Here is a 72,089-nt window from a genome sequence, read left to right as displayed (position 1 = left end):
TTTTAGCACATATTCTTTTTTTTTTTTGCGAAAGTGAAGTGTTAAAGTTCAATTAGTGGTTTTCCACTATTCCAAGAGCTTCACTACATAAAAGTATTTTTGACTCGATAGAAAATCATAAAATTTGCAAAATTGATAGGCGTTTCCGTTGTTTCTGTTGCGGTCATGAAAAAATCTTAGAAATAAGATAGACCACCAATAACTAGAGGAATCAATTAAACAGGTACTTCAAATGCATCTCCAAGCAATACCACAGCCAAGCTGTAAAGTAAGGTGTTGAAAAAGAAAATATGTACAAGCATTTCAATATATGCATTTTTTCTGATAGCCAAGCAGCGCTCGCTGCATTGAAAGCATACGCATGTACTTCAAAGTTGGTCTGGGAATGTACTCTCTTACTTCAAAAATTGTCAGTCAACAATACTATAGTTCTTTACTGGGTGCCTAGGCATCAGGGAATAGAAGGAAATGAAAAACAGATGAACTGGCAAGAGTTGGATCATCTGAATATTTACAAGGGCCAGAGCCTTTCTGAGGAGTCTCACCATGCTCCATTAGAATGGAACTCAGGAACTGGAAAGAAAGCCATGGTAAATACCAATTGGAATAAAACTGTTGAAGCCCGAAAATCTAAAAAGTTCATTATACCCAATAAATCAAATACACAAAGACTTTTCGCCCTATCAAAAATAATTTGTGTGCATACACATGACTAATTACAGGACATTCTTTAGTTAAATATCATTTACGACTAATCAAGAGGATTGAAGATGATATTTTCGCTTTTGTAGTGAGGATACAGAAACCTCTGAACACCTTCTGTGTAACTGCGTTGCACTTTTTGCTGTGAGATTAAAGTATCTAGATCAAGGGTTTCTACAGCCCTATGATGTCTTTAGCTCCATTAAAAGTAGTTCGGTTTATACGACATATTATTCCCCATTTTGAAAATACCGAAATCATGAGTTGAGGATAATATTCATAGTAATCAATCACCTTAAATATGGTTATACATTAAAATGGGTGGTGTATCATAATAGGTCAAACAGGGTGGGGCAAAAGTTCGACCTTAGTGGTAAAATCCAAGTTTCCATTAAATAGCAGTTGAAACAAAATAAATACCATGCAGTGAATGTTCAACATATTGGCTATCATTTTGCTGAACAAACTTGTGTCAAAATATTTACCAATTTTTAGTTGTAACAGTTTCAAACTTGATTGACTTAAACGAACTTTTGCCCCACCGGTGGGGCAAGAGTTCGAATCTAGTGTGGGGCAAAAATTCGCTGGCTAAAACACAAAATATCGATTCTTTATAACAAACAGATGGTCGCAGTGATTATACACCCAACACAGGGTGGGGCAAAAGTTCGACCTTAGTGGTATAATCCATGTTTCTATTAAAGCAATAGCAGTTGAAACAAAATAAATACCATGCAGTGAATGTTCAACATATTGGCTATCGTTTTGGTGAACAAACTTGTGTCAACATATTTACCCATTTTTAGTTGTAACAGTTTCAAAATTGATTGACTTAAAAGAACTTTTGCCCCACCGGTGAGGCAAGAGTTCGGCAATATTCTCGTTGAAAAACAACAAGTAGCTATAACTTTTCCATATCTCAATCGATGTTTATGATACTTGGAGTAAAAGTCTCTTACTTGAATAGGATTTGAACCACGATGCGTTTCACGTTTTCACTCTCTATATCTCTGAGGATTGATAATCCGGAAACGGTATTATGATTTATCGGGAACCCCCGTTGGTTTGACCACATTTAATCTGAACACTTTTTAGTTTGTACCCCGCTAAATTGGTTCAGATTAAAAATGGTTCAAACTCTTAATTAAAAGTAATTAAAAGCACATAGAGCAGAGTAAAGTGAAATGTTACGCTGTGGAACGGAACCCAGAATCAAAACAAAACAGCCAAAGGGGTAACCATAAGCACAATTTTCTGTTGTTCGTAGGGTGACTAGAAGTTCAAATTAAAAATGAACCCCGATGGTTTGTATGAGGTACAATTCAAATTAACGGGGGTGCATGGTAATCATTTACTTCTGAAAATTCAAAACATTTCTGATAAGTGAGATAACAAATGCTATTGTTATGGCTGAGAGGCTCATGTTTTGAGATTCCAGATGTGCAAGCAACAAATAGCATCTCCCTTTTGTAGATTTTCTTGATGATAGAATTTGCGGATTATATATTTTTAGTTGAAAATATAGCAGTTTCACGGACATCTTTAGATTAAAGATTTTTTTTTTCCTCAAAAAACTTGGAAATCGACCTGTCAAGCACGACACAAATTTAAGCTGAACTATTATTTAAGAATATTGATGTAAAGTTGTTTTGAATACAACAAATGTTCCGATAATCCACTATTATCATTCTTAAAAAAATAAATTTGAAAGCTTTTTGTTAATTATATTCTATGAAAAGTATTCGATGTGTTTTTAGGGTTGTATTGGGTACCTCTCATAAAGAACACTCATTGTTTGGCAAAACTTCAGAGTACAAATGAAAGTAGCATTTTTCATGACTGCTCATATAATGATTTACGTTTTACTCACTGACAAAATAGTGTGATGCGTATTTCTCATTAATTCGAATTCAAAAGAGTTCCTATGCACTTGATCAACTGATTCTAATTATAATTTCTTGCCGTTTTCAAGCATTTGATATGGTTTGATGCACAAGTCGAAAATTTGAAAATATCACAAATTGTTCAAAAACTAAAGTCAAAATGGATCCGGCAGAAAAAAGGACTAACATTTTTTTTTTTAAATCTCCAAGCATCGCAAATAATATTTGAATTGTGCGCTGTGTTCATAAACATCGTAAGAATGCAGAACCATACCTAAAAACTGTTTTCAGAATTGGGCGAGTTGAGTCGCGTCGCAAGTCTCACTGGCGCGATCCGGTTTGGTGGCGGCGTGACAATACAATTTTTTATCCAAGGAAACATTGATCATGGTTCTCAAAAACATATTGTGTTTCTCAAAGGAAACATTCCAGATCTAACATTTTTCAAACAAGTACTGATTTATAATAATTGTAACTACACAAAGTACTTTGCGTTTTGAAGGTCGGAAACATGTAAATAATACTTTGAGTAAGTTTATTTTTTGTTGATTTTAGTAGCTTCAAAGTTCTTTGTTTCAAACATTTTAATTCTATTGGTACCTTATCTATCGATTGCAGTTGATAAATTGCATGAAGATTCATTTTAAATAGATCTATAATTTTTCATATATTCTAAAGTTGGTTTTCTGTTTTGAGGAAATTCACTACCGTAATCCGGGGGCAAATTGATCACTTGGGTGAATTTGATCAAGTCGGTAAGGAATAGCATTTCCTTTCAAGGATGCTTAATTCTTCTATGGCATCACAGACATTCAATGTTTTCTAGTTTATATATGGTCGGCGTTAAGTCAGAGTGGACCAAGTGACATTTTTGATATTACGAGAAAAACGGGTTTAAAGTCTAACGCTCTGTAATTTTTGAACTTGTTTAAATTTTGGTTCAATATTTCTACACGCCTTTATGTTACTTCCAAACAGTATAATGTGAAGTGATAATCATGAAAAATCATAATTAAAACCTCTAATAGGACGATTTTTTGATGGACTATGTGTACTTGGTCCACTCTGACTGAACATTTTCTTGGAAAATAACAATCATTTAATGCTTGCATGGTCAAATTGGGTACATATCTCTAAGATAAACAGATTATCGAGACCCTCCGACACCAGTATCGTAAATTCTTAAATAATCGATATAGTAAGTACCAAAATCAGTGGCATAACGATAGCTTGAAAATTAAGGTTTCGCAGAGTCAGGGCATTGAAGACCAGAAATATTCAAATATGCGTTCAGTCAGAGCGGACCAAGTGAAAATCTTGAGTACCGACCAAAATTTGCTGGCTCGATAAGCGGGTCCTAGGACATGCCATACATACACCATAGAACTACCGTAAACTTCTATCGGACTCTGAAATTGACTCAAAAAAATGCAGTAATCAATCATGTTATTACTTTTCAACACTTGGTCCGCTCTGTCTGCACAGAATTTGTTGCAATTTCTGACCACCCATCCAAATATGGTAAATGATCAAAAATCACATTCAAATGCATGGAATTAAGTAATATTCATAAATTTCTATTGATGGATAAGTAGAAGAATGATTCGATGTCAGAATATCAGACAAATCTCCTGAAATGTTTTTCATTTCCTCACATTTCTCAGCGCGCTGATGATTTTCGCTGTTTTGGTAATAAGCACTTGGTCCATTCTGACTGCACACTTTTATCGGTTTTTGTTGATCATCCAAAGTAAATTTACTACATATCTCTCGCAGTTTACAACATTCTTCAAATCTGATCAAAGTGTAACGGAGGTAAGGTAATTTCGCATCTAATGAGAGAATAATCCAATTTTCCCAAGTTTTGTACTTGGTCCACTCTGACTTAACGGCGACCATATGTCTAACGATGACTTTAAACTATTTTATTTTTATTATGGTCAGTTTTGCATAGAAATATTCACAGTTTTTGAAGGTGTTGGCAATACGTATAGCATTACAAGAATAGTTTTTTGCTCATTAAACCATTTATTGTTGAATAACGTGCTTATTTCAAGAGAAATTGCATGCATTTAGGCGTTTTATGTATGGTTCACAATCTTCAGATTACTACAATTTTCAATTCCCTCGATGGATTTTTTTCGAATTCGTAGAGAAGATGCTAGGTTAATATATCTCTCGAATGGTGGGTGCAGGATTGATTATCATTTTTTAGTTAACAACGGTCTTAGACACACCGTGCTGAAGCTATAGAGCATTCAGTTGCAATGGCGTCAGCAGTGGCACAAGACGTTTGTTCTAAAGCTAGTGCACACGACCAGAAAACACAAACGAACCCAACCCAGGCCATGTTACGCTCACTTCGTTTCTTATCACCAGAACGGGTATTCTACCGTGCTGTTGGGTGGTGATGGTCGTTCACTGGTTGACTCGGTTTCCGGTTGGTGTCGGTCTCTTGTGGGCCGGCAGTGTGAAAGGAATCGCAAATGAATGCCAACAATTAATTATTTTTAAAAGCACTTTTAACACAGCAAATGCTTTTTATTTCCGTTGTCGTGTTTTATTTCTTGTGTTTTTTTTATTTTCGTTTCTCGGCTGTGTAGAATGTGCATTTTTATTACACTTTCTCGCAGAAGTCGTACCCGGTGTTGGTTTCGATCCAGCTGAGATAGGAAGCGACCCGGGCACTCACGCTGGGGTACTTGGAAGCGCACGTGATGCCATAATTGATGACGCCGATGGCGTAGACGGTTCCGCCGGATGGGTCAGTGTAAAGCAATGGACCACCGGAATCATATTGGCAACTGTCCTTTCCGGGAGTATAAGTACAGATTTGGCTGTCTTGAACCGAATTCATACCCGACAGTTGACTGCGACAGGTTGTTAGATTCATTACTTGGAGGCTTGCCTTCTGAAGCTCTGTTGCCTGAGGACCACCAAAGTCCAACGTTCCCCATCCGAGGGCTTCTAGGTAGACGTTGTTGAATGTCGCTCCAGCGTAGATGTATGGGAGGCAAGCTCGACTGACTCCAGCATCGAAGATGATTTCATCCACCGTCCGAACTAAGGCAATGTCATTAGTCTTAGTACTGGCGCTGTACTGACCGTGAACAGTGAAGGTTGAAATCCTCATCAGTTTGGCATAAGGAGTATCTGAGCCGGAATTCATGTTCTGATCTCCTACTAGCAGTGCACTGTTGGTGATCGATCTTCCAACGATACAGTGCGCAGCCGTTAGACCATGCCGATTGGTAACTGTTGATCAGAAAACAATTTTTGACTCAATTCTCAAATGGAAACATTAAGCTTACTTACTGACTGTAGCTCCACACACAAGTGACTTGGATGATAAGTCGATAATAGCAGACATCATTGGAAACTCATTTGCTTGAGTGCGTTGCCCTCCCACTATCAGTGGCTACGTGGAAAATTAGATTATTGAACTACGAGCTCAAATCTCACAATAATTCAAAAACTCACCGTCTTTCGACTACCACAGTTGCACTTTACCGGAATGGCAGTGATTTGACATCGGAAGCGTCCACCCCCATTCATGGATTGAGACGTCTGAAGTGCTACCACCAGTTTATTTCCATTTGAAGCGACGTCGAACGGAGTCGATCCACAGTAAATTTGAGATCCACTTAGGGTGGAATCTCCGGTCAAAGACACTAACAGCTTGTCGTAGTAGCACCCGTAGGTCGCAGGCAGATACATATCATAGCACTGAGCATAGAGATAGTGTCTCGGTGGAGCCTGAATCGTGAACCGGCAGTTCGTTCCAGGGGCGTAGAAGTTACTCCACTTGGGTGATTGGATGTAGCCCACTGAGTAGCTGCTGTAACTGTATGTGTAATCACAACCGGCGTAATTTTGCCCATGCCCCAAATCAAATAACACCAAAAAACCAATCAACTTTAAAAGCCACCACATTTTTTTGACCATCAACCAGATAGTTTCAGTTACTAATTTCGATTGGCAAACCGCTTCTTATCGAATTTAAATGATAAACCTATTGCGAATATTGATGGACAGTTGTTCAAACAGTACGCTCCAAGATAGCTTATTTTTCAGCGGTATTTACTGCTCTCCAGACTCAGTCACGGTGTATAATGCGATCCGTTGATCTGACGGAGAGATGGATATCTTTGCTTATGTACAAGTGCTTGGTGGAGGACATTGGGACTGATTGTTTGAGGACCTTGTTTTCGAATTATGCTGCAGATAAGTTGCATTACGGATCTTCACAATATTGCGCTGTTCAGTACAGAGAATCGCCACTATAGCATTTTTGTGTTTGAAAGACGCCTGTTTTTATTTAGCGCTATAAACCTTCCTTACTGTTCATATGAAGATAATGTAGATGATACAGAAAACTGTTTGTTTACACATATCTTAGGTGTTATCTGCGTAAAAAACATTTATATCAGTATATTTGGCCAATGTGGAAATATGGACAGGTGCCACGTATCTTTTGAGTATCCAGTGATAGACTTGAAGTCGAGTCTATGACTGATATGCTAAGGAAGCATCCATTTATTACATAACGCTAAAATTGGAAAGTTTTGGCCACCTCCCTTCCTTCGTAAAGCTTTTTGTTTGAAAAGTTTTAATATTTTGTGTAGATCGTAAAGCTTAAGCCTACCCTCTCCCTTCCAGCATTACGTAATTTGTTAACGACGCCTGAATAATGTTGGCTGGTACAAACCTACATCTCGATATTTCTCCCTATGTTGATGATATCATCGGTTTCTCCAATCTGCATTCTATTTCTTGAATTGCATTCTATTTCTTGGATTGAAAATTTCATGATTATCAGCTTTGTCTGATCAACAAATTCGAGAACCTTTCATATTGGAGCTTTGTCTTCTATAAAATCGGAATGCCTCCTAACAGAAGCGTGGAAAACTTCCGTTCAAAAGTTTAAAATGCTTTCTTTGAGAACTTAGAAAAAAAAATATATTAGCGAGCCAGAAAAGCTTCAATCGAAAAACTTGGATAGCTTCCATCCATAGATAGGCTTGAGAAGCATCCATCGAGAAGCATTGAAAGCATTTGTTAAGAAGCATGGAAAGGACATCCTACATCGAGGAATATATCGGAAAGTAATTAGCGGCATTCTCAACTGCTCCAGAAAAGTTGGGTTGATATTACCAGCCTGCTGTGTACCGTTTTGACTCAAATTCTGAACAGGCAAGGCCATTTGGTTGACATGTGTCGGTGAAATATGTCATCGAATCAACAGGAAATGACAGTCAATTGCAACTCAAGTTTTATGTGTTCAAATCAATTTAATACTCTGAAAATTGTAATGATTCTCTAGTCCGAAGCCAGGAAAATCATCTCAGATGAGTTTAATTACGAAATTCTACATTTGGAAACTATCTTTTCGCAGTGGTTGAAATTTTAATCAGGGTGTTCTGAATATGAATAAAGTGTTTGGCATTTAACACAAAACGTTGTTCTATACTTTTGCATTAAAATAATAGTAAAATAAATTAAAAAACGAATAATTTAACTGTTGTAGTTTAGGCCCTACTCATAAAGATGGATCGAATTTATTTTATTTTTGCAGATAATCATAATTATCAAATAATTTCTACTCTGGAAACTTTTGTTACAGTTATGAATTCTTTCTAAGTGGTTTATGAAGTGAACATAATTTTCAACTAAATTTATATTTGCAATTTATTCTAAATTGATACAAAAATCCAACTCGTTCCCAGAACCATGAAATGATTTTGTCAAAAATCTTGGGAATTTATCATCTCGATGCTTGGGATATTTTTTTGCACAGGAGCTTGAAACGCTCCCATTTCGTTCAGAAGCTCGTTCAAAGCTTCTGAATGGAAGCTTCCCGAGCTAAATATTAGAAAACTTCCATTGAGAAGCATGGAAGGCTTTCGCCCAATAGCACGACAAAACTACCATCTTGCTTCGACAGATTCCTTCCATAAGCTTGAAAAGCATTCGCTCAGAAGCTTGTAAATCATTTTTCCTGAAACTTGGAATTTTTTTTATAGAAGCTTGAAAAGGTTCCTTTCTGAAGTTTGAAAAGGTTCTTTTCAGAATTCCAAGCTTCTCGTTCAGAAGTGTGAATAACTTCCATCCAGAAGCTTGGAAGACATCCGTCCAGAATCATCTATGAGTTTCGCAAAATTCTTTCTATAAGCTTGAGAAGCATAAGTGCAAAAGCTTGGAAAGTTTCCTTCCAGAAGTTTGGAAAGGTTGCTTCTAGAAGATTGCAAAGTTTTGTTTCATAAGATTGAAAAGCTTTCTTCCAAGAGCTTTGGAAGCTTCTTGGGTGTTGTCCATTTTTTTAGGATTTTTGAACCTCTTCTGCCCATGGTAAGCTATTCTCTATGAAAAATAAAAATAAATTGTGTGGTGCGTTAGAAATTTTAAATATGCCCGACCCCTAACGTAGTTAACCCCTCTACCGGCAGTCTAATTTTCTAGCCTAATAAAATATTAAAATCGTGATAACTTTTTCGTTTCTCAATATTTTTGTCCTTTTTTTCTCAAAAGCTTTCAAGTTTTTAAATCCGTTTAGATACTGACCATAGGTTATCCGTTTTAAAAGATGTTTCGATATCCCTTGGGGGATCGACACTTTCCATATGAAATTTCTTTGGCTGCCATTTTGTTTTTAGATGACTTATCCAAAAAATTGAATGTGGGCTATGCAATGCCAGGTGATATGGAGTTTCTTTGAGAAAATCATACAAACCGGTTGAGTTTTATCCAAGAAATTTAAAAATTACAACATATCGCACACAAACGGAGACGGGAACCGCACCGATGGACCAAAAAAAATTAAAAACCTATGCTTGGGCTTCTCTGATACACTCTTGATTCGAGAGCCACCCAAAACTCACGTTCATAATCCATAGAAAATGCAAAATTAGCTGTGATTCTCTACTAAGTTTATTAATAATCTACCCAGAAGTATATCAAACATATTTATAACGGTCCGATAAACACCTTCTGAAAGAGCATCTCACCAAAATTCAACCCAAAATCTAGCAGTTTGAAAAATTTGAATGAGTTTCCTATGTATCCCAAAGGATTTCACCAAAATCCGCAATGTTTTCGCCAAGAAATTTTTCAAAGATAGGTTAGTTGTCCTATGAATATTTCAAGATACTTGCTAAGAAGACAACTTACGGCCTTTGAAGGAATTTGTTGAATATTTAGTCTGCAAGCCTTGGAAACATTCTCAAATATTCTCCAAGAATTTTCGCATAAATCTTCTAAGGTTCATTACAACACAGTGGCGCGGAAAGTGGGTCGGACAGGTAGGACATGTACTACGTACAAAAGCACCTGGGTAGGACAGTCAAAGGATTGTCCTACCTACGATTCAACAAAAACAGAATCAACAGAAAGTTTGCAAAATATGTAAAACTATTTATCATCTGTTCAATATACATACAAACTCGATTAGCATCGCATTTATCGCACTAGCTTGGAAGACAAGATAAGGGTTTTCATGGTTTTCTTATGCCTATTAAAGCGTGACGTGATTTGTGCATGACCCCCAAAAAGTTCTGATTATTTTGAAGAATTATTGAGGATATTTATAGTGAAAATCTTAAGAAACTAACTGTAAGAATTGTTACAAGAAACTTCTTTAACCGTAAGTAAACAAATGGAGCAATCCTCTATGGCATTTCTGAATGAACCAAATATATCTACGGCCATACGATTTTTTTAAAGAATTGTTGAAGTAATTGGGGCCTTCTTAGCCGGGTGTTTAGAGTCCGCGGCTACAAAGCAAAGCCATGTTGAAGGTGTCTGGGTTCGATTCCCGGTCGGTCCAGGATCTTTTCGTGATGGAAATTTCCTTGACTTCCCTGGGCATAAAGTATCATCGTGCCTGCCACACGAGATACGAATACGAAAATGGCAACTTTGGCAAAGAAAGCTCTCAGTTAATAACCGTGGAAGTGCTCATAAGAACACTAAGCTGAGAAGCAGGCTCTGTCCCAGTGAGGACGTTAATGCCAAGAAGAAGAAGAAGAAGAAGAAGAAGAAGAAGAAGAAGATGAAGTAATTACAGGTGTCTTTTTAGACACTTGGTCTCTATTTTAATGCATTTCTTTAAATAAGTCTCCGTTTTGTTAGAAGGTCTTTAAAATTTTTATAAAAAAAAAAAACAAAATGGCCTGTAATGTCTCTTTTATTCTTAATCTGCTTGTTTTGAATCCTGATGTAAAATTGTACAGGCACCATAGAAACATTAAGAGGCTATAACAGGTTCAGCTATGAAGAGCCTTAAGAATTTCGTCTCAGATGCACGAGGAAAGCTTCAGGAATTATCAGAATGATTTTATTTAAAATATTTTCAGGATCTCCTAAAAGGATCGCTCCAAAATTTCTTGTAGAGATTTCAATACTAATTGTCTTAGAACAGTGTGCGAGTAAAGGCGCTTAAGCCTAGGCTTTAGAATCCGAATACAAGGAAGGATTACCTGTATCTTATCCTAATAAAAAAGATATTCGGACCCATTGGAGTTTGATTTAATTTTCTTAGCTTCGCTAGTAACTCCCAACGCAAATTCCTATTTCCCAAAAAATAAACGGCGCCAATAACCTTCCCAATTTCTTCTGGTACCAAATTCAAAAAATCTCGTCAATCACGAGTGAATAATCTGATTTTCGTTATTTTTTAGATTATCTTCAACTCACAGTGGGCTTGGCCATTTTAATATTTGTGTCATATAACTCATGATAAGGTGCAAATATTAATACTGACAAGAAAATAGCAGAGAAAACGCTGATATTTCCAGGATGCGTTTCATTATAAGCTGTGCATGCACTAGAATAGAATAGAATACATTACCAGAGAATAGAATAGAATGCTTAAAGGAATTCCTCACGAGGAAATCCATGACGATTCTACAGTTTTTGAAAAAATAGCTTAGGTTTTTTTTAAGAAGCCTTGCAAGAATTCCTCCGCCAGTTCATCATGTACGTTTCCTCCCAGATACACAACATTCCTTGAAGGGTTCTTCAAACAAATCTTGGAATTTCTTTAGCATTTAATCCAAGTATTACTGTTGCAGTTTTTCCAAACATTTCCTAAAACGTTTCTCAAGTAATTCTCATGCGATCTTTAAAAGCTTGTTTAAGTTATTACCCCAGCTAATACTACAACAATTTTTCTAACAATTCCTCCGATCATGCCTGCACAAACTTCTTCAGAGATTCTGTCCAATATTTTTCGAGAAATTTGTTTAGAAAATCCTGCGGAATACTATTCGATTTTTTCAGTTATCTCAGCAAATTATCTATGACATCTTCTAAAACTTCCTCGAAAGTCCAGTAGTTCTTTCAGTGATCCTTGTTTATTAGGGATGAGTTCAAAACCTACATAGTATTTACTAAAGGCTACTTTTACTGAAACATTCTTAAAAAAAATCTAGAAAATTATATAGAAATCTTAAAAGGAATGTCTGGAGCAACTGCTGAAGGTAATTGCTTCAGAGAAATCTCTAGTTAGAAATCTTATATAAATCCTGTATTACTTGTCGTGTTGTCAAACTCTTACCTCCAGGCTCCTATTACGTTTCGTTTCGTTTTCTTGGTCCCTATTTGATATCTATTCGGCCTCGTTTTGGTTTCTATTATGTCTCTTTTTTAGGCGATAGAGACTTCTTTCCTATTGTTAACGTTCGGGCTGTCGCGTTGTTGTACTTTGTACAACAGTTGTAATTTATATGCTATCATTTTGCAACAAAGTTATCTATCGACACCGAACCAAAATGTATTCCTCAAGAATCTTTTTTAGTACAATACTCGACAGTTTTTGTTTACAGAATGGCCCTAAATAATGTGGTAATTTCAACAACTGCACATAGAAGTCACATAATAATGAACGCACTATATACGGTTCGAGTAGATCACAATTTGAAATCGGTACATCTCAAAATCCAGATAATTTCGAAACTTGGGGTCTTCAGTAAAGTTGTTCTGGAGGTGGAGCGCTATCTGATGGTACCTCATTTAATTCGGAATATGACCGCTAGGTGGCACTAGTGGGCATGTAACATTTACTTTTGTTTTGCAGATATGTTACGATCCTAACCACTTAGAAGGATGTCGTCTTCGGCAAAGTTGTTCATGAGGTTAAGGACTATCACTGTTCGAGCTAGTGGATTCTAAGTTTTTCCTCTAGTTGGCGCTAGTGAGCATGAAACTTTTTTTTTGCATATTTCTCAGGAACCTGACCACTTAGAAAGATAGCGTTTTCGGCAAGGTTGTTCAGTAGCTTAAGAGCTATCGCTATTTTAGCCAGTCTCGATTTTTAAGAATTGAACAAAGAAAGCATTTGCGCTACTGTACAACTCTGCCGAAGATGCCATCTCTTTAAGTGATGACACTCGTGAGATATCCACAAAACAAAAGTTTCATGCTCACTAGCGCCGCAAGGTGGTGAAATCTCGAATTTCTTGGCTAACATAATGATAGCCCTTGAGTTACTGAACAATTTTGCCGAAGACGCCATCTTTCTAAGTGGTCAGGCTCCTAAGATATTCGCAAATCCAAGGATGTTGTACAAAGTACAACGCGCGACTACTCGCGTTACAAAAATTTGCGCGACAGCCGAAAGGTTAAGGCACTCATTCGTTATCTGTCCAGTAAAGACGAAAAGCTTTCCTAGTCTACTGTTAACGCTGACACCCTTTGCGTTTGAGCCCCTTAAATATAGTAATTTTCAATTTCCAGCCTAGGATTTCATGGAGTTAACATATTTTTTAGCACAAAATATTTATCAACGTTTGTCTTACCCATGGCTTTGAACGTTAGAAACCCTGCAGATAGATTCAAGAGAAGTTTATGATGTATAATTTATATCCTTTGACGCGCGAGCCTACCAAATAAACAAAGTAAGTAAAAAGAGATTCAAGAGAATTCCGCGAATAGTGTCAAACTAAAGAGACTAAAGAACAAAGTGACGAAATCTGTTCTTTTTGAACATAAATCAGCTAGCAACTATGCCATCACGCAGCATTGCCAATATTATACCCCACGCTTAAAGTGGCTCACATGCTTCATGTGTTGAGTTTACACAGGTTGGGATAACGAATGCAAAATTACTGAATGTGAGGAAAACTAAAGTAATGAGTAAAGCATACTTTATGCAAACATGAAAATTGCAACCGACACTTTTGTATTCAGAAAATATGCTAGTTCAGAAGAAGCAAAATTCTTCGATAATTTTTTTGTGTGAGCCGTTTTCAGCATGCGTTAAAAGTGCTTGACAGGTCTTCTGCTTGATTGGAATGACATAGACAGTAATTTTTGGATTCCAATTGGAACATTTCATCTCCTTGTTTGCAGTCTCTCTAGCGGAACAGTGAAGCATTTCGTTTTTCTCTAATCCAATATTGCGTATTTCGCACTCTAATAGGCTCCCGACTGAAAAATTATCAATCAAGAGAAATCGTCATTTATTCACAAATGGTTTCGTGGTCCCCTTTAAATTTCGTTTACAAATTGTTTGGTGAAAGAAAATAGCTCTTAAATAATCAAAATTTTTGTTATGAATTAGAAACTTAATGGGAACTTGGAACTGAAGTCTTAAAAAAAAAGTATAAATGTCGCACCGGAAATTTGTCTATGAGTCCTTGAATTGATGTTTTCCATAATTCTTCAGAATTGCTTGATATATATTACTATGTTGACTCATATTCCGAACACTAACGGTTATCACTAGCATCAAATGCATCTCATGGGCATAAACTAGCTGATATTTGTGAAAATTTTAATTTCTTCGCAAAGTCTAACGATTAGCTGTTGGGTGTACCGATAAAAATGTTTATTTAAATTTACTTAGTATTGCATTTACTTAAAAGTATGAAGCAACATTTTATCTGATCTAGTTTTACTGACCTCGAACTAGAGAATCTTCACTACTCCCGAGGTATAAAATAGATTTGAAGACGTTAAAATTTAATTGTAATTTACTGCCATTTCCTGGTAATTGGATGACACATTTCAGCGAAACATTTCAACCAAATCGCGATACAAAACTCAAGTGTTTGGAATATGAGTCTGTTAGTAATTTGAGACAGAACGGTACTCCAATGAATTGAACCGATAAATTATTTGGTGAATTTTCTAAGAATTGCGACCAAATGTATAATCTGTTACAAACGATAAATACGAAGAAATTCATAAACGTACTCACAATCATAAAAAAATAACTTTGCCAAAGAAGTTGATATCTGTTGAAGTGCATATTTCATACTTAAGAAGTGGGATCTTTCTCAGTTTGATAGTAGTTATGAGATATAAATAATTTTCTTGGAAGTGCGATTGTGATATTGATGTTTGTGGTTATGGCTTTCAGTCTTGCGTTTCGTAAACAAATATTGTTCCTTTTTCAAAGAAGTAGCTGTATTCTGTTATACCGTTTGCCCACATCAGGTAACATTTGTCCAATAGCATAAAACCGAATACCACGTTTGGGTACTATACAAGCGTAAAAATCCGAAAACGATTCGGGTCGCAGAACTGAAATGCAGTTGCCTGTTTTGGATCGAGCCACATGGATAAAATAAAAATAAAAGTGGCGCCAAAACAAACAACTGCATTTTAGTTCTGCAACTTCTGCTACACAGCTAATTCCTTGAAAAAGACACAACACATGTGCAATATCTTTCAACACACTAAGCTCTTACGGTGAATTTCACCGTAATCTCAACAGCTGAACAGTTCGGTGAAATACAACACCGTAATTCCGTCGAAATTTTACGGATTCCGGTGATTTTTCACCAAATACTGTAAAAATTTACCGTACTCCGTTAATTTATTTCACCGAACTGTTCAGCTCTTGAGATTTTACAGGAATCCGTAAAATAATTTAAGTGTGATGTCATGGTTACCCGCCCGAGTAACACACATGTTATATTTAGGGCATATAAACAGATATATAGCTAGATTTAGTCATATAATAGTTACTTTGCCTCAATTATAACATGTGTCCAAATTGGGCGGAATCATATCTTAAAAAATGCTGTCCCAATGCAGAGTAAAACCGTCCCACGGATGTGATTGTTAACGTTATCTAGGAGATACTGTAACACGATGTTAACATTTCGCGGACGTTTAATTATCTATTAAATCACCTTTTTGGAGATAAAAAAATATCTCTGCCGAATTGCCCCTGCCACCAGCATGAGGAAATCTGTCTTCCCGGGGCCTATTGCGAAATGAACGTTTATCTAAGCAGTTGGTATCATATATCGTTTCCATGTAACTTTAACTCATATTCCTGACTGTACGAATACTCTACGATGTTTCAGTTTCGATTACTATAGTTACTGTCTACAGCGTGCTGTGGAGCGCCGACAGTCTTGGTGTATTTTCAGAATGTGACACAGTGAGAACTCTGCAGGAAGGTGAAGTGTTATACATTCAATCGCCTGGCTATGGAAACTACTACAAACCCAATACGAACTGTCGATGGCGGTTCAACGCACCTACTGGATACAATGTCTACATGAACTGCTATGACGTGATTCTTCCAAGTGTAAGACAACAGTAATTATATCAAATTCGTCGTCAAGTATTCAAACTTCTTTGCAGAGTACAAATTGTTTGGTGGATCGTATTGAAGTTTCACTCAATGGTAATGCTCTTCTCGCGGGAGCTACTCGGTACTGTGGGCTGTCCACGTTTATCGTGCAATCAACCGTCAACAAATTGACGGTTGGTTTGAGATCTCCGAAGACTTCTAGTGGAGGTCGGTTTCGTTGTCAAATTGTAGCTAATCCCCCATCATGCGACTGCGGTCGTCGAAGGACGACAAAGATCGTGAACGGTATGCCGACTTTGGTAAACGAGTTTCCCATGATGGCTGGGTTAGTGAGTTTGTCCGCGAGAAACGTATTCTGCGGGGCTACAATCAGTATGTAAACTTTAAATTTAGATATTTAAGATCGAGTGCGAACTAAGATTTCCTCTGATTTCAGTATCGAACCGTCATGCTCTAACTGCCGCACATTGTCTGACAGGTCAGAAAATTACCAACACCGCTCTGATAGTGGGTGATCATGATCTTTCTACCGGAGTAGACACTCCTTACTCTGCGTTAATTCCGATCAGCACCTTTACGATCCACACTGGTTATCGTCCACAGACTTCCGCAAATGACATAGCCATGGTACGTACTCGGGATCAAATAGTTTTCAATGCAGGAATTGGATCAGTATGTCTACCATGGCATTGGTCTACGACAACGTTCGACAACTATTTGGTGGAAGCTGTCGGATGGGGAACAATGGATTTTGGGGCACCAGCGTCGTCAGTGCTGCGGAAGGTCAATTTGAACGTGGTCAACTATGAGACCTGTCGACAGATGTTGAACAGTACGCAAATTACAAAGAACCAGATTTGTACGTACGCGGATGCGAGGGACACGTGCCAGTATGATTCGGGTGGACCGGTATTCTATACTAATCCAAATACAGGAATAGTGTATCATATTGGAGTGATTAGTTATGGAGTGGCTTGTGCAAGTGCCTATCCGAGCGTGAATACGAGGACGACGTCCTACCTGAACTGGATTAAGGCTAATACAGCGGGGGTGAAGTACTGTGAACGGTAGCTGAGGGAGAGTTAATTAGGGAAATTATCCTTTTGTGATCTTGTAACTATTTCATCATACTCTGAACTTTTAAATAAAGTAAAATAATAGCAGTTGTTTGATTTTCACTGACGGAAAGCTGGATGTTATAAGAGCATTCAAATAGTTATAAGCTGAAAGTCTATGCCAACTGACCAATTTTGCATTCGTTTGTAGCGTGATAAGTATTAAAGTAGTCTTACCTCTGTAAAGTGAAAAAAAATGCCAAACTGGAAAAAAATGCCAAACTGGAAAAAAATAATCGGTGATATTCAATTCCACCATTCTCCGCTGGATCTTGCTAGGCTCTAAGTTGTGAACAAATTTCACTATACTTAAATTTGATTGTACGTGTAACATGTTTATGATATAATTAAAAAAAAATACCAGATCGATAAACTATGTCTTTATAGCTTGATTTATCGACTGTTAATAGTTTTCTTCGCTTTGGTTTGGCATCCAGTCTCAAGAAATCAAAGGAAAACAGTGAACTTTATATTGAGACCGTAAATTTAACAATTACAGGCCAATATAGAAAGGCTAAAATGCTTTGTAGTTTTATTACATTCGATGCCAAATTAGATCAATATTAAGGTCAATATAAATCGAAAAAAAAAACGCCCATCAAATAAGGAAGGGTGTATTTAAATGAATCGTGTATCACAGCATTTATAAATAAGAGTATTAGTTTATGTTCATAAGGCTGATACAAATATTAAATTTCTTTTATGTCCGAGACCACTTGGAAGGTACGAGGGGGGGGATAAAAATAAATAAGGAACAAAAAAATAAAAATGAAAAAAAAGTTCTTTTTTCGAAATTTTTATTTTTAATGATAGTTGTTAAACTTTTTTTAATCGTCCTCTGGATCATTATTTTACTTGTTTTTTACTTTAAAAATTGAAAAACCTAAATGATGTCAAAAAATGATGAATCTTTTTTTTTCTCCCCTTCAAAATTATTGGATTTTTGAAGGGGGGGGTGACATAAAAGAAAATTAATATTTGTATCAGCCTAAGTTAAAATTGTTTATAACTCAATTTAAGTATTGCGTCTTACGGAAAGCCCAAAAAGAATATCAATAATCAGTTCAGTACCTTAGAAATCGAGAGTAGGAACACAATATGCCATTATGACGTCCATCTTTGGATTCTGAAATGTTATACTTCAGTACATCAACTTTTCCTTTAAACTTCGCCAGATTGTGTTATTTTTATCTGAATGTCGTTTTTATGAACGTTCCCCGAACTCAGTGCTAGGGTAATGAACTAGAACAAACGATGAGCAATCACAAAAAGAAGATTCTTGATAACTTTTACTGAACACAAATTGCCAAAAATCCGAGACCCAAAGAACCGCTGATCATATCTATAAAATTGAGACTTTTACCAGTGTCCAAAACTTTTTGTGAAAATGGGTCATTCGATGAGAGGTATTCGGGGGATAAATAACATTCAGAGAGCTGACACTGAAAGTGAAGTAATCACAACAAATTGTATTGCGAAAAAGGATCACGTGATTGTGGAGTTGAAATCATAAGTTCATGAGGTTAACTCCTGCAGGTTAACTTCTGCGCTCATAGGCCCTCTCGTAGCGTAGCGGTAGGGCGCCCTGTATAGCGAATTGGGAGTCGTGATTCGATTCTTACCGAGAAGATGTGTGATAAAAAGTTGCATAGTTGTAAGTATTTTTTTTGAGTGATTAAATCAGGTAAAATGAAAGGTAGGGTTTCTTAATCCTATGTGAAATATGTACCAGAAGTTATGTTGAACTTTGTCATGACTTTGTTGAATAAACTCATACATTCCTACTGTTATAGCCATACACACTCCGAAAAAATCATGTGATTTTACGTCTATATCGTATGGCAGGCACTAGAAATGGGCAAAATCGTCAAATTCTATGAGTGAATCGTAGGTGACTCACTCACAAAAGTGTATCGACTCTTTTGATCGATTCGATGACTCATTTAGTAAATGAAAAATATAATAACTTTTAAATGAGAAAAATTTTCGTACAACAACTTTAAATATTCATACATGTCCAAATTGTTTGGCTACGATAAGTTCAACTCGAAAACATCATTCCTAATAAATATTAAAGTCCTCTTCCAAAATTGTCGATGAAAATGAATCGATGCTCTTTTGAAAAGAATCGTGATTCGTTCACTCATTTTCGAGAGTTGACTCTTTTGAGTGATTCGTGAGTGAGTCACCCATCGCTAGCAGGCACGAAGATACTTTATGCCCTGGGAAGTGGAGTTTTGTTTAGTTGTTCTAACTACTAACCAGCCAATATTATAACTTATGTCGTTAGAAAAAAAACCCTTTAACTAAGTAACAAAATCTGTTACAACTCTGTTGTAATCTACTGGTCGGATATTCCTTCGTCAATGACCGTAAAGACGTGGCCGGCACCAGTATTGACTAATGTTAAATATTATTTGGAGTTCTCAAAAGTGTGCTGTATTGGACAATACATTTGCAAGTTTTTCGATTTCCCATACAGAATGGCAACTTTAGAAAGGTAGATCTAAGTTATTTATCCCTTTCGGGACAGACGATTTTACACCTTTATGTTCTAATTCCTCTCGCTAAGTAGAAAACATCCAGAATGAATTCTACTCGTCATGAGGTGTTGATATAACTCAATGACTATGAATATTTGAAGACGGAGAGAAAGAATATGTGAATCCCGCTCTAAATGAGACTTTTCTAAAAAGTCTGTCCAGCAAAATTGTGCTGCTTTGTTCCGAAAGGGATATGGACTGATTTGAATGCAATTTACAAAGTTTTTCAGACATAACACAAATTTCTACAAATTGTTTTGAATGATTTGTCCAATTACGAGTTTGAAAACAATAACGTTGTTTGAAATAATTGTAGATAAGCAATGAACATTTATCGACTCCTGTCCTCGATTACAAAACACATTTGAAAATTACATTACAATCGGAACGAACGCACCGAATTTTTCGAGTTAACTTTGATATAAAACGATACAGTGGTGACATTCATTCTCATTTATCATTGGTATTATTCGAATTGTTTGTAGTTTATTGCTACGTACCAACAATAATGATGGAAAAATGTTTAAGTTTCACTATTTCTTCCAGAATTATTAAATCACTAATGTTCACATTTAAAACAATTACGATTTGAATTTTGTTTTCCACTTTCATCAAACGATTTGGTATTCCATTGTGAAATTCAAAAAATATTCTGTACCAATCACTTTTCAATATTAATAAAATCGGAACTTCAGCAATAGGTATAATTGTAAAAATATTATTAACCTTCGTTAAAACGTTTTTCTTGCTCCAGCCAACTTTCAAATCCACCAGCCGAATTTAAATTAAACGTGGAGACAAGAAAAATCGTGACAGTGAGTAGTGTTTAATCTTTTGAGCTTGACGCTAGCTCCTGCGGGGGAGGGTGATGAGGGCAGTAAAGTGAAAAAGCGCCGCGTTCGATTAGTTCTTTTTGATCCCTCAAACTTGACGCTTGCTCCTAGGCAGTGCGTCAAGAAAGCCCGAGCAATTGTATCCCTCTCGAGTCGCGCGCCTATTTTCTCTGAGTGCTTTTATATAGCTGAGCAAACGAGTGAAGCTGAAAGTGGATTGTTGCTGCTCAGTTAAGGATGACGGATCAATTGGGGAGCTCGTTTTATGCTACTATTTCTAATCTATGAAATATATATGACTGCACATTTAATCGTTATAACGGTGGGACGTAAATATGATTTTTCAACAAACTATGAATGGTTCGTCACTGTGAGTGTCGACATAAACTCTGATTCATGAATTATTTATGTTTAACTTTTTTTTTTAAACACTCCTTTCTTTTTACCTTTATTTTTGTAATTAAAAAAAACTTTGAATGGCTCGACACTACAAGTGTAGACTTTTGAAAGGTTCACTTTATTCAACAAACTTTGGATGGTTCGCCACTGTAAGTGTCGGCATAAGAATAAGAGTGTTCTATGATGTTCCAGACAATCGAGATTTTTGATTCTTTTCAAATAAGTTGAATGTAATAACACATTCTTTCGTCCTGACAGCTGTAGGAATGCTACATTTAGGTATTTGTTCAAAGAACTTTGTGTGGCTCGTCACCTCTAGTGTCGGTATAATTTTCCTCTCCATAGAAATTGTTCATATCAAATGAAATTATTATATTTACATATAAGCATGTGTATATCTCACAAATAATTATTAATCATGGTCTAATCGCTTATCAAAGTGAATCCTGTGTCCCAATGATCCTCCCCATTAACAAACATCCCTCCCAGTAACCTTTGTTAAGATGCAGAGGCAAACACGGTCTCCAAATAGCAAGGGTACTAACGTTCCTTCCCACTTGACTGCAAGGACGTGGCCGGCGCCGTTATTGACCCTGTATAAATAAAGGCACTGAATTATGCACAGTGAAGAAGATTATGGCCAATCCCAGCCGAACTTCTTTGTGCATTTTTACTGACTTCGGTCAATCACGGAATAGCAACCATTGATATGTGTAGTCAGTTCAAGCTAAGCTTAGCTTAGCTTAGCTGAGATGAGAAAAATCGTGACAGCTAGTTTGAAACACCTTCATTCGCGCGCCCGGCTTGCTGCGATCTGCAGACTTTAGTCAAATTGAACAACCAATGTAAAACTAAACATTACATATACTTTGCAATTGGATCAATTGGAAAAACTGATGTGAAATTCGCGAAAAAGTTACACGTCTTCTCGGTGAGAATCGAACTCACGGCTCCCTGTTCACTGGATAGAGTGCGTTATCTTTACAACACGAGAGGACTCTTGGACGTAGAAGTTACTTCTTTCGAAAAAACTAGATGACCTACACAATGCTTTTTATTGTATATGCAATGCCTAGCCGAGAGCGCATTAATTATTAGGCATCGGAAGACCACATATTGTTTAATAGAAAGCGTTGGCATTTTAAGGCCTCTTTTTATTGATGGCTACTGAATTAACCCATCACACTGAGTTTCGGTTGAATATTCATAAAGTTATGGTCAAACATAGATTAAACTTTTGGTAAAATGAGGACCGATTTGGAGTAAACTACTTTTAACTAAAACTTATTTTGATTTTAGACTAATTTGACGTTCTACATATTATACATAAATTTAATTTTAAAAGGAATGACTCTAAAAATTTTAAAATTGGTTGAAAAATAACAAACTTATGTATATTTCACTTAAGTTATTTGTCTTGAAAATTCACCTTCAAGTCGCTTGCGCCACCTCTATGTGTTAATCTTTTTGGCTCCAATTTTGCGATTTCTCTTTTTATGTGATTTGATATCAGAAGAGCACATGAATTTTCGGGTTTGAGAACTTTTCAAAAATAAGTCGCACCCTAGTGGCCAACTTTGAAACAACCTCGTCAAATTAAATGCAAAAGAGCTTGCTATAAAATCGTTTCTTTTATTTTCTGGATAAATTCTGAGGATATTATTAATGTAGATCTATCATGCAAATGTGTTTTACTGAAACAGAAACAATACATGCTTATTTGTTTTGTGAATGGTGTATATGTATTAGAGTGGTTCAAAAAATCGTTTTTGCTCCACACCGCTCATTCGATTTTAGACCAAATTCTGAGTGTCCTCCCAAAATTTGAGCTCATTTGGATGAAAACTGAGACGGCACAAGCCCTTTAAAGTTTATATGGGAATTACTATGAGAAAAGCAACCAATTCATTCAATCGGTAATAGTGTTTGCCCATGTGTTCTTGGAGATTAGAGCTACGTTGATACTGCGAGATACATTCATCAGCTACAACTTTGCCGAAGATCGCTTTCAAATGGGACGTCTCAGTAATTAGTTATTGATTTATATCCAGTCACAAATTCTTCAGCAGTGCTCATTTAATTTCTGAACAGGCAACATTGGTGCACCTGGCGCGAAAGATAGCACGCACAAATCATGGCTACTATGTTTTACTGCATATATCCAGTGATGCCTGCAAAACAGCCTATTAATTATAGCCAAAGTTTTACAACTCATTCCAAAATCAATAACTAATTACCGAGGCGTCCGATTTAAAAACGGTCTTCGGCAAAGTTGTAGCTGATTATTGTATCTCACAGAATCAACATAAGTCTAATCCCCAAGAGCACATGGGCAAACACTATGACTGATTGATTGAATTGCTTGTTTTTCCCATAGTAATTCCCATACAAACTTTAAAAGGCTTGTGCAGTCTCAGTTTTCATCCAAATGAGCTCAAATTTTGGGAAGACACTCAGAATTTGGTCTAAAATTGAATGAGCGGTGTGGAGCAAAAACGATTTTTTGAACCACTCTAATATGTATCCTAACCCTACTGCCCATAACTGCATATTTGTAAATTCGACAAAAGTAGGCATTGAGTAAATGGACTAAGTGTGTATTTTATGGCAGTATGGGAGGAAACTAAAATTTCTAAAAATTATCAGGAACTCTAAAATGCTTATTTGTATTTTTGATATTTTGTTAAACCCATATCGCATACTAGGTGAATTGTCAGAAAATAATTCTGAGGGAAATTTTATTGCTATCACATTACGAGGCTCATTTATAATCTCAATGTGACTGTTATGCGGTTATAAATACCAATGTGACAAAAAAACTTGGTATTTTTTTCGAATTTTCTAGAACAATCTCACAGATTTCAGTAAGTTGATCGAAAGTATTTATCATTTGATGACTCTCCATGGTATTAACTCCATTTTGTCAAAAATGTCGAATGTGACTGTTTTGCAGTTATGGGCAGCCGAGTGATTAAACTTTATTTAGCTAAAACCGAAAAAAATAACAAAAACTGAGTTGTAAAAACTTTTATTATTTAACAAATTATATACTTTTCAACAAATATTATCTAAAAAAACGAAAAAAAGCGGTAGAGGTTGAAATACGCGTATCTGTCAAAAAAAAAAAAAAAACAAAAAAAAAATACAAATTCTCGCGGAACTAAATGATATAGTACTAAATTCGTTTTTGTATAGGTATTCCACTAAACAGCGCGAAGATTTATTAGCAAATATCATCTACTTTTCATCTCTTATGGAGCCTGGATCTAATACCGCAAAAATAAAAATATCACAGTTTGGATAAATTCATACAAAGCTTTTTCATATTCTACGGTTTGATGAAACAAGTACGATGATGGGAGGATGCTTTGGCTTACGATAATTTCTTCCAGTTTTTTCTTCTCTCGTGATAGTCAATTGGACGGTACTCGACTCCAAGAGTAGATCCAAACCAATTCAAATAATACGATGTGGGCCACGAGAGAAAACCCAGTCTGAGGGTCTCGACTCGGCCGCCATTATTATTATGATTGCTGATAATAACGATTCAAGACACTACTCGAGAGTGGAAAGCCATGGTTTGCAACAAACGGGAACGGGATGATTCACCTTACTTTGCGGCTTGGTTTTCCGTTTGTCTGGGGCGGTACTTTTACTTTCCCTACCATCATATCGCTGCACGAGGACGTAGACGGCGTAGTTGTGGAATAATTGTTAGATTATCTTCCCTTAATTATGAAAGAGCAACAGGACTTTTCTTTTTGTGTCTTGATTGTTGGTGCTTCGTCTTCATTGTTTATTATTTGAATAAATTCTTTGAATTTTTTCTATGTACATGCATGAATTGAGGCACATTCAATTTAATAATCCACATGTTTGGTGAGGGAAGTCTTCTGGAAATGTTCATCGCTGAGAGGTTTCCAATCATTTTGTAGAATTTGAGAGATTTCTTTCTCGGTGGATTCGATGCTCTGCGATGCGGCTTGAAGCCATTGAAAGAACTCATCGCTCCACTCGGGGTTCTTGGGCCAATCGCATTCCTCTACCAGCTGATTGCGGCGGACGTACAATTGACGAAGGTTTTGCGCCGTTCGGGCAATCAGCAGAAGAGTGGCCGTTGAGATACGTTCGCGAATCATCTGAAACAATAAATTACTCGAATGAGTGTTAAATTTACATAAATCTAGGACTGGTAACAAGTCACTATTTCAATGCTACCCAGATAACCAATAAGCATTGAGATAAGCCTCGCAGTGGACTGCTTACAGCATTAGATCTGCTTGCTGTCCTATGAAAGCAAGTTCATAGCTTAACTGACATAAACCAGCACAACCACTGCTATTTAATTCCTTTCGGTTCTTAATAAGCATTGCCACTGCACGTGCTATTTTCGATTCTTAGCAAACGAAATGCTTTTTCATTGCAGTAAGAATGCAACGAAAGAGCAGTACAGGTTGAACGTTACATATCTGACTCTATGTTTTGTCTCTTTCACACCTATGTCTCGATTCTTGCATCTGATGGAAACGATCTCAAAGGCAATTACTATCAAATATGATTGCCGGGGGAGAAACCAATTATCGCAAATTTCGAATGCTTGTTTAATTGGAATGATAGCACTTGTACCAAAATATCACTAGATAATCCTTCCTGCATTAGGATAATAATTTACCTACCCTTATTAGCTTCAATAAAATCCAATTGCATCCATGCATTCTTGCACTACAAATCAAGAATTGTTATCTCCTATTGAGACATTTTTAATTAGCTCGTAGATAATTGAATGTACCTTCGAGCAAAGCATGTCTTATATTGGGCAAAAAATCAACGCCCGACCAACATCAACTGCAGCATACTCTGTAGCGTGAAGCATCACCACCGTTCACAATCACCAGACCGTCAGTTCGTATCGCAAAACGTCAAAAATCAGCAAAAAATTATCCGCAACGAGAAATATCCATAACAATACAAGCAGCCACCATCATTGGAGAGATGCGAGAGAGGGTGGAAAAATATTGTGTTTTGGTTTGCTCTTCGCTGAGGCGTTACGTTTTTTGACAGTGAAATGCGACGTTCCTGAAGGCGCAGCATTGAAGCAGCCCGATATTTCGCCAAAACCAGCTTTTAAGAAGCACTACTGGCAGCTATACGTTCAATCAGCATTTATTGCTCTGTCGTACTAACGCATATAATGCTAATTGTATGCTGTTTTAAGTGCTTACCGGTTACTTGGGCGGTTACTTGGGTAATCTCTATTTTTTACGAATGGTCTCTTTTAACCAAAATGGACTTTGCTTGATTTGTTTGTAGTGAATCCTGATGCAAAATTCTCCTCCATTTGGTCACAAACTAACAACTTATGAGCATATTTACAATCAATTTATATAATACTAAACTTACCAACACGCTCAACTCTGGGCATGACCTGGCCATTAGTACCAGTAAGCTATCGATCCGATCCTGGAACTCAACAGGACTGCTGAAATCTGGCAGCATCTCGTGCCCGTACACGGTCAGTGTAAATTTGTAAGCATCAACTGCAGCGAGCAGCTTATCCGAAGTAATCTGGAAATGAAAACAGAGGCACCGAGCTGAATTGTTGAAAAACAGTCTCATCGCTCGTGGGCAATACAGCTTCGCTATGACTGCCCACCACAACCCAACCGAGCAACAAGCCAACAGCATTAAAATACAGGAAAACACCGCACCGGAACAGATATGGCTTTCATCCAACTCGACTCCCACTCTCGCTGGCTCAAAAGCTCGGCTCCATACATGCAGTTACTGCCAAAATAATGTACCCACTTGCTTGTTGTCTCGCAAATTGGCGAAGATTTTATGGCAGAACAATGAATTCTTTGCCTACAATATTATTAGCTACTTCGGTGTTATAATATAATCTATGAGCAACACAGCAAAAAAGTTCTAATTCCGAAATAAAATTATAATTTTTACAAAGACGAAACATGTGTATCAAAAAACAAATGTATCATAATAAGTACCCAATTTGCGTTTTCTTCACTGAGCAACTTTTTTCTATGTTTTATATAAGTTTAGAAAGACGGAACCTTTTCTTGATACACATTTTTGGAATACATTTGTGTAGTTTCTGTGAACATTGAAATTTTATTTTAAAAAAGGATTTATTTTTATTTTTGCCAACTCGCTTGGGTACTTTATTTTGGCGATAACTGTAGATCCTTTCGTTCTCAATTCATTTGTGTGGAATCTGCCCGAAAGCCAACCCCCGTTATGCATATGAATAAGAATAATAAACAAACTATCTCCAAACTTAATTAACACGCTGCCACCGCGCTTCCAGTGGCCATTCCGAACCCACTACCACCCCATTCGTCCAGTCAGTGGGAGTAGGGGAAGCACAGAAAGTTCCAGCGTATTTCGACTCGCTTTCATCAGTATGCTCAGCTTCGAAGCGTAGCTACTGTTTACTTATGCTGCGCTCACCCCTCGGTGAAAAGCTGAAATACATCCAGGCTCATATGTGTTAATCGACAGCAATGGGCAAATTGCACACTCAAGACCGTAGATAGACGAGAAACCACAGACAAATGTACGTCTCACTGCCGACACTTTTTCATCAAAAGTTCACTCGTAGAAACATTAACACAAAGCTTTGAAAACACTATGTGTACATTGAAGAAATGTTCAGTTTAACCGGACCACTCTTTTCTCGAAATTGTGTAATACTGAAGAGTACAAGGTTTAGCATAGAGAATAATATGAAATAGATGCAGTCCCATACTGAAAAATAAAGGCATAACAGTTTCTATATAAACTTTCAACCGAAATAGCAACTGCAAAACAAGAATTGCGTTCAAGTTTGCTGATCAATAGGAGTCAAATGAGTTATCTAAGTGATGGTGCCAAATTAGTAAGGCTTGCAGAAATGCACTAGAAAATTATTAACATTTGTATGCAGATTGATTTATCGACTGTTAAAAGTTTTCTTCGCTTTGGTTTGGCATGCAGTCTCAAGAAATCAAAGGAAAACAGTGATTTTCTATTTTCCGACGTTTCGGCACAATGTAAGGCAAAAGGCAAAATACATTGCACCGAAACGTCGGAAAATAGAAAATCACTGTTTTCCTTTGATTTCTTGAGTTTGTATGCAGCCATTCCATGAATACCGATCTAGTGGGTCACCGAATTTCGTGAAAATTTGCTATTTTGTTCCTTATCCGAAATAAGGATACACGTGATTTTAGATATTTTGATTAGGGTGACCATTTCCAAAATAGGGTGACTAGAAAAATCGCGATTTTGCAAAAGTTCAGTAAATTTTACGTTTACTGTCAAATTTTCAGCGATGTATGTTTTTTTAGTTTTTGAGATATATTTTTTTGAAAATAAAAAATCAGTCATTTTTCATCGGCACACACTGTACTGCCGTTATACGTATAATTGTCCCATGTTCCAAAATATGGAGCCGAGAAAAACGCGATTAAAGATTTTGGCACATTTATGCTCCGTATGGATGAAGGTTATGATAAATTTTAAAAATTATATGGGAATAATGGGTGTTCTTTGGAGTCAAAAGTTGGTTTAAGCTGAAAAAATAATTTTGCTTTGAAATTCAAAGTGGGACGGTAATGCCTAGAAATACCGAGTTTTGGGAAAATTTCTACGCATAAGAGTCCCATTACTTTTATTCGATTTTTGCCCAATGCTCTTGACAGTAGCTGTGATGTGAATTTTATACCGAAAGTGGGAGATGTGTATTGTTAAGCTTATGTTGAGGGTCCAAACAAAGGCATGAGGCATGTAGCAAAGTGATGCCGTATATGAGTATACGAATGAATCTGGTTAGAAAAAAATGCACAGGCGCTTAAATGCAAAGTTGTGAGAAAAGTCGTTTGTAAAATGAAGAAAAAGTGGGAGGTAGGAAGAGAGCAAGAGAGACTAAGAATATGAAATAAAGACATTTAGCAATTCTGTCCATGTTCACATAGTCGACGTAAGCACCAATGTGATAAGAATATATTTTTTCTTTGATATACATTCTAACCACTTTTCCCGGGGGACCTTGAACCTACCATGGCAGCCGGTTATTCTAAAAATGTTTTCGAAAGCATCACCTTAAACATTTTGAAGTTTTATACCAAAATTAATCTTCTTCTTCTTGACATTAACGTCCTTAGCTTAGAGATCAATGAGCACTTCCACAGTTATTAACTGAGAGTTTCCTATGCCAAAAGTTGCCATTTTCGCATTCGTATATCGTGTGGCAGGTACGATTATACTCTATGCCCAGGGAAGTCAAGGAAATTTACATTACGAAAAGATCCTGGACCGACCAGGATTCGAACCCAGACACCTTCAGCATGGCTTTGCTTTGTAGCCGCGGACTCTAACCACTCGGCTAAGGAAGGCCCCATCAATATAAATATGGGTCGGTTCCGGATTGTTCCAGATCGGCTACCTCAGCCAGGGCACCTTGAACCTACTATAGAGTAATCAGGTTCTGGACATGCTCCCGAAAGCATCTTCTTGAATTATGATGTTCAGTTGGATATGGCTCCGGATAAAATATACATTGAATGATTTTTTATTTAAAAAAAATCATAACTTTTGAACAGCTCAACCGATTTCCAATCTTTTTTATTGAATAAAAGCTCAAGATTTCAAAATAAAAAAAAAAATACATAAATCTGAAAAATAATTACATAAAATAATAAATTTCCTAAAAAACTTGAAAATTTTTTAATTTTTTTCATGTAAAAACATTTTTTTCCAGAGTTTTATATATTTTTTCGAAAAGTTAAGCTTTTATTCCATAAAAAAAGATTGAAAATCGGTTATGCTGTTCAAAAGTTATGATTGTTTTTAAATAAAAAATCGAATGCGCTGAGACCTACAGTGTGTGCCGATCCGTCCCAAGGCCTTCAAAACACAACAAAACGGAAATTTCTGATTTTTATTTCATGTAGAAAAACAATTTTTCAGAAATTTTATATTTTTCTTGAAAAGTCAAAATCTTTAGCTTTCATTTTGTCCAAGAAAATTGAAAATCGGTCAAGCGATTCAAAAGTTATATTTTTTTAAATAAAAATTTTGCAATATTGCGATTTTTCTGGCCACCCTATTTCGGAAATAGTCACCCTTATAAAAAATTCAAAAACACGTGTATCCTTATTTCGGATAGGGAAGAAAATAGCAAACTTTCACGGAATTCGGTGACCCACTAGATCGGTTTTCATGGAATGGCTGTATGGGAAGACAAACTTCAAACATTGACAGCCATTTTCTCAATACTTACTTCTTACAAATGGGACATTTCAGCTTTCATGGGCAGTATGAGTTTCGCTGGGATATCCTGTGATTTGCATTAACCCGTATGGTTTAGACGTGCTGGTGACGAAACTGAAGTGATTTGGAGCTCCCCTGTTAACGATAGGTCATCAACTGGTGAGCTCGTTTATTGCTTCTATTTACAATGAGTGAATATGTTTACACACATCTTTAGCATGAAAACGGTATGAATGTTGCCACGGGCGTAGCCAAAGGGGGCCGTTCTGACTGATTTCTTAAAAATTTCTTTTGAATTCAACAAAGTCTATTTTTCTGCCAAACATTTTACCAGAAATCATTCACATTTTCTTCCAAGAGGAATCTGCCAAAAACTATTATGGAACTCTAAAGATTTGTCAAGTTATCTTGAAACGAACTCATCCAAGATTTTTTCTAAGAATAAACCAAATTTTTTCTTGAAGATAGGTTCACATATTTCTTAGGCATTCCATCTAGTTCCAGATGTTTTCTTTTTCAATTCTAACAGCCAGGGTTTATTTCCAGAAATCGTTCCTCTGAGTATTTCCGATCACTTCAACGAGTCGTCAGCAATAACTCAAGGTCAAACTTTGGAATCTTTTCAGAAAAGATTGGTTCAAGAGTTATAGAAGTACCATGATGTCTATAGGAGTACTTCCAAGTAGTCGTCCAAGAAGACACTTCTGGGAATTTATCTGTATTTTTAAAGCTTTTTTCATGCATTTTATTCCTGGAATTGTACATTGATTCAATAAGGAGTTCCAAAAGGAATATCTCCAGGCCATAGACAGGGTTCCCTTATGAAGTTGCTCCAGGGGTTCTTTAAAATAATTTGCCTCTAATAGTTATCGGACACCATCCATTTTTTTTTAGAAATACCTCAAAAGGTTTATTATTTTTCGAAAACATTTTGCAGCTTAGCTGCGATAGTTGGAATTCGCTTAGAAATTTCCGAATTATATTTTATTTAGTATTTCTTCCTAGATTATTCTAGGAATTACTGTAGTTATTGCACAAAAAGATATTATGGAAATTCATGCATAAATTTCTCCTTTTCAATTCCATCAGAGATATTCCAAGAGTTAAATATACGAATTCTTTTCTGAGGACTCTCATAAAGACTCCGAAAATTCTCGAAAACGTATCACATTATTTTTTCCAAGATTGATTCCTGTGATTTCCCAAGGAAAAAGTGCAATGATTTTTCTCAAACAGAAATTCTCCCAAAGATGCATTAAGAATCATTTCAGAGTTTTTTTTTCCAGGATTCTATCTAATGATTACTACAGGATTTTATATAATTTATCTAGCATACCTCTATGAGCACCAAAAATGATCTACAGAATTCAAAGGAAACTTTAAAACCATATAACTTCTTAGATTTCTCAAGTTTCCAAGACTTGGGTGGATTACTTCCAGAGGCCAAGAAAAGCCTGTATACATTTTCGGAGCATTCTTGGGAAATCCTGGAGAAAGTGTTCCAAATTAGATTGCAAGTGATTCCAAGAAAAGCTCTATTGATGTTACTATTTTGGAAGAGTTTTTAAAGAAAATCTTATATGAATCTTCATAGTTATTAGAAACTAGACTAGAAAAGAGTTCCATGGGAGAACTCTTGATGTAGTTGTGAAAAAATTATGGCAGAATATCAGAAAAACTACCTGTAGTAATGTTTAAGGAGATATCGTGATGATATCACAAGAAAAAAAAAAACATGTGAAATTTGGAACCAATCTATTATAACATTTTGAATTGCTTCTTGGAAAAACATTTACAGTATCCCTGAATTAACGCTTAGAAAAAATCCTATCTTGTTGCGTGGAAAATGTCTTACCAAAATTCCTTACAAAGTATCGTAGTTCAAAAGAAGTGTAATTTCAAATGGAGCTTCTTTGAGCTAAATAGCATACTTAGCTTAGAAAATCTCTAAAAGAATCTCAAGACATTCCTTGAAGGAACACACGCTAGATGCCTGGAAAATTGGAAGAAATGCTGGTCGAATCAATCTTAGGGAATTCTGTATAAAATTCTGTATGAAACTGTATAAAATCTTTATATTCCACTGCACAAACTGGCTAGGCTTAAATTGCCGGTCATTAGGAATTCTATCGAGCAAGTTTTCAAATTTATTGAATCTGTAATTTTCCAAGGCGTTTAATGGACCCGTTACTAACAAATTGAGAAAAACAAATATGCGTTTCGGACGCAAAGGGAAATAGATGTCTTTCATAGTTTAACGTTTCGTGCAAAAAGGTTGCAGAGATTGTTAATAATGATCCTTCGAAATCCTTCCCTCTAACAAAAACTCTTTTCCGTGACAACTATGAAGATGCAGAGGTACTCGGTCTTTAGTAACAATGCATGTCACATTAACATTCCTTTCTTTCTCCGATGACCTAAGGACGTGGCCGGCGCCGTTATTGACTTGATAATATTGGTAAGGATGGTAAGCCACACCTTAGCTTTATCTGTTTGTTTCTTTTGTAATTTCGATTACTCTGATCAATCACGGAGTAGCAACTACGAATTATTGTAGGTCATCAATGTTCATGCTCATGCTTATGCTCAGTATTAGTTTCGCTGCAAAATTCTCTTTACCGTTGTGGCTTCCTGAAGTTATCGCGACAAAGCTTTCAATGCCTGTTTGTCTGTGGAGAAATCACGGCAGAAGGGTTTAGTGGAACCGGGTGGAATAGTCAGATACTGCAGCGGTTCGTGTTGTGAATACATGCAATCATAGTAAATCATTCGAGCTTCGAGTCAGCATTGAAGGAGACAATTATTGGTTGCATTGTGTTGCACACCTTCACTCAGGTCTCGAACACAATGTAAACACTCGAAAAAAGCAGTGCGTTAAAAGCGTGAAGCTTATGATGAGGATTTTCACATCGCTGTTGAAGTACAGCAGTTCCCAACCTTAGTTTTTATTTTTACTATTTGATTTTAAACTTCGTAACAAATGTCAAATAAATTATTAATTAGACAAAAATCGTAGCGATCTTCTATTGCCACGGACAGTGCTTTATATTTTTAGGTTAGTTTAAGTCTTTTTCAAAACGATTCATTCATATTAAAAGCAAGTGAATTCAATTAATCAGTAACAATTATGAACTACTACGGCAAATGATGTTATATGTTAATAATACCCTATTTTATTTTCACTAAATTAGTTTTTTTTTACGAAGTTTCAATCTGAAAACATGTTTCTAGATCGACCCTTGTAAGTTTCACCGGGGAACCATTTTTCGGCAATTTTGAGCAAAGTTTAAATATCTTAATGTACAGTGCACCACAAAGTTGAGAACCCTTGCACCTAGTCCCAAATCCCCAGGCAGTCGGCGGCACTCACCATTGTTTTAGGCGACTGATAAATCATACTGTGAACCGGAGCTTCCGGTTGGAGCAGAATTTCGCCGGCACTTGTTGACTCGACGCATAGATGGACCCGTAAATTTGGATTATCACGGCGCACCATCCGCCAGCCTTTGACAGTGCAGGGGGTGATCGCGATGGCAGCCGGAGTGTACCGATTCTGATGCAGGTACAGGTGCCGTACCTTCGAATCGGCCAGCAGCGTCAAGACGTCGTCGTCGATGTTTTGCGGCGAAATCACCAGGACCTGAAAACGAACAGGAGAGGGAATGAATATTCATTGCTGGGTCACCGTGGTTTGGGTTTATGGGCACAGACAAACCGACCTTATCATAAATAATTGTTAGGGGGATAATACATTTCAAATTACTTCTCCTGGATGCAATAACCAAACAGGATACTGTTTGACAATATATGATAGACAGAGATGAGTACTTAGCACTGACAAGTTCATTTATCTGTGTTTTATGGGAGAATGTGATGGTAAAAACTGATTTTTAGAGATTGCGTAAGCGCGAAAGGGCCTCCATTGGGCTCTGGTGTAATGGATGTCCAGTATTGAAGGTCAAAACATTTTCGGTATTGTTAAAATGAATTATTGTGTTCTGCTGAAAGCGTAAACAAGAGTGTCGTGTCCAACTCGCACTTGGTATAAGATTTACCTTTTGGCTAGTAAACGTGAGTGCACAGTAACACCGTGTTTCTGGTTCCTGGATCCGATTTTCAGACAATTTTTGGGATAGTAACTGAATTGTCTACCCTGGACGCAGGGCATCACCATCACAGCGCAAATCACACAATGTACATAATTTTGAAAACCAATTATTTAATTATCTAACACAACTGTGGTCCACGGTAGGACATGTACTACGCACCAAAAAAAACCTAAGTAGGACAGTCAAAGGATTGTCCTACCCACGATTCAATAATAACCAAATGACAATAAGATCAGCAGAAAACTTGAAAAATAAATCAAACTATTCATCATCTGTTCAATATGCATACAAAATCGATCAACGTCGTATTTAATATAAGACACGACAAGTTTTTCAATAGTTTCGCATGCCTAGTGAAGCGTGATATCGTCCATGACCCCCAAAAAATTCTGGCTCGTGAGAAGAACGATTGAGAATACCTATAGTGAAAATCCTGGGACACTTAGTGAAAGAATTGAAACAAAATACTTCTTTAATCGTTAGAAAAACTCAATGGCATGGCATGAGTCAATGGATAGTTTCTTAAAAATATTAAAGAACAATCCTATATACGTTCTGGGACAAATTTCCGTCAGCATTCCTGGAAGTCATTCATGAGAAGTTTTTGGAATATCCTTAGACATTTATCAGGAGATTAATGAAGAATCTTCGGAATAGGCCATGAATTAATCTAAGACCAATCGCATCATGTTATGCAAAGCACGAGTGTGGTGGTTCTAGAGATTTCTGAACATGCGATCACTTTTGATATAATCTATCAAAGCATTGCTGAAACTTTTGACGATTTTCAGAAAAAATTCTATAGAACTCCCAGAGCGTCAAGAAATTCTTGGCTGACTCAGAATTGACGTAGAAATTGGTCTCTAAAGTCTCTTTTTTCCTTATTCTTCTTGAATTGAATCCTGATGCAAAATTGTACAGGCTCCAGCGAAACCTTTTTAGACTATATGGGGTTCGAAGAGCTTTTCAAGAATTTCGTCTCACATTCCCCGAGGAAAAGCTTCAGAAATTGTCATAGTGATTTTATTTAGAATACTTTTAGGGTCTCCTAGAGGGAGAGATTTCTCTGTCAATTCTCGCAGAAATTGTTTCAGTGATTTTTCAAAGCATGCTTAAAAGATTTTTTTTCAAAATTTGCTCCAAGAAATCCATGAGAAATCCAAAGCTACTGCAACCAGTGTTATTTAGATTTTTCCACAGCTATGCTTGAATTTTTTCCAGATATTTTATAACTAATCCTTCAACCGATTCCTCCACTTGTTACTGTAGGAGATACAAAGATTTCCACAATTTATCCCGAGGAAATCCACAAAGATACATTCCAGAGTTTTTGAAAAAATAGCTCAGGGTTTCTTTTTTTTTAAAGAAACCCTGCAAGTATTCCTCCGCTTGTTCATGTTAATAACTTCAAGAATTCATACACGCTAAACACAGTGACCCAGGAATTTCTTGAGGAGTGCTTCGAAAAAATCTACTTTTTTTCTAGGAATTTCTCCAGCATTTTATCCAAGTACTTTCTAGCGATCTAGATTGAAATCCAAATATTACTCCAGAAGTTTTTCCAAGTATTTCTTAAAATGTTTCTCTAAACATTCCCATGCAATCTTCAGAAGCCTATTTAAGTTTTCACACTAGCTAAATCCTGCGAAATACTATTCCGAGATGTGATTGTTTATTTTTATATTCTCAACAAATTATCCATGAAATCTTCTAAAACTTCCTCGTAATTCCAGGAGTCCCATTAAGGATGACTTTAAAACTTATAGAGGTAACTTTAGATTTTTTTTTCAATTATACCTCACGGATCCATTTTCAGAAAAAAAAATTCTTGGTGTTTCCCTGAAGACATTCTTCGAAAAATTCCTGAAAATTAAAAGTTTCAAGACTTGCTTCTGAAAACCTCATAGAATTTGTGGAGTATTTTCTGTAGAAATCTTAGAAAGAATCTCTAGAGCAAATGCTGACGGTATCTTCATGATAAATATCTGGTTGAAATCATATATGAATCCTGGAAAACAATTAGAAAATCCTGGAGGCCTTGTGGAGAAGTTATTGATTGAATTTCAGAAACTGCTCTGACCAGACATCTTGGGAAATGTATGGATGAATCACTAGAATCTTGGAGAAATTAGCACTTTCTTGAAAGAATTCTCAAAGAATTTTTGGAGTAATTTTATTGATTTCAGATATAATCTTTGGAGAAATACCATATCAGTAGTAATCCTTGGATAATCCAGGCTTAATTCTTGAAGCATCCTAAGTAAAATTTATGAAGAAATTCCCAAGGAATATTCCTTTGATAATAATAGCTAAACGTATACCTTTAGAAATTTCCGAAGTGATATCTGAATATTACCTGATATAATTTCTGATGAAATTCCAAGAGATGATCATGAAAAAAACATATAGTATTAAAAGTCGTAGTAAAAAGTCTTAGATCTTAGAAAAATATCTGATGTCATGGTATAGATAATCAGTGCCAACATTGTAGGACCCATGGCTTCGAACGTGGAAGCGCCTCTACACGGTTCCATTTTGTACCAACCTACACATCCTATCTTTATAAATTTTGCTGCAATTTAAATACTGGTTTTGTTGTAGAAGTTGAAGCTCGCGATTCATCTTTCGTCACCAAATACCGCCACATGCACCTCGCCAAAGATTATCCTAAACATCCAGCGTTTGAAAACCTTTAGAGCATGTCCTCCTCAAGCATAGTCAACTTTCCATACCCGTTGAAGTTCTGGTCTTAAGAGTGATTAGTACATGATACAAGATACATTTGATGCGAAAGTGAATCAATTTTGGCCGTAGCTTCTTCTAGAGCCCGTAATAGACCCGAAATCCAAAAACGATGCATCTTCGTATATCACGACCCCAGTTGGTATCAACCAGCAGTAAGTGTCCATGGTCCACGAACCCACTGATCACCTCTCATTCCAGGTGGGTGTACACGTCTCTCAGCTTTTCAAATGTTCGACCGACAATGTCCATATCATTCGTTAAGAAGATATATTAACTAGATCTGTTGAAATATATTTCTCTTGGAATCAGCTCTTCGTCCCGTATACACGTACTGAAAATATGGCATATAACCTCTTCTGCTCTGCTTCCCAGATTGTGCTCAGCCGGTGCAGACGCATAGACAGCATCACACTTCTTCACGCATAGACAGCGGACACTTCTTGATGAGTTCAGCTTCCATACCATCCCTACCTGCTGGTTGTTGTTGTCAATGACATCCTCAAAGTGGGGGTTGATTGCTTTCTATCGTCCGCAGAATTAGCAATTTCTTCATCATTCAGGTGTTCATCGTAGTGCTGCTCCCTCCTTTCGATCTGCTCACGCTCGTCCGTCAAGATGCTCCTATTCTTATCTCTGCACATCTCGACATGCTGCTCGAAGCCATTGCGGGATGCGTTGAGCATATTCTGCCACAAATGTTTCTACCTGGGTTGAATACCCGATTTTTCCGAAGAAAGATCGTACCCTGGCCGGTACGTAAAGATTAGAGTTGCTGGGCAAGAAGCTAAGGATTACTTCTAGAGGTCATTTTCATTGCTTCCGGTAAGCGAAGTGTTAATCACACGGCATGAAATGCTCTTGCCAAACAATTTTATCAGTGATTCTCAAAGGAATTCTTCCTGATTGTACTATAAGTGTTTCAGTAGTGATTCTTGCCGAAACTTAGTAATGAATTTCGACAAGGAATCAAGACTCGTTTTAATGTATTCGAAATCCTTTAGTGGATACGGAACTGACACTGAAGAAGACTGCAAGTGGCAGTCGAAATACGCGTATCTGTCGAAGATAAGCATTTGGGGCTGAATTAAAAGGTTCAAGGTACTCCAATCTAATTTCAAGTTTCTCTAATGAATCAAGAGTTTTACTTTCTGATTTAAGAAAATTAGTTTTGTTGTTATGATAACATTTTGACGAAATTTTGTATACATTATTCGATAAACATCCAATCAGTAGAGGTTTCAAAAATGTTTGAATGTTAGAACATTCATTCCACAAGGTATTTTAGAATAGAATCCCTCAAAACCGTTCAAGTTTACCTTATATTTCAGTCTAGGAAATAAGTTACATCGACCATAATATTGACTGGGTTGGGCAAACCATAAATTTTCCACACATTGTTATATTGTACGTATGTATTTTTGGACTGATCCTTCAGGCTTTCTTCAAAAATTTCTACAGAGTATACTTAAGGTGAAATTAAATTGATTGAATTTTATGAAATGCATAAATTTAAAGATCAAATAAGCGACCACGCTTTAATATTTGATTGCTTGGTTCTTCTTCTTTGCATTATGTCCTCACTGGGACTCTGAGACCAGCTCGCTTCTCAGCGTAGTGTTCTTATGAGCACTTCCACAGTTATTAACTGAGAGCTTTCTTTGCCAAAGTTGCCATTTTCGCATTCGTATATCGTGTGGCAGGTACGATTATACTCTATGCCCAGGGAAGCCAAGGAGATTTTCATTATGCGAAGATCCTGGACTGACCGGGATTCGAACCCAGACACCTTCAGCATGACTTTGTTTAGAAGCCGCTGACTCTAACCATTCGGCTAAGGAGGGGTTAATTGATTGAATGGCTATTGATGGTGATCAATCGATTAATTATTTTTGAGTTTGTCGATCCGCTCTCATTTTTTTTTAATTATAAAATTTCTGCGATTCATTTTCACCTTGAGAGTAATTCCTCAATGATTTCTTTAATGAATTCTAAAGATTTTTTCTTTATATTTTTTGCATACATCTGGATATTTCTGTAAATATTTACTCTGAGATGACTTCAAGTATTCAAGTAAAAATTCTATCTGGTAATCATCCACGAACTCTCCCAGGAGCTTAAGCGTAGATTTATCCAAAAATGGTTTAAAATTTCCTCGAGTAAGTCTTCTGAGAATTATGGTTTAAAGTTTCCTCGGGTAAGTCTTCTGAGAATTATGATTTTTCTAGATTTAGCAAGAAATGCTTCCACGATTATCGTTTTCCTCGATTCCACTTTTGCGAATGGTCTTTGTTAGTATCACTATCGAAAAGCACTGTTATTCATCTTTCTCTTCACCTTTCTGGCGTATTACCGAACTGGGACAAAGCCTGCTTTTTAGCTTAGTTTTCTGATGACCACTTCCACTGAGCGCTAACTTTGTCGATTGATCATTTTTGCATGTGTATATCGTTTGGCAGGTACGAAAATACTGCCCTGGAAAGTTGAGGGAATTTTCTTTCCGATAAGATTCTCGACCGGCAGGATTCGAACCCACGATTCTCAGCTTTGTCTTGCTGAATAGCCACTCGTTTACCGCTGCGGCTATCTGGTTCTCTTTATGAGATTGTATTTTGATATCTTTTGAAAAGTAAAAGAAATAATTTCTACATTGTGTATAATAGATTGCAGAGCAAGACTTAAGCAAAAATTGTTGCCATCTTACGTTCATAAATAACAACTATGTATATTAGAAGTATAAAAGGTTCTTAAAAGAGTTTGTTCATGAATTCCAAAAACTTCATCAACTTGCACTTCTTCTTACAAATTATTCTTTTATTTTCGAAACTGTTTTTGCACCTGTCGTAATTTAGTGAAATCTACCATAGAATTAGATTCAATTTTCAAACATGCGTCACAGAACAACCGGCTCACATTATGTGGGTGGTTTGATACCATAAACACCACATTAATTCCAATTACATTTCAGCTAGCTGAAATGTGCCGCCGGCAATCCATAGATAGCATCGTTCCTTCGACATTTGCAGTAAACACCGATCGGTTAGATAGGATTGGAGACCAACTGAGTAACATCGTATGTAGCGCCCCGTACCTAACGATTGATCCTAAGCGATAAAGCTGCTGCCGCTCGACATGAGAACTCGTGTATGCTAATTTATTCACTGTCAACACTTTGATTCCGTTATGAACCGTCTGTCTGGCTGACGACCCTGCAGCTGCAGCCGTGTCTTGCTCGTTATTGGTAATAACATGGCTGCCCGGCGAAAACGATTGATGCTACCGTAGTTTCGGGTGAAATTGATCATTTTTCACGGCCTTCCATGCTTGTTTGATGTAATGTTATCAATGTCATAAAACTGAATGCCGAAACACAAGAACGATGGTGAACCTCATCAACTCATGGAATGCTGTTTGAAACTTGATTTTAAAGGTAAAAGTAAGCTTGAAAACAATATTGGAAGATCCAATTGTCGAAGCGATGATTGTTTGTTCTTGAAACAATTCGTCAAACTGAATTTGGATTCCCAGAACCCGAATATGCTTACACAACTCTTAACAATTCAATATTTGTTGAAATATCGAACAATCAAATTTCAAGAAAACCGCGTAAACGCCTTAACGTAGGCAAATTCCAAAGAAATTTTAAAATCACTCAGAAATTTGATTATTTCAACGCACACAACAAGTTGCTACAAATTTTTATGATGAATTCGTTTTTGAAGATTTATTATTAACATCCTCACAAATTTCGAGTCTGTCAGAATCTAAACGTTCCTCGTTAGGATGTTTTCGTCTGTCTTTACCACATCCAGCATGATGTAATTTATATTATTTACATACAAATAAACATTTTTTAATATTGAAAATTAAATTCGTTAGAAGTTGATACAAACAACGTTTATATACTACAATTTATGAACATTGATATTGGTACTCTATTATTATATTATTATTTTCAGAAAATAATAATAAATAAAGTCATGTGACACGGTGATCAAATTCACCTCACCGTTAAATTTCACCATAATTTACGGTTCTTTCTGGCCATTCCGCTGTATGTGGGTAGTTATCGATGGATTTAGAATGCGATAGTAAGGCACGACGGGGTTGTTTCTGTTTTGGACCGTTTACTTACTACACATTAATAAACGATTCTGTCATGTTTGTACTTGCCTGAGGGAGACATGCAACACTAAGCAAGGGATTCAATTATTAGAAATCATCTGTTCAATCTCGAACCGGAGGGGCGCTATATTGTAATAATCACTTCTAAGAACTTTACCAGACCATTCAAACAAAAAGGTGGATAAGCTATTGCGAGAAACAATGGTCCAGGCAATTGAAAAATTTCTAATAATGTTCCTTCCATTCTATACAAACTTTCAAACAAAGTCACAGAATTACACAGGTAATCGTTAAACCTACCACACAATACTGTAATTTGATTGATGTGTAAATTATTAAGAAAAAGGTGTAAAAAATATACAGATGTTGGAGAGGTTAAGGCTGTCCCTATGGTTTATATTAGTTACGTTGAGCCTGCTTCCACAGTTATTAAGTGAGAGCTTTCTTTGCCAAAGTTATCATTTTCGCATTCGTATATCGTGTGGCAGGCACGATGATAGCCCAGATAAGTCAAGGAAATTAACATTACGAAAATATTCTGGAACGATCGGGAAATGAACTTAACAAATAACAAACTTCGTAACAACGCTATGCTAACAAGCAGACTCTGCTTGAACTCATCGCCAGTAAGAAACAAAAGGATTAAATTAAATAAATTATTACTAACTCACTGTTAGAGTGAGCAAATCGGTCCGGCAAGTAATTATATCAAATTGTAAAACGATAGGCAGCAACAGTTCCCTGTAAATCATTAGATTCGCTAGCCACAATGTGCGTTCTACGTGCCAACTAACAAATATGATTAGTAAGTATCGATGCGTACACAATTTGGAGGAAGAATCGAAACTGATTGAAAATTCTGCGAATGCATTCGAATGTAAGCGTAGAAATCAATTTCCGCTTGAGAGCTAAGGTACCAGCCATAAATATTTCTCTGCACAAACCTGTTGAAACTTTGCGAATTGTTCATTTAAGCCAAAATATATAAGCAAAAGTGCGTAACAAAGTCGTCCACACCTTATACGAGTAAGTTATTAGTAATGATACTACTTATCAAACTTTTGAATTTTTGAATGCTAAAAGCTTGAACAATATAAATCCATTGTGTCCAGTTTGCGCTGCGCGGAAGAAAAAACGAAATGCACCGGTGAAAAAAAAAAAAAAAACAAACGCGTCAGTAGTGTTGGATCCGTTGAATCTGTTGCATGCTCCTTGTGGGCGAGCGACGGAATCCGGATCCATTGTTTCCGGTTTGCGTTGCGCGGAAGAAAAAACTAAATGCGCCGGTGAAAAACAGAAAACAAACGCGTCAGTAGAGTTTGATACGTTGAATATGTTGTATGCTCCTGTCGAGCGAGCAACGAAATCAGTATCGTATCCAGTTTGCGTGTTATCAGTGTCGGTCATTCGTGTATATGCTCACGTATTCATTTCGAATTATATATTTATCGTTTACCAAAACGAATCCTTTTCCATATCCAAACTCCCAGTGTTTTCTTGTGGAAGTGCAGAGGACTCCTCGGCTTCTGTAAAGTAAGTATCACATCAACATTTCCCTCCCATTCCCAAATTGACCTGCATTCGGACGCAGCCGGCGCCGGTATTGTTTATTATAAGAAAGAGAGCACCAGTACTTACACATTGAGGATGCTACTGATCCCGAGGAGCGTCTGTTGGTTCCCTGTGTAAGTACAGCTGTTCTTGCAATAACGGAGTAGCAACTGCGGGCGGTCAATCATGCTCATGCTCATGCTCATGCTAAAAGCTTGAACAATACATTTGAAATTTTTTTCTGAATTATTTTTGTCAAATCTCCTTTCAATCAGTTTGGTTCTCACGGTGCTCCCCTGACTGTTATTATCAGAAAAAAATCTCCATCAAATCTGTGCTCACCAGTCGATTTCTATAGCTTAGCTGCATGTCTGGGAAAAATTTAAAAAAAATCGTAGGGCCCGTTTTGAAGTTACGCCCTTTTGAATGTGTAAGTCCACTAATTCAAAGGAAATCTGAGATATTTAAACGAGTTTTCATTGGCGATGATTATCAGAATAGATATAATACTAAAATTTGAATCAAAGTTGGTTTATATAGTTATTTGTAACTTCTGGGAGGAGTTTTAAATGAGAAGATAGACGAAATTTGAAGTTAAGTCCTTTTGGAAGCGTAACCATTGAAAACAGTAATTTCCAATAGAATAATTAGGCATTTTTTGTTAGCAGGCATTCCGTTAAGCATGTTCAAATGTTTTCAATGACACATTGCACTTACATGTCGCCAAAGTCTTTCACAATTGATTATTTTTTTCAAAGGCTCAAGAGCTGTAAGGCATTACGGAGCAATTTTCGTGTCATTATTATTATTCATAACCCCAACTAGCCCAACTAGCTACCTTGGGCCTTCCTTAGCCGAGTGGTTAGAGTCTACGGCTACAAAGCAACGCCATGCTGAAGATGTTCGGGTTCAATTCCCGTTCGGTCCAGGATCATTTCGTAATGGAAATTTGCTTGACTTCCCTGGGCATAGAGTATGATCGTACCTGCCACACGATATACGATGCGAAAATGGCAATTTTGGCACAAAGAAAGCTCTCAGTTGATAATTGTGGATGTGCTCATTGAACATTAAGTAGAGAAGCAGGCTCTGTCCCAGTGGGGACGTAATGCTAATAAGCAGAAGCAGAAGCTACCGGCTATCGCGGCTAATTTTGTATTGCCTCAGCACATAAACTTCAATTGCTGAGTAGTGCACAATTGGCCAAGCTATAGAACTCTAGACTACTGTCAATACTTTTGTGATCATTTGTAACATACATTACTACATTTATTTTTTTCTCAAAAATCTACAATTTTACCTTTGAGTTTCTCGGTCTTTTCGATTACACAAACACGTAAGAGCTCTGTATAAATCAAATAGTGGAAGAATTGTATAAATCAATCAATCCATTCTCATGGTAACTCGTGAAGAGAAAGCCTCAGTACTTGAAACATGCTTAAGAAAAATAAGAAACGTTCGTTTTTATTTGGTTTCATTTAATTTAAAATCATAACACTTTCAGAGCTTTATGTTAAATGTCTCCCTTGAAAATCAAACTCTCTTGAGAAGATTCTATACCTTAACTCCGAATTTCATTAATCCGAATTTCATCACCCTGAACGCACTATTACACTGAATGCCGAAAATATAATTACCTTGCATGACATTGTCCCGTGATAATGGAATTCGAAGTAATACCATTCTAGAAACTGAAACTTGCGAAAATGGTCTTTGGGTATTCGGGGTAATGTAATTCAAAATCAATGGGAATTATTTTGAAAAGATATATAAAATATGGTTAAAACAGAGTTGTTCATGGATTTAACGTAAATTCCAGTTTTGATTTTCGGAAAATCGTAAATTGTTCTGTGGCCCTGTTGATAACCTGCTGGTCTAACTACCTGAATATGGTTTCAATCCTACACAAACTACAGATTTCTATGTAAACTTTTATTTGAATTCGATCGCAGACTGTGCTTGTGAAGTATAGACTCACCAGCTGTTATGACTCATCACAAACGAAAAAAAAATCATACCTTGGAAGCTTCACAAAGTTTTCCAAATTGACAAAGACAAACATTTAAAATTAAGCTCGGCAAATGCTACAATTTTGAACTCCTTTAAACAAAATAACAACGGATGTTCTAATCTTTGCATTGTTTTCTTCCATTTTGTATCGCTGTATTATACGTTGTTTATTTTATTTTATTCCATACACTGCTAATCATAATTGAAAACTTAACTCGTAAAGTACCCAGCCAACAAATTTGTTCACATAACTGAGATTCAACTCACTTAAGTGAACGCTTATTCGGAAATAAAAGATTGTTTAAAATGCATAGATTCCCTCTTTGTGAACAAATGTGGAGGCCATATACGTACATTCCAGAAAATTCAGTGTGGTGAATACAACTTCAGAGGAGTTCGTTTTGAGCTTTCTACAATTTCGTATATAATAGTATTTTGCATTTTATATGACTTATGACAAACAAAAAAAAAGGTAAAACAAGTAGGTGCAGGACTCCATGCAATGATCTTCAGATCGCAAATCATATAGACTACCATTATGCCATACAGTATCTGTTGAATGACACGGAAATTTGGCAAACATTAATCCAACAATAAAGCGCACTCACTTCCACCCCATGCCACCCATCTTCAAGTGAATTCATCGTCGATACATTATGTAATTACACCAATACTTGACACAGTTGTACCATGTTTTGAAGTGATTGATTTGTTCCATATTTGATAATGATACATTAACAATTATCAAACATTTTAATATTAAAATCCATGAATTCCCTCTATTCGCACAAATATGGAGGCCATATGCATACATACATATTCATCATGGACAATACAACTTGAGACAAGATGATGTGGCGCTTACTATAACTTTGTGAATGACTGTGCATTGCAGTTTATATGACTTAATTTTTACAAACAAACACTAATAAAAAATTGTGATACGAGGCGACAATTTCTGACCTACAGTTTTAAAATTAAAACAATTAGAGTTCTTATAATTAGTTAGTGAAATGGTTACGGTATTTTCCTGTGTGTTTTGTATTCTCATAGATTAAACGTATGCAACTGTAACAGAACTGTAAGACTGTTGTTCGCCAGTGCCGGTGCGATTAGTGACCGTAGCCGCCCTCAGTGTATCCACCTCAGTGTGATGTAGTTATTGAAGGCATTAAACAGAAATGTACAGAAATGCTTGTACAAAGGGATACCATTTTGTTGCTGTAAAACTTTGATGTTAGTTAATTTTTACATGAATATCTCTTTTTCGATTTATGCCTGATTTTGAGATGCATCCGGCGATGAGTGATCTTCCCCCGTATGATTTAATTTTTGCATCAGATGAACTCATATCTAATTTCATAATGAAGATCATAATACAATCAAACAAAGTAAAATCAAAATCTTAAGGAGATGACAATTTGAAGTTACATATTTTGCTAAATGAAATTTGAGTTTGATGAGATGCAAATTTAGATCAGATCATATTGTTGACTCCATTAACAATCTCAAACAATTACATTTTGCATCGTATCCAATTCTAACGTAAACTGCACACTTTAACAATTTGAAATTAACATCTTTATATGATCTCTGGTTTGCTGGGTATTCCTTGACGTATACTTCGCTTCGGTGTACAACAGGTATCAATCAATGACATGTAAAATAATCTGAATCGTGAGTAAATAGGTTCACTAAACTTGCCAGAATATTATGCTACAAGAACTAATTTGGTTACATGATGAAATTAGCTCCGTAATGCCTCAAAACAATTGAGCCTATGGAAAAGCAGTTGATTGTGAAATAATTTGACGGCATATAAGTGCAATGTGCCATTGAAAACATTAGAATATGCTCAAATATATAAGAATGCCTAAACTATTTGAAATTAGTGTTTATAATGGCTACGTTTCCAAAAGGACGTAACTCAAAATTTCGTCTATCTTCTCGTTCAAAACTCCTCCCAGAAGTTACAAATAATTATAAAAACCAACTTTGATTCACATTATAATATTATATCTATTCTGATAATCATGGTCAATGAAAACTCGTTTAAATATCTCAGATTTCCTTTGAATTAGTGGACTTACACATTCAAAAGGGCGTAACTTCAAAACGGGCCCTACGATTTTTTTTAAATTTTGCCCAGACATGCAGCTAAGCTATAGAAATCGACTGGTGAGCACAGATTTGATGGAGATTTTTTTCTGATAATAACAGTCAGGGGAGTACCGTGGTTCTATTTATTGGGGAAATTTAGTATAATATAAACGATTTTTCTCTGTTCATGTATTTGTTAAAACTTCAACATTTAAACTAAATTAAATAATGAATAAGGTTCGATAAAAATCGGTTTACCGAACTTGCTTTTATCGATATGATTTTATGTGCTGTGACCGCTAGTTAAGGAACCCTCCTTCTTGTCACATATCGTAACAAATTGGTAGAGCCCCCTCTTCCTTAAAATGCTACGCCATTTATGGACGACCCCTTACCTGTAGATTCAGGAACAACGCAGCATGCATCACCGGGCAGTGCACCATGGTCACGTTGATCAGGTGCAGCCGTCTGAGCACCAAACAGCACGCTTCGAGCACCTCGTCCAGCAGGTGGTTTGCCTCGTACCGCTCCAGCATCAAATCGACCAATTTCAACGTTTGCAGGTTGGGCAAATTGAGCATTAATCTCTTCAGCGAGGCCAGCAGCTGCCCGCCAGTTCCGAACAGTTTTATCGATTCGGGATCCTCACTGGAGGCCATGTTGCACGGGAAGATGTAGTTTAGAGATTTTATTTTCAATCCACAGCCTACCCACTCTCGGGGGACTTTGGCCTTCTGGTTCTGCTCGATGGCCCACGAGATCAGCGTCATAAATTGGAACATATTGTTGAACGAGAACAGCGGGCGGAAATCGAGCCCCCGGAAAAGCTTCCCCACCGAGAGCAAACAGTTCTGGGTGCGGGCATGGTCCAGCACCGGTTGCCAGCCGGAATAGTAGTTGTACTTGAGCCGGGAGAGCGTCTCGTCCAGCACCATGAAATTGGACCAAACGTTCGGCAAAGAAAAAGCCTGATACCAGCTGAAACACGTCTGTGGGAAATAATAAATATCATAAAAAATCATCTCATCAGTGTAAACGAAATATATTGAATTGGTCTCGGTACAGATAGCGTTTCCAGAGGCGTGCACAAGGGTTCCTTCAATTTCATTTGAACGGATTTGGTCTTCCTTATCCGGTTGTATGACATTTGCCAGAAAACCATTTGCCAGAAAGCCGTTTGCCAGAATCAATTTGCCAGAATGGATCATTTGCCAGAAAACCATTTGCCAGAATGGACCATTCCCCAGAAAGTCATTCCCCAGAAAGACCATTTCCCAGAAAAAATATTACTACATTACTTTGCTTTGTGTAGCAATATTTAGGTGTGTAAAATCTTTCGAATCATTTTGATTTTCAGCGTACGATACATAATTATATGCAACATAATTGTGACGTAAGTTTTTAAGCTTTTTGTTTGATAAAATGTTTTAAACTAATAATGATATCATAAACTTATTATATAGATAGCTGTAGGGGTAAACATGCAACTATTCAGCAAGCTGACGGACGTGAGTTCGAATTCCACCGGGCGAAGATTTTATTGGATTGAAAATTTTCCCGATTTCCCAGGGCATAGAACATATTCATATCGGCAATACGTTATACACATGCAAAAATGATCAATCCATATAAATAAAAATGGAGTGGTGTTTGTATGTCACGAAATGGCTCGAGAACGGGTCATCGGATTGACGCAAATTTTTCACTGTTGCCCTCCACAAGGGATGCGACGTGTTCGTGCGAGGAAAAAGTTCCGAAAAGTCTCCGGAATAATGGGGAAAACGGGAGAAGACTAAGGTATCATTTTGTATAGGGGATTTCTTGACATTTTCCATCAGCCTACTTGATGGCAAGACGAAGTTTGCCGGGACCACTAGTTGGTAATAAAAGTTCTCAGTTAATAACTGTGGAGGTGCTCGTAAGAACACAAAGCTGAGATTTGGCTCTGTCCCAGTTGGGACGTAACACAAGATAAGAAGAAGAAGGTGTAATAGATTTCCGAGGTTTTCATAGTTTCTGAGAAATAACCGTTTTTTAATGTTAAAATAGTCATCAATTTTATACAAGCTATTAGGGGTCGTCCATTACCCATGTGATCATTTATGGGAGGATGGAAGGGGGCCTGGCCAATGACCACGATACAAACAATTCTTTTTAATTTTTTGTATGGACGAAAGACCCCGTGGAGGTAAAAAATCCGAAAGAATTGACCACGTTGTTAATGGACAACCCTTTATAGGCAACTGTATTTTCAACATTCTATTAATGATTTTCCCTTCTTTGAAGATTAAGCTGTTCTTTAGGGCTAACTAATTCAAGGACTTATATGCTTCATAGGAGATTTACCCTTCTTTATATTATTGGCTAGTCTTTATAATTGTACTGTGTGTTTCTGCCTGCAGTTAACAGAAGGAATGGAAGTAATGTAAACAAGGTTATGTCATCTCAATTTTAAATAATTACAGCTAAAAAAAATCAAAATAGGACTGCTGTCAATAAAAATGTCTGTAAAAAGGATTTATTTAAAAAAATGCAAATGTCGGGAAATGGACAATCAATATATGTCCTCAAATAAAAAAAAACTAAATTGAAAGTGATTCAATAATGGAATATTTACCATGACCTTCATCTAATTTCTCATTGAAGATTACTCGAGTGATTCCGAAAACATTAATCTTCATAACGGACTTGTTTCGTAGAGCAAGCGACAGAATATGAGAAACCAATATATATGTGTTTTTTTGGTTTCCATCATTAATCATGGCCACGTAGCAGTCCTGCTAAAAATTTCAAAATATCTCCGGTTCCAGATAGCTAAAACTAGCAAACAACACTGAAGATTGAAGAGCTTTTCGGCAGCCTGTCGCAAATGTTGTAAAACTACTTTAAAACAATAAATAATGCGGTTCAAATTATTATTAAGAGTAAAACAGTTTAACGTTCTTTTCAAGGACTGAATAATGTATTTAAATATATGACCGAAAAAACATTGGGTAGTCATTTGAGTTATATTGTTCCAATGATTATTGGCGCTATACTGATCATATTTCAAACATAATTTTCCCGTCTTTCACTCAAAGGCTGTTCTATTTAGTTGTTTTGCAATTTTTTTCCGCAAAGATACACTATTCATATTTCAGAAATTATTCAACTAAACTAATTCGTGTCAAACGTTTCAGCTTTTTTGTTCTCAGACCAGCTATGTAAGTAGTGAAAATTTCATAAAATTGTATGCGAAGGATTTTAACAACATAGACTAAATAACACGGATCGATCAGTTGCGTTGTTTTATACTTGTTATAATATTACAAAGAAATAAACATTATTTGGAGCAATATTTACGATGCGAGTGAAGTACTGTAGAAGTGACGCTAAATTTTAATTAATTTTGCGCTGCAGCTGTGCAGTGCTAGTAGTCCAATCCTCTTGATGTAAATAATGTGAAAGTTGACTACACAATATTTAATGCTATAAGTGCAAATAATATGAGTATATTCAAGATACAAAAATGACAAATATCGAAAATTTCGGTAAGCTTGAGGTGAAGATGCATCGAAGCCAAACCTCAAATTTTCAAGAGCATAAACCTCGAGAACCAGCCAGCGGTTTGAGCTGAAAACTTAATCGATTGGTCACACTCTGGTGATGACCAATCGATTAAATTTTCAGCTGGAATGGCTGTTTGGGTCTCTAGATTTGCGCTCTTGAAAATTTGAGGTTTGGCTTCGATGCATCTTCACAAATATGTCGATCAATTGATATCAAGGTTGAAAACGAATTACAAAAAATGATTCTGGGGAATGGTTTTCTGGCAAATGGTCCATTCTGGGGAATGGCTTTCTGGCGAATGGTACATTCTGGGGAATGGTTTTCTGGCAAAAATCATTCTGGCAAATTGATTCTGGCAAATGGTTTTCTGGCAAATGTCATACAATCCCTTATCCTTATCCTTTTAAAATGATATAACCACTTTCAAATATTGAGATTGTTAGAGAAGTAGAAATAGAAATGTCAATATCTACCACTTTGTGTAAAATACATTTTCACGATAGAAAAATTAGTAAAAAGTAAAATATTTTCAAATATTGAGCAGTTCATAAAATTAAGCTTTACAAAATGATAAAACTGTCTTGAGAAAAATGTAATCTCATTTATTAATCAGCTAAATGCTGCCCTTTCAATTTCATTTAATTGATGACTTATACAAATTTTATAAACTTCAACTGTGCATTACATTCCTTGATAACAATGCACATTGGTCCCAAAGCCATATCTAGGAAGACACAAATGTTTGTCAGTTTTAGATTTATGATGTCTTGGGGAAAGTTTCTCCATATTTTTCAGATATTTTTTCAGCGATGTGAGTTGGGGTGGCCCGCATGGTTTTCGAGATCAGAATATAATATTCTCTTATGGCGTATACAATTAATTAGAAGCAGCTTTGGCGAAGAATCCAGATTTCTATCTCTTATGGTTTGCGAGGGTGGTCCTGATAAATCAGTTTTTTTCATGATAACTTTTTATACGATAATTTCTCACAAAAACTTTGTTCCGAGCACTTTTAGAACTTTTAATTGCGCAACGAAGAAATTTATGTTTTATCTTTTATAGTTGCAGAGTTATCAGAGATTTTCTTCGAAAAAAATGGTTATTTTCAAACACCAATTTTAACGTCATTGGAAAGATAATTATTTTCTCTGTTAATTAAACAAAAAAAAACGTCCATAGCTTGAAAAATAATCAAGATAGTTCTTTGGTGACTTCAGCAAAATTATGTGGGTATTGTTGAAAGATATTCAATGTTCTTGGTCTTCATCGAATATAGGCCTACGGATCTATAAGCGTAACCAGTAGTCTACTGATCAAAGTTGCTCGCTGTCACTATCAACGCTTAAAATATGCTGATTTCTACAGGCCGACTGCGATACAATTCGGATCAATCTATATTATATCAATTATATCACCAGTGCATTGATGGCGATAGGCTATGGATATCACTGATGGGTTAGGTTTAGCCTTAAGTTAAGCAAATACAATGGCAATTTATCAGTACGATATTTTTGGCAGTGCTGCAGATAGATTGAAACTATGTGTTGGTCACTGAAAACCATTAATAGCGTGGATGAATACCACGTGATCACTCATTCTGCAGTGATTATGATCTAGAGTGCGATGTCGAATCACTGCTGTTGGTTGTCAAATCAAAGTGATATTGATAGCTCGCAAGTGATATTGATAGTTTTTGACCATCAGCCATCAGCTGATATGATTGATATTAAGCAACTCTGCTACTGATAGATTTTGATTATGACATGGATTCTTAGCCTATAACGTAAGTGAACGGAGTATCGTTTTGATTCGTTTCGATATTCTTAATTCAACAATAGTGTACAGTCCAAGCACTGATCGTTTGAATTATGGCATATAACTCTTAGCTCTTCGTATAAGTGTACTAAGTTTTAATTTTATTTGTGCCCTTAACACTTCATAAAATTAAACGGAGTATTGTGATCATTTGTATCAATGATCTTGTTCCTCGAAGGATCACCTTCCAAGAACTTAATTTAATGTAGGTTATCTATCAATATGTCGCTTCTTATGGTTGTAGATATCATGATATAAATATGTTCAAGGAGACTATTGAATTAAAAAAGGCTATCGAACACAACGCTAATTAGGTCTTAATAACATGAGCCTACTTGACGAGTACCGCTTATCAAACAGTCATTTATTACACTGATAGATTTTATGGACTGTTATTCCAGCAGTTCTTGTATAACTAAGAACTTCAGCTGTTTTCATAAAGATTTGTGAATAAATTTTTCAAAGATTTCTGAGCATGCATAAAATCCAAAACTCCTCAATATGTAACAAATTATGCACGTTGATTTGAAGTACTATATTATAGGAATACTATCTCTTAAAAAGGTGTCCGACCATTTGAACGAATGCCGTTTGGCCGAATTACGAACAAAAAATACTCAAATTACTACGCTGAAGTATAGGATTCATAGTGGCCCAATTACTAATCAGTTCATTAATTTACTGATTTTTTATGATTTTATGTTTTACAAGAGGATAATCAAGTTAAACCGTCAATTCAGGACGAAGTTGTGAACTTCACACATCGCGCCAAGTCCCTAAACTGATGGTTGGCTCGTCTCCGGATTACCAACGGGCTACGATTTGAAGTGTATTTTAATCATTGTATCAAAAAAATTTCTTTCTTTTAAACATAGGATTTTCTTTCAAGTTATATTGGTTTCATTACTTTCGGCAATAACTTAGATTTAATTTTAATTTGGAATTTTACCTTCTCTAAATCATCAGCAGTTCTTTAAAGCTATACTGATTTAACGATTATTTGCATTACAACTGCTAAAATTTTCATAAGGGATTTTTCCTTTTTTTGATCTTAGGCTGTTCTTTCAAGAGAAAACTATTTCTCATATTCATTGGAAGTGAAAAATTGTGGTTGGTAGAACTAAGAAATAAATTATTTTGTACAATTTGGGGGATCGCAGTAAACCGATTTTTCAGAAGGACGAATAAGTCGTAAACCGTTTTAGTTACTGTCAAAAGCTTACTACAAATGCAATGCAAAAACCTCTGCTGGCATCTGTTAGCGCTAGCAAAGAAGTGAATAATTGCTTACATTTAGGATGTTCTTCTTTCACCACTGACTGGTTCTTGAACTAACACTAAAAATTAAGTATATGTTATCCTTCTTTAAGAAAAAGCTGTTCTTTGCAATTCAGCTTTAAACTTCATTACAAATGCATACTAACTGTACTTCACAATTGTTTTCAATTTCGACCAAACGACATTCGGCGTTGGCGTTCGGCAAATGGCGTTCGGCCAAACGGCATTCGTCCAAATGGCATTTGACCAAATGACCCTTGAAAAATAGTGTATTATTTATTCTATCAAAATACACTCATTCTTTTAACAAACTAATGACACCATTTTCTCCAAATTTTGACAATTATTCAATTATTTATTTTTTTGAAAATTTACTCATTCTTCAATCGAATAAGTAAATAATGAATATATCGACTACTGAACAGACTTCTATACATGGAGTTTTTTATGCATTGAAAATGTGTATAGTTTTATTGTACAAACACCATATAATAAGAACTATACGAGCAAGGTTGATAGTTTTATTTCAAACACGCCCCTCGCATCACCTTCTAATGTTTGACTAAAACTTGTACTTTTGTGAGAGACTCCAATCATTGTTTTACAGTCTGGAAATTATATAAAAAATCTTAAGCTCTTTCGTTTTGGGATTCGACGTTTTGGTATTCGACATTTTGGCTTTCAACATTTTGTCCCTAAACATTTTGTCCTAAATTAAGAAACAAAAAAAAATAAAGTACAGTGCCGTTTTCAAACCATAATATCTCAAGAAGCGCTAAAAACGTGCAATTTTTAAACCTTAAAAACTCGTGCATTGGTCCATAGTGCAATGGTGGAGAAAGTGACGCGAATTTTCAAGACACTCGGTAAAATTTCAACAAGTTGCGGCTTGAAATAAGTTAGGCTTTCTTTAGTTGTCCATACAAAAAGGTTTAACTTACAGTGCTGTTCCAAATAATAGCAACGCATTTCAACTTTCATACAAAATGCTCAACTTTTGCATGCTCTATTTTTGTTTCTTTTCAAGCAATCGAGCTACGATTTTCTCTATACAATTACAAATATGTTCAATTTTTTAACCACAAAATCTCAGAATATGATTCCCTATGGAAAAGTGAGATACTGATAGAAGTTTTTCGAAAAATATCAGTTATTCATTTTTATATGCTTTTTTGAAAATATTGCAAAGATTTATAGTTTGGGTGTACATTTGTTAACTAGATTAAGAATGAGAACTCGATTTCAAGCAAAAAAAAAAACAAAGTTTTTTAAACTGCTATTATTTTTAACAATTTCACCTCGATTCAGCTCGATTGCTTTAATGAGAACAAAAATAGAGCACGCCCAAGTTGAGCATATTGTATGAAAATTGACATGCGCTTCTACTATTCAGAACAGCACTGTACCGGGTACTCCCATTAGTTTGACCGCTTTTAACGTGGACACTTTTTAATTTGCATCCCGCTAATCTGCAGATCGTTCAGGTTAAAAATGGTTCAAATGTCATTTAGCTCATGAAACGAAGTAAAGTGAATAGGAACTTTGTGGAACGGAATGTAGAATTGAAACAAAACAGGCATAAAGGTAACCAGAAGTACGATTTTCTGTTGTTTGAGTATAACTAGGTGCTCAAATTAAAAATGAATCCCGATGGTTTGCATGAGGTACCATTCAAATTAGCGGAGGTGCACGGTGCATTATTGACATTGACAGTTAATCAATAAGATGATGTTTGACTTTGAACCCTTTATATGAGAGATTCGCGGAAATGGCCATTGCTGTCAAAGTATGATCTAATTGGTCAGCGAGAGCTGTCAAAGTGTGATCAAACAGTTTTTCTCATGTTAAGCAATGTAATCCAATTGAAATTATTTTAATTAAAATTGTTTCACCTACAGGAAAGATATGAAATTTTGGTCGTTTTCTATTTTAGTAATTGTGATATTCATGTGTTATTTTATCTGTTATGCATTAGATTCGAAATGTAGTTCAGACGTTTAACAACATAAAATTCATTTTTTTTGTAATGTGTAAGTCATGTTCGTATTACAATCGCGTAAAACCGACGCTAAGTAAACTCAGCACTGCAATTCTGCTGCCCAATTATTCTATTTTATTTCCGTAATCTCTGATGTAAAGGATCCCTAACATTAACTATTGTTTATCTGTACCTTAATATTTTAACATATATCAACATATTTTTCAAATACATTTATAGGATATAAACAGGCCAAACATGTTTTCATATGCGTTTGCTTAAACAATAAGCGAAATTTAGGAAAATATAGTATTTATTTTCTCTGTAATGTTATGGTTTTTATCGTTACAATATATAAACACTAAGAGGGGCCCAAATAGCCGTAGCGGTAAACGCGCAGCAAGACCAAGCTGAGGGTCGTGGGTTCGAATCCCACCGGTCGAGGATCTTTTCGGGTTGGAAATTTTCTCGACTTCCCAGGGCATAGAGTATCTTCACACCTGCCACACGATATACGCATGCAAAAATGGTCATTAGCATAGTAAGCTCTCAGTTAATAACTGTGGAAGTGCTCATAAGAACACTAAGCTGAGAAGCTGGCTCTGTCCCAGTGGGGACGTAACGCCAGAAAAGAAGAAAAGATATATACACTAACCGCTAAATGTATTAAAAAGTTTCAAGGGAAATTGCAATATCAATTTGAACACCCTGAAAAGTTTAGAATCACCGATGAGCGTAATGAACTATTGTAGTGATTCTAACCTTTTCGGGCGGTGCTGTAATATTCAATACGTATGTTGCAAAACTCGGTGACACGATTCTATACGGAACTGTGAAGGCTATCTCTAGCGGAACCACATACATTAAAAATTATGAAATGATTCGAGCTGTCGCATTTAATTTGCAACTTGGTTATGTTGTCATATAATTTTCAAAAGACTAATTTATCATATTTGTTTATAATAGTTATGATATCAATTTTGAGGAAATAATTATCTACTCACAGTTTAGGGGAAGACGGGGTAAGAGCGCCCGCCGGGGTAAGACGGACCACCTTCAGTTTGGCATGAAAATGGCGGTTTTCCTAAAAGTTCACCAAGCACTTTCCATAGACACAAGATTTTTGACATTCCGAACCATTTATGGTGGTATTTACATTAAATTTTTCATAACAAATATCAAAAACAAAATTTCTGCTCGACGATATTGAATTTGATCTAATTTTAACAGATGCTCACTTCAGCATTTCGGAAGGGATTTTTTTGTAAAAACATAACAAATTACCCGTCCATGCATCAACAGAAATGTGAAATATGCTTCAGTGAAGTGAAATATGAGTTGTAAATATTTAGCTTTGAAATGAGGTCATATTTGTGAAAATTGCGTAAGCGGGGTAAAACCGACCACTGTTGATGGGGTAAGACCGCCACCCCTTTTTTATACCAAACTAGTGGTCCCGGCAAACTTCGTCTTGCCATTAAGTAGGCTGTTGTGAAACGTCATGTAATCACCCATACAAAATTACATATTAGTATTCCCCGGTTTTCTCTATTATTCCGGAGAATATCCCAAACTTTTTTTTTCACAAGATCACGTCGCATCCCTTGTCGAGTGTAGCTCTGAAAAATTGAACTTAATCCGTTTATCCGTTCTCAAGTTATTTCGTGACATACAAACACCACTCCATTTTTATTTATATAGATAAATGTCTAAACCATTTTGAAAGTTGTAACTATGATTTACATTACTATTCAAGTAAAATAAAATCAATTTTGTTATAATTACAAGCCAAATTCGTATATTTTACCAAAATATGAGTGTCCCAAGGTAAAAACAAGTAAACATCTAAGTTTTTGAAATTAATTACCCCTAAAAATGTTTCAATATCCCCGTTTAAGATTTGTGAATAAATTTTTCAAAGATTTCTGAGCATGCATAAAATCCAAAACTCCTCAATATGTAACAAATTATGCACGTTGATTTGAAGTACTATATTATAGGAATACTATCTCTTAAAAAGGTGTCCGACCATTTGACCGAATGCCGTTTGGCCGAATGCCATTTGTTGCCTAAAAATGTTTCAATATCCCCGTTAATCAATGTAGAATTCATAAAACATTATACTATTCAGAATCATAGGTAAATGATATATTTTTTTCCCAAAATTGTGTACGAAAATCGTAGTGGTCGTTTTTACCCCGTGGGTGGGCGGTTTTACCCCGTCGCTAAAAATAATCGTGATAAGAAATCACTTTTTCAAGCGTCAAGAAATAAATATTTTTTTACAAATACAACACCTGTGATATTTTTTGATCATGCCTAAGGCTTCAAAAAACGACATACTGCGTTGAAAAAGGATTTATTAATTCTTGGTTTTGACATATGAATTAATATGCTTAGGCGGGCGGTCTTACCCCGTCTTCCCCTACATTTAAGATCCTGAGCCATAACTAGGTATTAGTTTTATCCTACTTCATTCATATTTTCATGTATACACAAAGCAAAGCAATCATGCCATTATGAAAATCAGTATATTGATGATTATTATTAGAAATCAAGAGTAAGAAACAATTAATCATAATGTCTCAGACTAAGACTCCTACAACCCTAGTGCACGCCAGTGGTCGTCCCATCAGCTCGAGACAATTTCTTCAAAAATGCCCTCCATCGCCAGTGCCAGCGGCGGCGTAGGTGTACCTACCAAGCTAGCGTAGTACCGCTCTCGGATGCTCAGGTGTGCAAAGATACGCTCCATGATGTGATCCGGTAAATCACACCACTGTGACTGCTGGCCGTTAGCAAGCTCATCACCGGCGCCATTCCGTCCCTTGGTTCCATGTTCCGGAGCGTTCGTTCCGTCGTGGCGTTCCTCGTTGTCCTCGTCTTCGTCATGCTCGATATCGATGTAGCAAGCTGTTGAGAAAAATCCATCCAACCGGGAAACGCTTGAGAATGTTCTGTTAACTAAAAGATGGTACAGCAAAGTAGCTACCGGGATGTAAATTTTATATGAATCCATCCGAGAAGTTGCTTTCTTTTCCTGCCCAGCTGGGTCAGATTTCACTTGATTGCCATCGGTTAGCAGAGCAGAAGCTGACGGGCAGTCCTTCTTCGGATGGTCAGTTTTCTTGCATCCGAAGAAAGGTTGCCATGAGTTACGGGATACCTTTTTCCGAGTTACAATGTACGGTACCTAGTGCTTTGCACTACATGACACAGAAGGCTTTCAGTTCGGTAGGTGTATGGATTAGTCCCAGTCGAGCAGAGGGGTGATTTACTTGAACCAACAGCATTATGGATCGAATGGATTCGTTGCCCTGGAAGTGATTGAATTCACACATGTCCGACTACTGCACCTGCATAATTGATGCGGGCTATTTGATGTAAAGAACAAAGAGATGTAGTATTCACTCTTTGGTAGGGAATTGGCTAAGTGCATTAATTTGTCGTGCCAATTTGTTTAATGCCTATTCAATTTGATAGCATGTTTGACGAATATCTCAGCAACATGAGCCTTATAAGAGCGAAATATCTTTGTCAGAATTCAATAAATGGAATATTTTTGCTATTCATCATAAAGTTTTTCATTTTATAGTTTTAAAAGAAGACTAACGGACTAATGATGTATGTTTTCTGCGTCGACAAAGTGGAATTATTTTTCTTTTAATTTTTTTTTGTCGGCAGTACGCTAAGTGAAACCCAAGCAAGCGCTTTCCTTTTTTTTCTGTGTCGCCGGAGTGACTTCAAACGAGAATGGATTACCAACTGGTGAGCTCGTTCCATGCTTATGATAACCCTCAATATCTAAATTTAGCGTTCCAATTTTGATGATTGGAGATAAGTGACGGTTTAGGGGCAAGGGTCGAAAGACACACAGTCGAAAGGACAAAAGGTCAAAAATGATTTGCTTGGTGAGAAGCTTTTCCTTCTTTTAAAAAGGTAGTTCTTTGTGTGTTTGGCTGCATCGCACCATCAATTGGGATCGACTTGCGAGATAGGCTCCTACCACCGAAACAGGTTGTCAGTTATTCTCTGCCAATTGAGAAAAAACGCTTCCGACACAACACAGTTATCAAGATATATCCGGAAAAAAAGTTAAAAGGTATTGATGATTAACTCCTGACTCGCCCAAACAGTCAATACTCTACACCTTTACGATTGTCAGGAGTTAATCATCAATACCTTTTAACTTTTTTTCGGATGTATCTTGAAAACTGTTTTTTTCAATTGACTGAGAATAACTGACTTTATCTTCTGAAATAGACCAAAATATACCCTATCCATTTTAGTTTATGTCTCCTTTATCCGTGATATTATACCAATGCAATAGAATAACTTTTGTTCAGCTATATAACTGGCACAATACATCACTATGTAATTAGTCATTCGACAAAAAGGTGGATACCATGAATTTAACATTCTAGAGCTCAGAATTTCAAGTGCACTCGGTAAGTCTCGTTTTTGCACCAATTTGGTTGTAATCTGTTCGCAAAAGTGTATAGCGATCCTTTCCCCTGCACCGACTATACATAATCTTAACTTCAGTAATGTAAACTGCTTAATTTATTCTTCTTTTCGGGTTGGCTCCCGCTGTCAGCTTCACTAGCAGACGATCATCGTCCGGGGTAGAGATGTGGTGTCGCGAACGAAGGAAACGGTTTTACATGCGATGAAGACACCCGTAACTAGTGGAGAGATGATATCCTGGATAGCAGGAGCAGCACCATTTGCCATGCCATATTCTCGGTGAAATTTAATGGCGAAGAAGAAATTTACAACCTTTTTCACTTACCTCAACAGTCGTCTCACCACAGTAAAGGTAAGGCAGTAAGGTGCAGATCTCTTACGACGATGCACGAAGGGAAATTTTCTACTAAAATTATGAGTATCGAAATTATTAAAACGGCATCTTTGAATAAGAAACGTCAGTCCCCGCTGAGATGTAGAAGAAAAAGAGGAAGGAGAATAAAAAGAAGAACAAGAAAAATTAAAAGTAGAGAAAGAAGGGAAAAAAGTATCAAAAAAAAATAAAGTACAAGTGGAGACGTAACGCCACGGAAAAGAAGAAGAATACTAAAAAAACCTTCAAGGGATTGAACCGATTTTTATCTTGTGATGCAAAATTGTCAGAAGGCTTAACATTTTCATTCCTGTCGGATTACTTTTCTCCCGTGCAATACTTACAGTTTTACTGTTCCCACCGTGCAATAGGTATATTTGTGTGCACAGACTGGGACCATCCATCTTTTGCCGAAGTGCACCGCCAGACTGCAGTGCGAGACGGATTAAATCAAATTATCCAATCGAAAGGAAGCAACCTCAAGCGGAATAATGGCACTGCGGTTGAGTGACTTCCGCCCGATTTGCGAGGATTAAAGCTTGCGAGCGCGTTTCAATCGGCACAGGGCACATTATGGATGACAGGATTTGGGAAAAAGTCGCATTTCGGAAACCACACCCACGGTGCTTCAATCACCGTTATTATCTGAGAAAAACAGCTTTCACAGCTTTAAACGCAAGTGTTCGTTTACTATAATACGCTTGTAAATTTGAAATTAAATGCCTCATATCTCTTGAGTGTGCAAATTAGCAATGCAACATCTCTCATGTAATAAAATTATTTCACGAAATTGAAAACTATCGGAGACTATTTTTGGCATTTAAATGCAACGTTCATGTACTAAAAATCAACGAATTTTACGGTTAAGACTTGAAAACAGGGTAACTCAAAACTAGATAAACAAATCGGTGTTAATAGTTTTGATGTCTAATTGTTTGATAATAACGGCAAATAAGGCACCGTTACACCTCGTGTTTGTAAACAGTATCACGGTTTTTCCTTATGCTCTGCTCCCGTAAATGTTTCATTTTGGTTTTCTCTACCTCTCTCAGAGCGAGCATTTTCCGATCACACTTTGTTGGCAAATAGCATCAGCTGGTTGGTTTTTAGTGACAGCAACACACCACCACAACTCATTTGGGCAAATGATCGACGTCGGTTTCGGCTGATTTGTTTAAAAATAGCACTACGCAAAAAAGAAATACATCGGAAAAGCGGTACCGAAAATGGATTAACCATTAATCTGCTAATGGGCTGTTGCAGATTCAGAGGATTACCAACGGAATGGATTCATATAGATTTCGTTCAATGCTATCGGGCAGAAAAGTAGCTAAAATTGCGCATAAAAGTAGATTTTCTCAAGCACCTTTATCATCCACGTCAAGTTTCCATCCAGCAGAGAATTTTCTGCTTTCCGTCATCTGTACTAAACTTTTTGTTGATTTCCACTCAGCAAAGCAAATGCGTTTCCGATCAAATAAATTTTCACCGACTTTCACCTAATTTCCCTATTCTAAACCAATCATTAGTCCACTGCACAAGATAACACTCGCAAAACTGAACCTATCGGCAGCAAAATTTTCACCGATGCGAGCGCGAAAATCTCTAGTCTCATTTTTCTCGATTTTCCTATTGGGCTGGTCAGTAAGTGTGAACTTGAGAGAATTTTTGGGCCCGGCTGTGTGTTGTTGTTATTTTTACGCAACCGGTGAGCGCGCTGTCGATGATCGTGATCTTCACTCACACACGACGCAGAGGAAGCAACATGTAGAGAGGAACCTTGTCGAGCATGCAGTGGACGATATTTCGTAACCACTTTCGATCGTTGTCTGCTTTTGCGATTGAATGGATCAGAGGTTCCTAAACTTGTAATGATCAGGGGCCTTCCTTAGCCGGGTGGTTAGAGTCCGTGGCTACAAAGCAAAGCCAGGCTGAAAGTGCCTGTGTTCGATTCCCGGTCGGTCGAGGATCTTTTTGTAATGGAAATTTCCTTGACTTCCCTGGGCATAGAGTATCATCGTTCCTGCCACACAATATACGAATGCGAAAATGGACACAAGATAGCCAAAGCTTCTGTAGTTACTCTTCTGAATTTCCAAAAAAAAAAAATTGGAGAATCTTCAGTATTCAATAATGTATAAAAACACAAGTAGATATAAAAAACGTTTGATGGCTTGAACTGCAATGATTACAATTTGAATATCTGCATTTGCGTCAGAATTTGATTGAAATCGGTTTTTAAAATATTTTTCAATAATAACTCAGTACTAAAGAGCTAAAAAAGCTAAAAAGTACTAAAAAGCACTAAAGAGGCTAAATGATTTTGTTTTGCAAGAAAGAAAAACACCAAGTTAAATCGTCGCGCGCCGCGGTGCAAAATTTGGGATGTACTGGAATGGATCAAGGAAAATTACGACAAATGGCGAAAAAGATTCTTTCGTTTGAGATTGAGAGGGAGCTAAAGAAAAACTCGCTCCGCGACGCAGCAGTAATGCCGAAAGAATAAACACAAGTCTACCGGCCGTATGTTTATGTTTTCCATCATCGGAACGGAGCAATCATATGATTTGTATGGAATGGTGCCCTCATACTTATAAACACATGTTGATTCCTAGACACTTGTGGCGTTTCTCGAATCCAAATCTGAACGGGAACCGGTAGTGGTGGTGCGCGTTTACCGCTACGGCTATCTGGGCCCCTCGTCTTTTCGTATCTCGATATTGAGTTATAGAACCATAGTAAAATATGGCTTTTGTGGCCACCTCGAAGGTACCCTGAATCGCAGCTTCACAGATTTTGTGTTCTACAAGTCGCTATCTCCCTAAACTCGATAGACCCTTCAATGTAGAATTACAGAGAATAGACTGTATGTTCGATATTATGTAGATACATTATATATTATTATTATTATTATATTATTATTATGAACATGTTCTTTTCCATGTTTGTCACCTCGAATCGCTTTTTATTTTGTTTGCATGCTCTAACTGTCCGAAAAAACTCTTCGTAAGAGAACATGCTGCTACTTTTTCTGAGCTTATTTTCAATTTGACTAAAGTCGCGGTCGTTGGGAAGGCCCAGAGACACAAAACTTATGTTCAATCATTTCTAGCGAACATTCTTCGAGTTGTACCAAATACATCCAAAGTAACCATTTTTTATATTTCTGTTTTAGCCGCCACATGCATCACATTCCTTCGGACATATTCCAGCAAACAAGAACCCACTTCTTGGGCTCCTCGTGAAGCAATTCCTTCGTGCCATGAATACATGTATCCTTGTTTTGTGGTAAGATCATGTATTCCAAGGTTGAACAACGATAATTGACGTTTATAGTACGCTTTGCCAGTAGTGACCTTCGGCAGCGGAAATGTTTTTTTGCAAATCAAACGAAATAACGACTGTATCGCAAACGTTTGCTTGCTCACCATAATTTGATCGACTTTTAATCATCCAATCGACTTACGACAAGTGTTCTTCCTTAATCTTTTTTAGGTCATCAACTTCTTCCGAATCGCCGTTTGTAGTCGAAAGTGCTTCGATTTGAACTTTGAGGATGTCACATACCTTACAAGTGTCCTTTTTCGGTTTCTTGAATTTAGGGTCATAGTACTTGTAAAAAACTCTTTTGTAAATTGCGAAACTTACACTGCTCACTTCGGGTGCTGTGTTCTGTTCGTTTCTAATGCAATCTTCATACAACGTGAACATTTTAGTAATGTTCAAGTCTTCTGAAAGATAGCGCGCATCTGGAGTGTCACTTCGGCGGTAATGGCTTTCATAAGATAGAAACGATAGGATATGCTCGTGAACCTTGGTCATGCTCGCCTCAGATATCGCAATGCCAGGACGATGCTTTCCTCTCATGTCGGATATGGAGTTCGTCGTACCGTAAAACGGGGTAACTTTGATAGTTTTTTCGAAGAAAACTTCAATATTTGTGCATGCTGTTTCAAAGAATTACAATTTATATTTTTAAAACAAGTACTGACATCCTAGCTATCGATTGCACTTGATAGATTGCCAAAAGATGTATTCTGAATGGATATATAATTTTTCATATAATCGAAAGTCGGTTTTCTGTTTTGGGGTAACTTTGATAATGGAGTATAAATCGAACAAGATTGAATTAATCACGGAACATTTATAGGGCGTTGCATACCTCTAGGCGTTTTACGCTATATGGAAATTTCTGACTTGGATTACAAAAAGTGTCCCAGTTTGTAAAAATGGTTTTCGCTAAGAGATTTGAGACTGAATTCATGTACTACTATAACTAGGCTGTCATGGGTAAGTGACGAACTCATTATGACTTTATCAAATAGTGGTCGTAGAACAGATTGTTTGTAAGCGTTGCAAAAATGCTAAAATCTTGTAAATTTTTAATATTTGCATAAAAATCCTCAAATGCAATTGATTTCAACGAAAATAGCTTTGACATGAAGTGTCATACTAATACTCTTTACTTTTGCATTCGTTTTCCTTAACTAATTGACAGAAACTTCGATATGTCGTTTACTATGTTGGGGGTCTCGCGCTATCAAAGTTACCCGCATTATCAAAGTTACCCCGTTTTACGGTACCTTTTTTAAAAGCTCTATGAATCCTTGCGCTGCTCACAATCAGAGTATTCATGAACATTTTCTGTATTGAGAAATAAAAATCAAGCGGTGACAAAATTATTGAATAATGGCCAAATAATTACCTTACACACTTCAACGTCGACCGAATCAGCACTAAGGTAGTATCGGCGAGAAAAATATCTTGAAAAATTTGCCAACACCTATTCCTTCCTACGATAAACACTTGATACTCTGAGGCTATTAAGATTGCTGTTTGGGTTTCCCAGGATGCGTTTCTGTAAAAGCGCTCGAAGTTTTGATGACGTTGGAAGAATGAGATTTTTCCTGAACATTTTAGGCGAAACTCATAGTCATATTCTTCACAGCTTTTTGCTGGGACGGAATATCCTAGCGTATATACATATTCCACGCCAGAGTTCCTTTTGAATTTCCTTTGATTGTTATTTCCACGTTTCAGGTTCTGCGTATTTGCGTTTCTTAGGACGAACAGAAGGGCCATATTCTTCCTCGACTTCATTTTCTATATCTATTGAACTTGATGGGACTTGAACTGGTGAAATTTCTGTTTCGGCTGATAGTAGACCAAACTTGATGTTAATAAGTATAAACAGAATAGTTTAAGACACTTACTTTCTTCCGAATTTACGTTAGGAATTTTTTGGTTGCTGTCGCGACTAGCTTGTTCGTGTTCTTCATCATCTGCTCAGGGGCATTATAAAAATGTCAAAATATCTAACAAAAACAAACTTACATCATCCTTCAATATCATTATCGTAAGATTCTTCGAGCATATCTTCAATTGCGAAATCCGTGTCACTGCTATAGTCTGAAAAACAAAATTCAATTAGCTCAGGGCATTGAAGAACAGAAAAGTTCAAATATGCGTTCAGTCAGAGAGGACCAAGTACAAGTGTTGATTTCCGGCCAAACTGTATAGTTTTAATAAGCGAGTTCTAGAACATTCCCTGCAGACATCTTATAGCTACTGAAAACATAAATCGAGTTTTGAAATCGACTTGAAAAATTTCATCAATCACACCTTATTGGTTTTTACTACTTGGTCCGCTCTGTCTGCACAGAAATTGATGCAATTTCTGATCAACCATCCAAATACAGAAAATGGCCAGGCATCAAAATCAAACGCATTAGATTATGTGAAACTTACCAATTTCCATTGACGGATGAAAAGAGGAATCATCCGATGGCGTAAAATCCGACAAATCACTTGGAATGACTTCCATTTTCAGTTTTCCTCTGCGCGCTAATCGTTTCCACTGTTGTGATTAAATGCACTTGGTCCGTTCTGACTGCATGCTTTGATCGATTTTTTTGATCATCCGAATTGTCGCATATCTCACGCAGTTTAAAAGATTCATCAAATCTGATCAAACTGAAATGGATCTAAGGAAATGCTGCATCTAATGACAGAATGATCCGTTTTTTCCAAATTTTGTACTTGGTCCCCTCTGACTGAACGCCGACCACATGTTGTAGGTAAAAATGGTATACACATAAATTTCTGGAAATTTCTTCGGGTTGTTATCAAAACTGCAAAGAGCATAGACAGTAGCTTTTTTTTTAATTCTTAAATGCATATGAAGAAAACAAACAGCTTTTTGATGTGGAATCAATAAACCCGTTATCGTTTGAATTTTGCAATTTTTTGTAGTAGAAACTCCCACAGTTATAAACCGAGAATTTTCTTGCCTAAGTTGCCATTTTTGCATTCGTACATCGTGTGACCCTTACAATTATACTCTATGCATAGGAAATTCAAGGGAATCAATAGCGTAAGAGGTGTCCTTTAGCAAACTGCTAACAAAAAATGACGACACATGTAGGCAAGATTTTCAAATGTTCATTTCATTAACAATGTCCCACAAACCCCATTGTGAACATTAAACAGCTAATCAATATGGGATTTATTTTCACCGATTGATCAAATTACCGTCACAAAAACCAATGGTAATCACTCTTCCAGTATTTCATTCCATTCTCTCAACCACTTACAACGCACAGATCCACATTGCCGAATCACGTTTCATTTCGTCGAACACCACACCATCGTTGTGCTTTGTGGTGCTTCACAACACCTTCATCAAGTTATACAATTAAATTTCAATTTAATTATTACCCATAAATCAACGAACATGCTTTTTATTCTTAATTTTGTTCGGCGCAGGAAACACCTGCCCCGGCCAAAAACTGTACGCTTTCATCGATCCGCCCAACGCCCACCGCCCACTTTGCATTTTAATTTCAAACGATATTCACGGACTTCTTTTCGATGCCGATTGCAGTGGGGATTTCATTGAGGAAGGCGATATTATCACAAATAAAAGCTGTTGAAAATGACATTTTAAGTTGAATATAATACGATATTTCAAGAGCAAATCCTGAAGAACCAAACAACAGTTCACGCTGAAATTTGATCGATTGGTTATACGCTGGTTATGGTTATGCATAGTGGTAAAGTCCGCGGCTACAAAGTAAAGCCATGTGCCTGTGTTCAATTCCCGGTCGGTCCAGGATCTTTTAAGAATGGAAATTTATTTGACTTCACTACCAATTTGTGTGATTTGTGCTAACGTAAGAACACCACGATATTCACGAAACGCGACGCGAGACTAGACATAACACTTATAGTTCTAACAAACGCCAAGAAAGCTTAAAAAATACCATTCTGTTGACCGGTTTCGGGCGCGATGTAGGCCATCTACGGGATAGTGTCCGATTGACTACTCTCTACTTCTCGACTGCTTTCTTGACGTTTGCAAGAACTATAAGCATTAGCGTAACTTGAGCTCAAACCTAGAGGAGGCTTGAACCATTCGATCAAAAAAATCTTTCAAACAAGGTGCACACTTAGCATAAAAGTTTAAATTTTTTAGAGGGGGGGGGGCTGGTACTTTTCTAGGGGGGAGGGGGGCTTGAACTTTTCTAGGGAGGGCTAAGACCCCTCTAGCCTCCCCGTATTTACGCCAATGACTATAAGTGTTATGTCTTGTCTCGCGTCGCGTTTCCTTGACTTCCCTACACAGAAAAAAAATCCGTGAACAGCAGTCATGAACTCGTCAAGTTCATTCGTGAAGCAAAAATATACCGTGAACTAGAGCATATATATATGAACGCGTTGCCTAGTTCCGAGAACGTTCATGTTAACATGATGGTAGTTCACGGTGTATTTATGACAGTTCACGTTTTCCAGAACGCGTTTTTGAGCGGTGAAGAGCAGTGAATTTCAACATTTTTCATTCCATACATTCCTTTTGAATGGGAGCCCAGATAGCCGTAGCGGTAAACTCGCTACTATTCAGCAAGACCCAGCTTGAGGTTCTAATCCCATCGGTCAAGGATCTTTTCGTAAACGAAATCTTCGCCAAAAGAAGAAGAAGGAGAACCCCTTTTGATATGTTTACAGTTTAGGAGTGTTTATTAATAAGGTTTGGCAATTTCGAGGCCCACACTGGTTCTTTTCTTTGAAATTTAAAGTTTCTCATTTACTTTGTGAAAAATGAAGTTTTTGAAGTTGAAGCTGAAAACAAAACAGTAAAAATAATAAACATCCTTTTTTCATCGAAAAAATATTTACCACTTCTAATATTCTACAGTTGTAAAACAGGAGAACATTGATTAGCGGGGTAATATTTGTTAAACTTGCTGAATTAAACATACTTATGAAAATTTTGACTTGTTGTTGAAAAATTTACGCATAAATAATACACAATTTTAACAAAAGCCTTTTTTATTATAAAATCTCTAAAATTTAAAAATAGAGGCACCATCCATGCATTGAAAATGTTTCAACAGAAACTGTTCAACTATCAATTTGTGTGATTTGTGCTAACGTACACAAGAAATGCAGGCTACAACCTCAAAGTGCATTCGCCTTTATGGCCCATTGATTGCGAAGAAGAAAATGATGAAACTACATATCCAATTTTCAACCCGATGCAAAAGAAAAGGTCTTACGCCGAATTTCGTCCAAATCACACCATCTACCAATAGTGAAGCAAGTGTGAAAGTCTCCGAAAATGCTAAAAAGATCTGGCTGGTTTAAGAAATCAGGTTTAAGCACAAAAGTTATCCGAAGTGGAAGAGATTCTATATTCACTCCATCTGCATCTGTTTTAGCAAATGGAGTTCCCTATCGGTTCTGGGCCGTACGAAGAAGTGAAATTTAAGAAAGGTAAACCGAAAGACCCTCTCAATAAAATGATCGAGGAAGTGAATCATACGCCCTAGAAAGTGGCTCATCTGATGGGCCAAGAGAAACTTTAAAGGAAGCTACCCGAGGAGGAACAAATAACTCGTAATAACTTTTGAATACCATATTTTGGTATCATACCATAATAAGGTATTGTTCAGTTGCCAATACCACCTTTTGGTATTGTAATGGTATTGGAAAAAAAGTTAAAACAATAAAATACCGTTAAACGGGGTAACTGTGATAGTTTTTTCGAAGAAAACTTGAATATTTAGGCATGCTGTTTCAAATAATTATGATTTATATTTTTAAAACAAGTACTGGCATCCTAACTAGCAGTTTATAAATTGCCATATGATTTATTCTGAATGGATATATAATTTTTCATATAATTGAAAATCGGTTTTCTGTTTTGGGGTAACTTTGATAATGGAGTATAAATCGAACAAAATTGAATCAATTACGGAACATTTATAGGGCTTTGCATACCTCTAGGCGATTAATGCTATATGGAAATTTCTGACTTCGATTACAAAAATGGTTCCAGTTTGTAAAAATGGGTTTCGCTATGAAATTTGAGACCGAATTCATGTTCTACTACAACTAGGCTGTCAAGGATAAGTGACGAGCTCATTATGACTCCATCAATTAGTGATCGTAGAACAAATTGTTTGTGAGCGTTTCAAAAATGCTAAAATCTTATAAATTTTCAATATTTGCATATAAATCCTCAAATGTACTTGATCCCTTGATGAAGTATCATACTAATACTCTTACTACTACTTTTGCTCAACTGATTATCAGTAACTTTGTTATTTCGTTAGTATATGTCGCGGGTCTCGCACTATCAAAGTTACCCCGTTTTACGGTACTTCATTTTGGTATTCGATAGCTATTGAGGTCTGTTTGAGATATTGTACTATTATTGAAAAAATCACTTTTTTATGAAAATCCATCATGTATTATTTAGGTATTACAACACCTGATCTAGTTATCAGTTTGGTGTTAGTAGAACACGCATGAGATATTACTTGAGGTATTTTACCTCTTAGGGATGGTACACAAATTATGTCACGCTAAATTTCAACATTTTCGACCACCTCCCCCCCCCCCCTTTGTCACACTTTTTGTATGAGTCCTCCGAAAATTTTGTAAGGCTTGTCACGCTTGGCTTGACCCCCTCCCCCCCCCTTGGAGCGTGACGTAATTTGTGCATGACCCCTTACGCAAGGATCATTCATACCTCATTCAGGTTGTTAGTATTAAACATTATCTGGTATGGAATACCTCAGTTTGATATTCAGTAGCACTTTTCTTCTGCTCGGGTACATGTGCCGAATCCAATGGTTGCATCTCTGTACTGCTTGCCGAAGATCCACAAAGATCCCATTGCAATGTCAACGAAATTAAAAATCAGTGGGGGTTGTGTACAAGACACGACCGCATGACGTTAACTACGCCATGTGATTTGCTGCATTTGAATTTAAGTCAATTGTCATACACTGAGGCAAAAAAACTTAATAATTTCTTAAGGAATAATTATGGTTTGGCGCCACAACGATTATTGTTGAAATTTTTAAGTTTTCCTTATGACTTTGGTCAAGAATTCAAATACTAAATTTCATAAGTCTGCCAATGAAATTCAGCAACTAACACAATGATTTTTGCTTTCCTATATTATCAATTTTGATAAATGTTTGCCTTTTGTTTCAGGTGTGTCCAAAAATTGACATGTTTGAAAACATGTGATCGATTATCGATTAACTTGTACCCAACATTGATAGCGGTGCAGTTCTTGTAGCGATTGCTATGAAAATTATTTCATAGTAATGGTTCTTAAATATTTCAATGCTCTCACTTATGAAACTTATGATCCCAGTTTCGAAACAATTAATCGTTCAATGAAACCATAATTTGGCTGGTTCATAAGTCATGAGTTATGGAAAACCGAAGTGTTTTTGCCTCAGTGTATTAGCAATCTGTATGTAACGGAATGTAACGGTTTGTGAATTTAAGAACAGTGAGAAGCTCTTCGATCGGAAAAGTGCTCCAGTTATCGATATCGTCATCGCCAACGTAAATTTCAATTTGTCGTATTGTCAATTATTTTTCTTCTTGGCATAACGTCCCCACTGTGACAGAGCCTGCATCTCAGCTAAGTGTTCAATGAGCACTTCCACAGTTATTAACTAAGAGCTTTCTTTGCCAAAATTGCGATTTTCGCATTCGTACATCGTGTGGCAGGTACGATGATACTTTATGCCCAGGGAAATTAAGAAATTTTCATTACGAAATTACCGACCGGGAATCAAACCCAGACACATTCAGCATGATTTTGGTTTGTAGCCGCGGACTCTAACCACTCGGCTAAGGAAGGCTCTTATTTGCAATTATTCATAACATATCAGATATTGTATGATGTTACGAGAAGAATTAAGTGATTATAGCAAGTATGTGGTATTAGGAAATATTACACAATTAACTCTTTAGTACACATTTGTTGGCCCTGGAAAGGGCCGATTGAATTGTTAGATTCGAGTAACATAGACACATTTTGACGGCGCACATACTAAAATTCTCCTCGCCCGAAGAGATTTGCGGTGGCGATGACGATGAACGCTTCTACAGGCGGCTTTGGCTGATTTTCTTCAGCCATCTCGTACAAATCTTGCATTAGCGCACACTGATTCCTGCAGGCCCAATTTTCAAAGCGCGAGCCAATCTAGAAATCTTGTTCGATTTCACAAACCAGACGCTGGATTGGCAACTTGAAAATCTACATCTCTGCAGGCTTCTGGCAGCGAGCAGGTTCGGAGCACTTACCAGCTCGAAAGCGAAAATGGAATGAAACCGAATCTGACGTAGAAAGCATGTTTTATTACCTTAGAATAGCAAATGATGCTCCTCCCTTTCG

The 72,089-nt window shown here is 36.6% G+C and overlaps 3 protein-coding genes across 3 annotated transcripts; 1 reads left to right on the top strand and 2 right to left on the bottom strand.

The window, feature by feature from the left end:
• Positions 1-5,089: 5,089 nt before the first annotated feature.
• On the bottom strand, positions 5,090-6,718 carry LOC5568270 (venom serine protease). Its single transcript, XM_001657917.2, has 3 exons — positions 6,066-6,718; positions 5,901-6,003; positions 5,090-5,840 (listed from the first exon to the last, which is right to left on the bottom strand). The coding sequence occupies exons 1-3, from the start codon at positions 6,528-6,530 to the stop codon at positions 5,203-5,205; spliced, it is 1,206 nt and encodes a 401-aa protein (XP_001657967.2). The 5' UTR covers positions 6,531-6,718; the 3' UTR covers positions 5,090-5,202.
• Positions 6,719-15,774: 9,056 nt separating this feature from the next.
• LOC5568271 (venom serine protease) lies at positions 15,775-17,294 on the top strand. Its single transcript, XM_001657918.2, has 4 exons — positions 15,775-15,824; positions 15,899-16,125; positions 16,182-16,503; positions 16,568-17,294. Exons 1-4 carry the CDS (start codon positions 15,806-15,808, stop codon positions 17,200-17,202), a joined length of 1,203 nt encoding a protein of 400 aa, XP_001657968.2. The 5' UTR covers positions 15,775-15,805; the 3' UTR covers positions 17,203-17,294.
• Positions 17,295-24,803: 7,509 nt separating this feature from the next.
• LOC5568272 lies at positions 24,804-61,999 on the bottom strand. The gene is made up of 6 exons (XM_001657919.2): positions 61,752-61,999; positions 58,247-58,458; positions 47,321-47,914; positions 33,659-33,928; positions 26,422-26,586; positions 24,804-25,160 (listed from the first exon to the last, which is right to left on the bottom strand). Exons 1-6 carry the CDS (start codon positions 61,804-61,806, stop codon positions 24,882-24,884), a joined length of 1,575 nt encoding a protein of 524 aa, XP_001657969.2. The 5' UTR covers positions 61,807-61,999; the 3' UTR covers positions 24,804-24,881.
• Between the last annotated feature and the right edge of the window lie 10,090 nt (positions 62,000-72,089).

The sequence above is a fragment of the Aedes aegypti genome, chromosome 3 (genome assembly GCF_002204515.2).
Source record: "Aedes aegypti strain LVP_AGWG chromosome 3, AaegL5.0 Primary Assembly, whole genome shotgun sequence".
In the NCBI taxonomy this organism is placed as follows: Eukaryota; Metazoa; Arthropoda; class Insecta; order Diptera; family Culicidae; genus Aedes; species Aedes aegypti.
This window is presented reverse-complemented; position numbering and strand designations above follow the sequence as displayed.

Excerpts from the sequence above, each read along its gene's own strand:
- LOC5568270 (XM_001657917.2), bottom strand. The coding sequence starts at position 6,530 with ATGGTCAAAAAAATGTGGTGGCTTTTAAAGTTGATTGGTTTTTTGGTG. Across the intron at positions 6,004-6,065 it reads ACTGTGGTAGTCGAAAGACG|CCACTGATAGTGGGAGGGCA; the intron begins GTGAGTTTTTGA and ends TTTTCCACGTAG. Across the intron at positions 5,841-5,900 it reads TGTGTGTGGAGCTACAGTCA|TTACCAATCGGCATGGTCTA; the intron begins GTAAGTAAGCTT and ends TCTGATCAACAG.
- LOC5568271 (XM_001657918.2), top strand. Across the intron at positions 16,126-16,181 it reads ATGACGTGATTCTTCCAAGT|AGTACAAATTGTTTGGTGGA; the intron begins GTAAGACAACAG and ends ACTTCTTTGCAG. Across the intron at positions 16,504-16,567 it reads ATTCTGCGGGGCTACAATCA|TATCGAACCGTCATGCTCTA; the intron begins GTATGTAAACTT and ends CTCTGATTTCAG.
- LOC5568272 (XM_001657919.2), bottom strand. The coding sequence starts at position 61,806 with ATGACGGAAAGCAGAAAATTCTCTGCTGGATGGAAACTTGACGTGGAT. Across the intron at positions 58,459-61,751 it reads ACTTGACGTGGATGATAAAG|CTTGCTACATCGATATCGAG; the intron begins GTGCTTGAGAAA and ends TTTTCTCAACAG. Across the intron at positions 25,161-26,421 it reads GCCCAGAGTTGAGCGTGTTG|ATGATTCGCGAACGTATCTC; the intron begins GTAAGTTTAGTA and ends TTATTGTTTCAG.